General features: G+C 36.3%; 2 protein-coding genes and 2 non-coding genes across 10 annotated transcripts; all 4 read left to right on the top strand.

The window, feature by feature from the left end:
- Nucleotides 1-78: 78 nt before the first annotated feature.
- On the top strand, nt 79-3,123 carry ABA2 (NAD(P)-binding Rossmann-fold superfamily protein). The gene is made up of 2 exons (XM_089167458.1): nt 79-313; nt 2,009-3,123. Exons 1-2 carry the CDS (start codon nt 270-272, stop codon nt 2,805-2,807), a joined length of 843 nt encoding a protein of 280 aa, XP_089023584.1. The 5' UTR covers nt 79-269; the 3' UTR covers nt 2,808-3,123.
- Nucleotides 3,124-5,669: 2,546 nt separating this feature from the next.
- TRNAM-CAU (transfer RNA methionine (anticodon CAU)) lies at nt 5,670-5,755 on the top strand. Its single transcript is given in 2 exon segments — nt 5,670-5,707; nt 5,720-5,755. It is a non-coding gene; the product is annotated as a tRNA-Met (tRNA).
- Nucleotides 5,756-24,671: 18,916 nt separating this feature from the next.
- Nucleotides 24,672-42,637, top strand: LOC149007671 (uncharacterized). 7 transcript variants are annotated; one of them, XM_089164636.1, is made up of 7 exons: nt 24,672-24,764; nt 24,909-25,120; nt 27,888-28,025; nt 29,497-29,557; nt 29,677-29,842; nt 34,127-34,658; nt 40,329-42,636. In XM_089164636.1, exons 2-6 carry the CDS (start codon nt 25,061-25,063, stop codon nt 34,329-34,331), a joined length of 630 nt encoding a protein of 209 aa, XP_089020762.1. In that variant the 5' UTR covers nt 24,672-24,764; nt 24,909-25,060; the 3' UTR covers nt 34,332-34,658; nt 40,329-42,636. The 7 variants fall into 7 exon arrangements, with proteins under 7 accessions (XP_089020762.1, XP_089020764.1, XP_089020766.1 ...); XM_089164638.1 differs by having other exon boundaries at nt 24,672-24,834; XM_089164640.1 differs by having other exon boundaries at nt 24,672-25,120; nt 34,127-34,157; nt 34,247-34,658.
- Nucleotides 42,638-65,426: 22,789 nt separating this feature from the next.
- TRNAM-CAU (transfer RNA methionine (anticodon CAU)) lies at nt 65,427-65,512 on the top strand. Its single transcript is given in 2 exon segments — nt 65,427-65,464; nt 65,477-65,512. It is a non-coding gene; the product is annotated as a tRNA-Met (tRNA).
- Nucleotides 65,513-72,089: the final 6,577 nt, after the last annotated feature.

The following is a 72,089-nucleotide window of genomic DNA, read 5'->3' as shown; positions in this document are numbered from 1 at the left end:
TGGTCCTCACTGAGCAATGACCTTCTGTCACCAAACAGAAACGCTAATCCCCAAATTCTTTATAATCAGAATCCTAATAACCGACCATAAAGCCTAAACACGTTCTGGCCCCTTTTTTAACTTCTCATTTTCTTTCTCTCTACCTTACCTCTACCCCTCCCTCAAATCTTTATAAGAAGGAGAATCTTTCTCCCAAGTTCAGAGAGAGAGAGAGAGAGAGAGTTTAGAGCAGAGACAGAGAGTGAAGAGTGTGAAAGAGAGCTCCAGAAATGTCCACCAGCAACTCAAGCAATTCATCTCTTCCCCACCAGAGGTTAGTGGCAAAGAAAGCCTTTTAATTTTTATTTTTATTCTCTAGTTTTCTTTTTAATCTATTTCCATGAGATTTCAGATTGCTTTTCCTCAGTAAGAAGTATTTAATGTTGCCTTATTAATCCATGAAACTAATCCATCTGAACCAAATTGGTCTCTCTGCCGAAGTAATCGAATTAGGATTTCTGGTTTGCAATTGTTACAAACCAATTTTGAGAATTGAAAAGGGTTGGCTACGATTAATCCGCCCAAACATGAATCTGCAGAAGAATTTAGTTAAACCCAGAAGAGATCACTTGGTTTCATCTTGATTCCTTTTAGGAACATTGGTAGTTTCATTGATTCTGACGGACACAGTCGCTTCCTCCCAAAGGCTTATCTCTTTCTTTCCTTCCCTTTTTTCCTGGTGGGTTGTTTCGGTGACTGAGGTAATTAGAGTTACCCTTGCAGCCAAATACACCCCCTGTGTGTGAACGGAAATTTTTCCCCCTCTCTCTCTCTCTACCCTGAGAAATTTTTTCTTCACCATTAAGTTTCTTACTGGAAACGATGGATATCAAGGCCTTCAGCCTGACTAGTCCCGTGGATCTACAACCCCATAATTGCGCGGCCCAAGTTAGGCTGATGACTACCATTCAACTTTCACCAAAAGCATGCAGTGCCCTTGAAGTTGCTCATTATTGTTGGGGATATTAAGGAAGTTCTTTGTCTGTACCATTCTTTGTTGCATCTTGATTGGATTGCCTTGCATTTTTAGGGAATCTAATGATGTTGTGGACTCGTTAGCTATTATGCAAGCTCTGTTCTTGGCAAGTATGACAGTTTGGCCTATTGCCACTCTATGGTTTCTTGATTGTTGTAACCAGGATGCCATGCACTCCTTTTGCCCTGGGTCTAGGGTATAAGGAGTCAAATTCGAGTCCAAATGTTTTATCTAATTTGCTTACTTCAATTCATTGGTTTTGCCTTTCATGTGATATTTCATTTGCTCTCATATACTTGAATTTTATCCACATACATGCATATTTTTTTAACATTATTTCTTATATTTTATATTTTAGCGAGAGAGAAAGTTATGCACCTCATATGTCCATCTCTCTTTTTTTCCTTCTTTTAAAAGGTAAACGAATCATTTTAAAAGAAAAGATAGGAATGAACAAGTAAGATGCCATGCCACTGAGTGTTTTCCCGTATTCCAAATGATAAACCGAAGTATATCTTCTTTTAACCATAAAGAACTAAATATTTCTCAATATATTAGATCACATATTGACCAAATCTCAACTTCTGAAATGAATAAATTTTTAATGTCCAACTTGAAGTGTCAAATGATATAAAATAATGAAGATATCACTCACTTTTAAGGTATTAACGATCTATTCTAAAGAAGTTATCATATCACTCGGGGATATATTCTTCTTCTTGATATGGATTGAATGCGATTTATCAATAGTATTTCTTAAAAAATAATCTAAGGTTACTATCTTCATATGAAGATGTATAAATTAGTTTTTCTTGTTTTGGTGGGTCAATTTAAGGGGAAAAAAATGATACCAAACAAAGAAAGCATGCTATGATATGGCTTTATGCTTTAAGCCCATGTGGTAATATTCTCTCCTCCACCACCCAAACCTGGCTCTTGTGGACCTGTCGAACAATTTATTTCTCATAAATAGTTTGTTTATCACATAAACAGGCTTGCAGGGAAGGTGGCATTAGTAACTGGAGGTGCAACTGGAATTGGAGAGGGCATTGTACGTATTTTTCATAAGCATGGTGCCAAAATATGCATTGTGGATTTAAAAGACAGCCATGGTCAGCATCTATGTGAAGCCCTTGGAGGGGATCAAAATGTGTGTTACATCCATGGTAATGTCACTGTTGAAGAAGACATCTGCCGCGCCATTGATGCCACCGTTGACAAGTTTGGCACCCTCGACATAATGGTTAACAATGCCGGCTTATCCGGCCAACCGATACCGGACATCCGCAATGTAGACATAGCTGAATTTGAGAAGGTATTTGATGTGAATGTGAAGGGTGTCTTTATAGGGATGAAGCATGCTGCTCGTGTCATGATCCCTAATAGGAAGGGCTCTATTGTTTCTATCTCTAGTGTTTCAAGCGTTATTGGTGGATTGGGGCCTCATGCATACACAGGATCCAAACATGCTGTTGTAGGGTTGACTAAGAATGTAGCTGCTGAGTTAGGAGCTTATGGGATAAGAGTGAATTCTGTAGCACCCTATGCTGTATGTACAGATCTGGCATTGGCTCACTTGCCTGAAGATGAGAGAACTGAAGACGCTAAGGCTGGATTCCATGGTTTTGTTGGGAAGAATGCTAACCTACAAGGCATTGATTTAAGGGTGGATGATGTTGCTGATGCAGTGCTTTACATGGCTAGTGATGAAGCAAGGTATGTTAGTGGGGTCAACCTCATGATAGATGGGGGTTTCACTTCTGTTAATCACTCACTTAGGGTGTTCAGGTGAATAAACTATTGAGAGAATCAGATACTGGTGATATTGCTGATGAAGTTTGGAAGAGATTTATTATTGATTAAGCATATGATTCCATAGTGGTGGGCATAAACCAAAATTGATTAATTAATGGAATTGCTTTTAGTTTATTAAGTTTTGATGCTTCTGGTTGCCACCTCTGAGGGAACAATTTCATTAAAAAATGGCCTTGTTCTTCCCGCTTTCATATGCTTCTGCTGTTGGAGTCATCAACTCTGCAACCCCTCACCACCGACCATGCCTAAACAAAGTTGCAGCTGTGTGGTCTTTCTCTTCCCTTACTATTTTTTCTCTTCTTCTATAGGTGCAAGTTTGTCGCAAGTGAGGAGAGGATGACACTATCTTCATGTTAAAACGAATCTAAGAATGAATTCAGATTCTCTAATAATTGTATCTCTCACACTTCTCTACTAAATATTTTGTAAGAAAAGTACACCAAAGGAGGAGGGGGTCAACTTCATTGTTGTGCAATTAATGTGCAGCACTGAGCTGCTTATTGTCGGGATTCAATCTTGACCACCACTTTTGATCCTCACCATTCGCAGCTCAGTTTTGTGCATTAATTGCACAACACTGAAGCATGATTACCAAGGAGGGATGGGAGGGGAGCGCAGTCTTTGATCCCATCTATTTAAAAATGGGGTCTACATCTGAAAATTGACTATATAGATCTCCTTCTGAACATGTGGTAGAAAAAATATAAAAATAATGTTACCCTTTACTTTTTTTGGTAGGAATGTTAACCCTTTTTTTTTTTTTTTTGGAATGTTACCCTTTACCCTTGAAGGTAGAGGAAGCAAGCTTGTTTGTCTCTATGGGCCTAAGCCCACTCCAAGTTAAAATAAGGCTATGGATGGATGCGAACCCAGGACCTCACCGTGGGAAGTTGGGCTTTAAACCTCACTTTGATCCCCCTCCTCTTGCGAAGTCTGGATCAGCTCGTTGTTATGAGAGAATTATCACTACAGGGGCCAATGATGGGTTAGTCAAGCGGTTAAAGACCCGGAGGTCCTGGGTTCACACCCACTCGGCGACGTAGATTAGTAATTTAGTTCCCACCCCATAGTAACAAGCTACCTTTTCAAAAAAAAAAACACTCTAGGGCCCTGCGGGGCTCATGGCATATAAATTTTATCTTTCTTTATCAAATTTTATGTTTTTGAAAGTCTTCCTCCAGAATCAAACGAGGCTTTCCTTCTCTCTCTCTCGTTTTCTCCTTCCATCTCTTCTCTCTTTTCTTTTCTCTCTTCTCTTTGAAAACGGCCCTTTAGCCAAACAACCCCCACCCTCTTTTATAGTTGAAAATATAAAATTATTCTTTATTATCAATGCACTTTATTTTATCTAACCAAACAATGCCATCTCACTCTTTCTTTCTTTTCTTTTCTTTTCTTTTTTTTTTCCTCTTCCTTCCCCATGTTACCTGTATAGGTGTCACCTCCTTCCCTTTTTGTCTTTCTTACTCACCACATTTAACATTATAAATTATATAATAGATACATGTGTATAATATATCTCTATATATTATGTTGTAAACCTTATTAATATCATATATAGTATATATACATATATAGTATTTTAAATTAAATAATCAATGGGCCTGCCTTATGGGCTTGTACGCGCACTCTAATTTTCTACACAGGTCCGCTCAGAGATCTAATTATTGATTCTTCCAAGTTCAGTAAATTAAGTTGATTTTTTTCTTGTCATTGGTTTAGCCTAATTACGCCATATAAGAGACCGACGGATGGATATACGTATCAACCTGGTTACTGATCAAGGGTTCAAACATTACTAATTGTTTAAATAGTCTAGGGATCGGAAGCATACTAACACCACATTAAAATAATAGTAATGGAACGTGGGACATCACAAGAACAATGTGCTCGCTTGAAGATTTTGAACTGCACAATAGGGGTCCACTGAGATTTTTATTTATAATTATTTTTAATATTTGTAAGTGAATCACATTCTCTATTGTGTTGTTCAAAATTCTTGGGAGAGTACAATGTTCTCCCTAACATTTTGGCAGTAGCAACATAGAATGAGAAAGTGAAGGTCAGATTCCATTAAAAAGAAAAGTGTTTATGGCCTTCCTTGCCACTTACAAAGCAGCACTGGAGATTGTATACACCAAATCCAATTGAGACGTATCCTCCACTTCCCAAGACAAAGAGTAGATGTTTGTATATGTACGAACATGAGTTTTACCTCTTTCCTAAGTGGAGAAGGGAGGTCACTTTTCACAGAGAAATATCAACCAATACTTTTATGTGATTTTTCTCTTCTGTTAGTATGGATATGAGGATGGTGTTCAAATCTCCTCAAGATTACTGAAGATTACCGTGGGAAGATCGATGTCTCATAATTATGAGGTCAAAGGTTCGTGAAACTCTGCCTTATGTTTAAATTATATGTAAAACTACTCCTAAAAAAACGGTCCGGTAAACCTAAGTTCCAAAAAGGGGCCTAAAAACCCTTCTTTAGGATTTAGAAAAGAGAAAAACAAACTAATAATTCCTCTAGATCACCTCTAATAGGTACTACCCACTTTCTCTCTTCGGCCAAAAATAGATATGACCATTGATATGAATACCAATAATCTTAACATGTCAATCCATGTTAAGCAACCACTGAAGTATTCTCCTTTTCTTTTTCGTTTTTTCCTAGGGGTGAAAAAATGAAATTAATAGGATTATTATAATCTCTTTTTAATACGTCACTTTAAGCTTTAGAGTCTGAGCTTTGCAACACTATTGTTGCCATAACCAGTTTCGGGGTAGAAAGCAAAGTGAAAATAAATTACAATATTTTGTGGTAGACAAATCACATATTGGGGTGGTGGCGCAGTTGGCTAGCGCGTAGGTCTCATAGCTGTCAGAGTAATCCTGAGGTCGAGAGTTCGAGCCTCTCTCACCCCATTGTTTTTATCGTCATTTTTGAGTCCACTGTCTTCTGAAGTGCATTCTTGTCTTGTTAACATCAACTTACATAAAAAGAGAAAATAGAACAAAAATGCCATATAATCCCTAACTAGGAAGCAAAATAAACATGTCATTGATAATAAAAATGGGTCCTGAATCAGATTTGTTAAATAGAAAGGCCTAAAATGGGTCCTTAGATGTATATATTCATCAAACTCAATCCGTCTTTTCCTCGAATCTTATTCACCGTGCCGTCGGTCAAGGAGAACAATGTGCTCTCTTGACACTTTTAAACCACAAATAGTAGTATGGCCTACCTATAAATCTGTAACGCATGATCGATTCTATAACACACACATTTATCAATCTCATAAGCTAACGCATACTTGTGGATAGCAACAGATATATTAGTGTCATTTGGACGTGAGATAGGGTGAGCTTGAACATTATGAGAACCCAATAATGAAAACCAAACAAAAGCTAAGGTCATAGCTGTTGTAGACTTAATTGACAAGAGGAAAGAGTTGCCAAGTCAAGCAATTGGAGATAATGGTGAGGATTCTAAGAAAAACACTTTGATTCAATTTCTTTTTCTACCCCTTCTTCTATTTAGTTTATGGAAAATGTATAGATTGATTTTTAACTTTAACTAGTAAATACGCACGTGCAGTTGCACGTGGGCTTTTTAGTTAGATTTTGATTATGTTGAAGATTATCAAATACTGTTTTTTAATGGTAATGCACGGTTCGGCTCAAATAATCTTTAATTCTACTCTGTTTTCATTTTCTGAAAGAAATTCTTGTTTACAGGAGAATATGAGATAATTAATTTACATTAAGATAATTCTAACTTAATTAATGAGTTTCTTTATTTATTCAGTTTTTTTTTTGGAGGAGAGGGGGATTTGCATCTATCAAAAGGTTCAATGAAGGTTCTAGTTAGTTTAGAAATGTGAGCTTCATGGCAAAAGACATCATTTCAATTTGACCAAGAAAAATATGTTAATTCACTTGCGTTGGTGTATAATACCAAATATGTAACAAAAAAGGAAATATTTGGCAATTCTTTTTTATAGGATACTAACAGTATGATTTTGAAAATGGCATACTTTGAAGATATAGCATATGGGAGGAACTCACCAAATTACACATCAATTATCAACCAATGAAAGCCCTTCAAACTAATTGAAATAGCTATAATTGTATAAATTGAGATAGTGGCTTTCTTTTCAGTTGGTTTTCCTCTTTCTCTTTTTGGAACTCCCTCTTTATCAATCGATGATGCATTATCTTGTCAACCCTTTTATTTTCCAACAAAACAACTTGACCACATCGACCCCAATGCTAAATTAAGAACGAGATTTAAGAATATGAAATAATGGAAACCCAATAGATGGGACTACCCGCGGTTTAAAGTTGTTGTAAATTAGCAATAGATACAAGTTTTACGATAAGTTGTCGCACCTTTTGATATTTATTATATTTTTGTTTTTTATATTAAAATTCACAACAGTTTCATAAAAAATAATATTTGCATGGTTCCATGGCGAGGGGTATGTCGCCTGGAGAAATGCTTTGTTCTGATCAGGGGAGGGGTACATTGTTTGTGAACAGGTACATGTCTATTTAGGGAGGGGGTATGTTGCTTGGGGGAGTGCTTTATTTTGATTAGGTGAGGGATATGTTGTTTGTGAATGGATACATGTCTATTCAATGGGGCATTTCTGATCATGGGAGGGGTATGTTGTTTATGCACGGGCATTTCCGTTTTAACAATATCCAACAACAACAAAATTTGTTATATTTTGCCACCTCCTTTGTAAGTTCTAACATCTTGGATGGATCCTTGCTTCTCCCAGTGTCAAATCTGAAACCAATGGCTTCTTTCAAACTCCAAGACATTAGATCAATCTGAAAGAGTGAAGATTGATATAGCAATTTCATTAATTAATCCGGATGCAATAAATTTAATGTGATGGTATAGTTTCCAGTGCTGGGGTGCATCGTTTTTTTTCCTTTACCAGGCAGGAGTGTGGATGGTTGCGTATGCTGGGGCAGCTGCCCATTGATCAGGTGTGTTGGTTTGTAGTGTTGGGGTGTGTAGCTTGTCACTTTTGTCCACTTTTTAAGGGGTGCGGTGGGTAGTTTTAGGTTTTTGTGAAGGTACATGTCTATTAAGGAGGGGTATTTTGGTCAACTAATATATGTGCCACAAGTGTTGGAGGTTTTCCTTTAAGGGGTGTGGTGGGTAGTTTTAGGTTTTTTGTGAAGGTACATGTCTATTAAGGAGGGGTATTAAGGAGGAGTATTTTGGTCAACTAATATACGTGCCACAAGTGTTGGAGGTTTTCCTTTAAGGTACATGTCTATTAAGGAGGGGTATTTTGATCAACTAATATACGTGCCACAAGTGTTGGAGGTTTTCCTTTAAGGTACATGTCTATTAAGGAGGGGTACTTTGGTCAACTAATATACATGCCACAAGTGTTGGAGGTTTTCCTTTTATATAGTAGTATGGTATGATTAGACACAATGGAAAAGATTTAAGGTCATTAATTTTGCCCAACCAAGAACTCTCATTAATATGCCAACTTAGATTACATTGATATTTTATCATAATAGGTTCATATCACAAATTTAATTTCTTGTTCACATATCTAAGTTTTAACAAGGGATAACTCCTTTTTTTTTTTTTTTTTTGAAGTTGAGGGGGGGGGGGGTTAAAAAGAGCATCAACATGAACAAGAATAGAGAAATGATTTGGTTGTAACATTGTTCATCTTTTTCTTCAATAGAAAAACAACACATTTACTTAGCTGAGGATGTAACCTTCAAAGGAATCACATAAAATATTGTTCTGTATGTGTGTTGATGCTCTATTTTTTTCTCTACACAAACCAATAAAGAAAATTAGTTGTGACTTAGTAGGATTTAGTTTTGACATTGATTCTGCCTTTCTGCAGAACAAATTCATTAGATTTTGGTCTATATCCAAGTTTACAGCTAGAATCCAAATCATTGATTAACAAAGATAAACTAACTAGCAGATATATTCGCGAAACTTTTGAGTCGTTAAGGCTTATATAGTTTTTTTCTATTAGTTGTAACTTAGTAGGATTTAGTTTTGACATAATTAATGGCATTCTGTTGAACAAATTCATTAAGTTTTGGTCTATATTCAAGTTTATATCTACCATCTAAATTGATTAAGAAAGATAAACTAACTAGCAAATGTATTCACGAAACCTTTGCCACATCAAAGGTTCACTTCTCTGTTAACCAACTTCAACATGTTACCTTTTATAGCAACATGATTAAGATATAGACAACTATACTCGTTCAATTCACTAGAAATAAAAATATCATCATCATGTTATATTTGTTGATGATTATAATAGATTGTAAATGCAATTACAACTGAAACACATAAAACTTGTGTGCTTCCTTTGCACTGCAACGATAATTTACCAAATAAAATTACAGTGGATAAAAATCTGGAAAGATTATCTTAGGATGGCATTAATTAGAGATTAATGGCAAGAAAAAGAAAAGATTACAGTAACATAAAAAATCCTGAAAGTTTATGCTCGGTTGGCAGTAGGCGTTAGAAGGTGTGGATCTCATTTTTCGTCCTTATCTTTTCTTTTTTAATATTTAAATAAAACAAAAATAAGATGATGTGTTTATGAACAGAGTCAGCTATGGGCTTGACCTTTCAATAGAACTTCGCCCAAGTATAGAAAATACCAGATGAGTCCAAAGGCCCAAAACGTCTCATGCGGCAAATCTAGGGCATCGCCACTGTAATCACAAGAAAGATCGATCCACACCTGATGGTCACTGAAATGAAATAACTGGCAGAAAAGAGAGATTTCGTATGAGACAGAGAGGGAAAGACACTGCTCTTAGCAAACAGCTCTTGCTTATCCTCCGGTTTCTACTCTTTTTGTTCTGTGCAAACCATTGTCTTTGCAATTCGAAGGAAGGAGAAGACAACAGGGGAAGAGAGAATAGACAATGGGAGAATTTGCGTGTAATAGCTACCAAAGAGCTCCGGGAGAGAGAATGACAATCAACAATTCACCAAAGTGGTATATCTTCATGCGATGCAAAGAAAATAGGGGAGATGGAATCACGGAAGAGGAAAGGAATAGGTTGCAGAGTAGCAGGGGAGAGGATTAGGCTCATCCAACGTCAAGTCACCTCAAAATCTTTTGTATGAATACTCATCTGGTTTTGAGAAACCGCTCTTAGCAAATAGCTCTTGCTTATCCTCCGGTTTCTACTCTTTTTGTTATGTGCAAACCACCGTTTTTGCAATTCCAAGGAAGGAGAATACAACAGGGGAAGAGAGAATAGAAAATGGGCGAGTTTGCGTGTAATAGCTACCAAAGAGCTCCGGGAGAGAGAATGACAAAGAAAATTCACCAAAGTGGTATATCTTAAGGCGATGCAGAGAAAATAGGGGAGATGGAATCACAGAAGATGAAAGGGATAGGTTGCAGAGGAGCAAGGGAGAGGATTAGGATCATCCAACATCAAGTAACCTCAGAAACTTTTGTATGCATACTCATCTGGTTTTGACCGCTGGCTAAAAGCGGCATCCGGTAGGCAATGGAAAGATCCTAGCTAAAAACTTCTGCTTAAAAGTCACTATAAAGGGAGTTTGAAGTGCTTGCATTCTATTTAAATCTTTCGCAACTCCTGAACGTGTTCCTCGCTGTGTTCTGGGTTGATGAGTTGACCAAGACATAAGAGCTCTTCTCAAGAGATCATATAGGTTAAACTAGTTACTTTTTATGTTCAGTTTTTTCAGATCGATCCACATATGATGGTCACTGAAATGAAATAACTGGCAGGAAAGAAAGATTTCGTACGAGACAGAGAGGGAAAGACACAACTCTTAGCTAGCAGCTCTTGCTTATCCTCCGGTTTCTACTCTTTTTGTTCTGTGCAAACCATTGTCTTTTCAATTCGAAGGAAGGAGAAGAGAATAGGGGAAGAGAGATTAGAAATTGGGCGAGATATCGTGTAACATCTACCAAAGAGATCCGGGAGAGAGAATGACAATCGACAATACACCAAAGTGTTATATCCTCTGGCGATGCAGAGAAAATAGGGGAGATGGAATCACAGAAGAGGAAAGGGATAGGCTGTAGAGGAGCAAGGGGATAGGTTGCAGAAGATCATGGGAATAGGTTGCAGAGGACCAGGGAAGAGGATTAGGCTCATCCAACGTCAAGTCACCACATAATCTTTTGCATGCATACTCATCTGGTTTTGAGACATCGCTCTCAACAGACAACTCTTGCATATCCTCCGATTTCTACTCCTTTTGTTCTATGCAAACCATCATCTTTGATATTCCAAAGAAGGAGAAGACAACAAGGGAAGAGAGAATAGAAAATGGGCGAGTTTGCGTGTAATTGCAATCAAAGAACTCCGGGAGAGAGAATGACAATCGACAATTCACCAAAGTGGAATATCCTCAAACGATGTAGAGAAAATAGGGGAAATGGAATCATGGAAGAGGAAAGGGATAGGTTGCAGAGGAGCAGGGGGATAGGTTGCAGAGGAGCAGGGGAGAGGGTTAGGCTCATCCAACGTCAAGTCACCTCAAAATCTTTTGTATGCGTACTCATCTGATTTTTAGACACCGCTGGCCAAAAGTGGCATCCTGTAGGCAATGGAAAGATCCCAGCTACAAACTTCTCTTAAAAGTCATTATATTGGGAGTTTGAAGTGCTTGCATTCGATTTAAATCTTTCGCAACTCCTGAACTTGTTCCTCGCTGTGTTCTGGGTTGATGAGTTGACCAAGACATAAGAGCTCTTCCCAAGAGATCATATAGGTTAAACTAGTTACTTTTAATGTTCAATTTTTTCAGATCGATCCACATCTGATGGTCACTGAAATGAAATAACTAGCAGAAAAGAGAGATTTCGTACGAGACAAAGAGGGAAAGACACGCTCTCAGCAAACAACTCTTGCTTATCCTCCAGTTTCTACTCTTTTTGTTATGTTCAAACCATCGTCTTTGCAATTCCAAGGAAGTAGAAGACAACTGAGAAGAGAGAATAGAAAATGGGCGAGTTTGCGTGTAATAGCTACCAAAGAGCTCCGAGAGAGAGAATGACAATCGACAATTCACCAAAGTGGTATATCCTCAGGCGATGTAGAGAAAATAGGGGAGATAGAATAACGGAAGAGGAAATGGATAGGTTGCAGAGGAGTAGGGGGATAGGTTGCGAGGAGCCAGGGGAGAGGATTAGGCTCATCCAACATCAAGTCCCCTCATAATCTTTTGTATGCATACTCATCTGGTTTTGAGACATTGCTGGCCAAAAGCGGCATCCAATAGGCAATGGAAAGATCCCAGCTACAAACTTCTGCTGAAAAGTCATTATAAAGGGAGTTTGAAGTGTCTGCATTCGATTTAAATCTTTCGGAACTCCTGAACGTGTTCATCGTTGTGTTCTGTTCTCTTTCAACGCTAGTGTTCTGTTCTCTTTCAACTCCTGAACGTGTTCCTCGCTGTGTTCTGTTCTCTTTCAACGCTAGTGTTTTGTTGCTTCCACTTTCAGCTTGAGCTTGATTCTCTTCTTGAGTTTCTCATTTGCAGATAAAGGCATTAAGGGGAAAAAAATGCGAAAATGATGTCTATAGTCATTTCATATGCCACATTTGCAAACTCGCTTTGCTGGACGGTATACTCATTTTCCCTTTCAATCCAATTCTGCTGGTAAGTATATGATGTTTTGTTTCTCCCACTATATATATATATATATATATATATATATATATATATATATATATATATATATATATATATATATATATATATATATATATATATATTATTTTATTGTAGTGCAAATGCCCCTGGAGTGGTCACTGGATGTGTACAAATGTGCGTGTGGTATAAGTACAAGGATGCAGTTCCAGATCCAGCGAAGGAAGTTTAGATGTTGAGGAATTTGTGTAATAATAATTGAAGCTTTTAAGACTTTGTTGTTATGTTTTATTAAAGTTATTTTAAGACTGTGTATCTTGTTTATTGACTCTATTTTAAGACTTTAACTTTGTTTTTGTTTATTTAATCTATTTTCATTTATTTGATGATGTGCTTGAAACTTTGAGCTCCTCTAGTGTTATCTAGAGATAGGATGTTGATTGTATACCCATTGTTATTATCATTTAGTGATAGTGGAAGTTTTGGGTGAACTCTGATAATGGTCCCGTGGTTTTTTTCCCTTGCGTGTTTTTCCACGTTAAAAATTCTTGTGTCTATTGTGGCTTGTGTGTTGAATGTTTGATCTATTACGTCTATGTTTATTTCTTTAATTTACACCAATATATTGTTTAGCCCTATCAAGTGGTATTAGAGCTTGGTCGATAGTTGTGTAAATTAAAATGGAAAGTATCTCAAGTACTATGAAAATTGTTTATACTGTGTTTGCGGTTGAATGTTTGATCGTTATAATGATAGTACCGATCGCCATCTTAGTCATGAGCACTAATAATCAGACAAACATGTTCATTATTAGTGCAAGAAACAGAGGATTAAAGAAAATGTGAAAAAGTCCAGGTCCTCTCCTCTGCTGGGTTTTGTTTCACGTTTCAGTGTTGCGCACCGAGTAATTGAATGAATTTGTTAGGATTTACTGGGACCCACCATCTGGAGATTGTGGTAGTGAGAGTTTTTATTCCACGAATAGACCACCATGGCACCATCGGGAGATTTTGAGAATTAAAAAAATTATATATATAGTGGGTAATATAATGTCTCTCTTCTATAATTAGAATGATTGTATCACTAATAATTATTTTTCGTATCAAACGGAATAAACTATTGTCGTATATGCTCAAAGTAGTTAAGCTCCAAGTTCCTTAGTGTAACCTGGCTGGAGTCAAGTTGAGTTTTTATCATTTAACATCTTCTTACCATTTTGCATTGGGATGCTTCGTTTATTTATGAGAAATTAATAATGTTATATTGCATTGTGTGCTATGATTGCAGGATACAACAGGTCAAGAACAGTTTCGTGCTCTGGCCCATGATGTAACAAAGAATTCCGACGCCGTGGGTTCATACATTGGCCCATGGTGTTCATCATATATTAGTTTCATCACTATTAAATAAGTTTTGTACATATATATTCCAAAAGAATTGCTTAGAGAAAAATGGGTTACCTCAAACTAAAGAAAACACTTCAATCCTAGTGTTTGGAGCCTCAATCCACTACTTCCACGTGTTTGTTGGTGTTGATTTGAAGAAGATTTTGCTCAAAATGGAAAAAAAATTCCCTCTCTCATGGGGTTATCTGGTTGGACCGCCTCTCGGTTGAAATCTCGGTCAAAACCATCGAGATGTCGACGAAAGCTGGTATTTATATGTCTTTTTACTAGGAAACCCTCAAGATATTGAAATCTCAAGAAATGGACCGAAATTTCAAAATTTCACAGAATTTGAATCAAAATTTTGCTCAAATTGATTTCAACCCCCAATATCGTCTCGGGGCAAGGGGGTCGAGATATCCAAAAATTTCATATCACCAAGATTTTGCAAGATTCATTCCAGGGTTGTATGGTAGACATCTGTATACTTTATGAATATATGAGATCAGATTATTAGTAATTTTGGATGTGCAACTTGGTTGCTGCCTCTTTCCCTTGTGTGGAAACCTTCTGGTTGTATAAAAAATCAGGTTTCTCTGGTTGTTCAAAACTTCAATGTCCAGGAGGATCATGGTTGCTAGGTCTTTGAAGTCCTAAATCCTTTTGTAGATTTATACTGCCATATCGAGAATTGGTTATGGCAAACTTTTCACTTGGGAGATGGGTTACGTGGTGATGCTAATTGATGATTGTGGAAGAGTGTTATGTTGATCGATTGTTAAGGAATAGTGTGAGATTGATATAAAGTGGAATACTATACTTGACACCAGTTTTTGCTTTAATTGACACCATTGTGTTCGATAATTGTTATAGGTAATGAAATGTAGGAGGCAGAAGGGCAGATGATATGAAACTAATTGCAATGGTTGAAATTCTATGATACAGAGATATCTACTTTTTTTTTTTAATAAATAAATATCATTACATAATTATTCATCGTAACTTTAGTCATGATCGAAGACAGAATATCTAGTTTGTAACTTTAGTCATGATCGGGCAGATGATGAAGTGGTGATACTTGACGATAAAGAGATTCGTCAGAGTGATTGTTTTAGGTACCTAGGTTCAATCATAAGTAAAAGAGGTGATTTAGAAGATGAGGTTTCCCAAAGAATTAAAATAGGGTGGATGAAGTGGAGAGGTGCATCCGGGGTCTTATGTGATCGGCGTATTCCATTAAAGCTTAAAGGAAATTTTATAGGACCGTTGTCCGACCGCTATGATGTCGGTGCGAGTGTTGGGCTGTTAAAGAATCATTCGATAACTGGGCTAAGATGGATGAGTGGCAAAACTAGGATGGATAAGATAAGACGATCATATTGAGTTGGTCTGGGAGTTGCTCCCATAAGTGATAAGCTTAGAGAAAGTCGTTTGAGGTGGCCGTTCACGGAGACCTATAAATGCTCCTGTTCGGAGAAGTGATATAATCCATATTGAAGGAACTAGAAGAGCTAGGGGTAGACCTAAGATAACCTTAGGAGAAGTGGTGAGAAAGGATATGTATAGCTTAGGCCTTGTATCTAGCATGGCCTTGAACAGAACTGATTGGAGGGCAAGAATCCATGTAGCCGACCCCATTTAGTTGGGAAAAGGCTTATTGTTGTTGTTGTTGTTGTTGTTGTATAATTATTCATCGTGTGAAGATGATTGCTCAAATTTTGTAAAATGAGTACAGTAGAATGATGGTTTATTTCCAATTTTATGTTGAATTAACTTGTTATTGAATACAACTATGCAGCATCAATAGGAGCTAAACTATTTGTTTTGTCTGCCAAACTGGGCTCTGGCATTGATGAGTTTTCCTTGATATTGCAACCCGTATGTTATGACTACTTTGTTTTATCTTCAAGATCTTCAAGTTATATTCATTCAGATCGGCTATACTTGGTTTATTTGAAGGCTGCCTTCAGTGGTTTGTTACAAAAATACATAGACTAAAGTCTGACTTCTTTTGCCTCCTATTATCCAAGGAAATGACTACTGTAGAAAACATTTCCTTGCACTAGTTATTTTTAGGTCTGTGACGTGCATAATCTGTCTTTGTAACCTGTAGGGCCTCAGCAGTCTCCATGGTTGTAGTCCTTACAGATTATATGGTGGAGTACTCAGAAACTTTATTCAGAGTACTCATCTCAAGGGATGGATCCACCCCGACACTCAACTTGGAACTGAAGCCTGGGAGTCCCTTTTTGGTTATCATATTTGTAATTTTGTATCAAACATTTAATGTATGCAATACAATTTGTTCAATTTTACAAAATTTGTATTTCTCATAACCTCTCATGTATACTAACACTTGAATTATAACTCTTCATTGGTGTTTTTAGCAAAATACCTATGTTGTTGTGTTCTTCATGCTTTAAATAGGTAGTATTCAAGAAATCAAACCAAAAGACACTGTAAAAACCATGCGTTATGCCTTAAAAGAAAAGAAAAGTCACATGCGTTATGCCTATACCATCACCAGATAGAAATCTGCCACAGGTATATATTACGCACATCTGGATGTTTATATATATATATATATATATCATGACTATACAGTTCCATCAAAGCCATGTGCAAATCGTGTTAAACAAGAAGAAGAAAGACGAGCGAAAGTATAAGAAAGATAAACGGTTACAGTTGAGATTCATACGGCTTTGTAGAATCTCGTTGTCTCTGTCTCTAAATCACAGCCGTAGTTCTCTCAATTGAGATTCATTCTCCTCTTTGCTGTAAGTTGTTGCTTGCCTGCTCCTTCGTAAATTTTAGAAGATTTAAAATGCAACTTTATTGAGTCATTGTCTTCATCACACATTGCGTCTTCATGATTTCCTTTGCTCTTATTAGAAGCAAACAACAGGTTTGTTAATCGTCTTATGTGGTTTTCTTATTTCCTTATCCAAGCTTGGAAGTAATAGATCATCTATTTGGAGGATTATATTAAGTGGAATTTGTGAAGTTAGATATTGAGTTTCCATTGTTTTTGTTGATGACCCTTCTTAGCTTGATTTTTGAGGATCTGCTCCGTTGCTTTTGATTTGGTTTGAAGGTCTCTGGACCAAAATCTTTAGGTGTTCCCTATACTGTGGGATTAATTGATTTTTTCTTTTTGTTTATTAATAGGGCATACTCTCCATTTTCAGTTACTAAACACACAAATGAGCGTTGAAGAACTATATTCTCAGTGTTCTTTGCGTAGAACAAGATTGTATGTCCATTTTGTTTTGCTGGAAATCTAGGTCTATGTTTTTTGGGATTGGGTCTCCGTTCTTTCCATTATCCCCAGGTTTCTTTCTTTCTCTGGCTAATCATTTACCGTATTGAGCCAATTCATTTCTTTATCCCAAGATAATGGATATTAGTAATGAAGCTAGAGTCGATCAGTTCGCCATTGGTCCTTATACAATCATTGATAGGACCATTGCTTTTGGTTGTTATTTTCCAAGTCTTTGTCACAAGTAGGAAGCTGATATTCCAATTTCTGCAGAGTATTCTCTACCAATTGAAGGGCTATGTGATGCCTGTCATCTCTTGGTTCCATCCCGAAAACCCACAAGGAACTTTAGTGATGAAAAATAAGCCTTATAAAACATATACACATTAAGAAAAAACATAAATAAATTCAATCAACAAAGAAAAAGTTAAAGTCTTAAAACAGACTCAATAAACAAGATACACGGTCTTAAAACAACTTTAATAAAACATAACAAAGTCTTAAAAGCTTCAATGATCATTACACAAATTCCTCAATATCTAAACTTCCTCCGCTGGATCTGAACTGCATCCTTGTACTTATACTACACGCACATCTGTACACATCCAGTGACCACTCCAGGCACATTTGTAGACTACAATAAAATATATATATATATATCTCAGAATCTCCCGATGGTGCCATAGTGGTCCATTCGTGGAATAAAAACTCTCACTACCAGAATCTCCAGATGGTGGGTCCCAGTAAATCCTAACAAATTCATTCAGTTACTCAGTGCGCAGCACTGAAACGTGAAACATGACTCAGCAGAGGAGAGGACCTGGACTTTTTCACATTTTCTTTAATTCTTTGTTTCTTGCACTGATAAAAATAACCATTTCTTGGAATTGGTTGATAAATGAATAGATCAGGCGTTAGATTGAAGATGTATGAAGATTTGTAATAATTAATTACCCAACTATTAGTGATTTACTCAATAATGAAGAATTTGTCTTCCTGTGTGGCAGGGCCACGAGAGTCCTTCTTTCTTTGAAATTTAAGGGTCCATCAACAAGGGCTAGGGCTAAGGCTAGGTTTATGAGTGTTATGTACACTAATAAAAATTAGACCAAATAAAAGAGCGACTACCAAGAAGCTCGCAAGAGCAAACAAAATGATACTTGAAAGTGGAAAATCTCCAATGGAAAAACCCACTTCCAGGATGTTATTAGCAACAACTTCTTGGATTTCGTCGGAGGGTTGCTAGTTTGTTATGGTTAGAGAAGAGCATGTGGGGAGCTCCCCAAAGAATGAAGGAAAACTCATGCTGAACACTGTTGTTAATAGCATTGGCTTAGGGTTGGAGTGTGCATGCTTATTCTTCTTCATATTGCATCTTACTGACGTTCGTAAGACAATAACGAGAATGAATGTAGATTCAAATCTTTTTCAATATAACAAATTTTTTTTTTAACTGTAAAAGCTAACTTCTTTTCATTGCAGAAAATTATTTATGTTGTGCTTGCGGTTGAAGGTGCAATCATTATAGCGATAGTACTAGTAGCCATCTTGGTCATGGGTACTAATGATCAGACAAATATGTTCATTGGAGTTGTCAGTAGCATTGCAACTGAACATCATGTATATTTCGCAAGTGAATGCTCTGGTATAATTATCACCTAAATGGTTTTGTTGCTTCCACTTTCAGCTTGAGCTTGTTTTCTTTTTGGTATCAGAGCTATCTTTATATTCTAATTTGAATATTTTACATTGGTATTAGAATATTATTCAATATGATGTTATTGTGGAAGTATTTATAACCATTATTTATTTTTATTATAAAATTAAGCAAAGATTATTAAAATGGTTAATAAAATATTCACCAAAGTGATATCCTCTGGGGGATTCAGAGAAAATAAAACTATATGAATTTTTAAATCTTAATATTATAAGGTAAACATCCTACACGTCGTGAATGTTTTTTAAAAATATCTCTGATACCAATAAGAGAATTAAGCTCAAGCTGAAAGTGGAAACAACAAAACCATTTAGGTGAGAATTATACCAAAGCCTTCACTGGCGAAACATACATGATGTTCGCTGCAATGCTATTGACAACTCCAATGACCATGTTTGTTTGATCATTAGTGCCCATGACCAAGATGGCAACTAGCACTATCGCTATAATGATTACACCTTCAATCGCAAGTACAGTATAAATAATTTTCTGCAATGAAAAGAAGTTAGCTTCTACAATTAAAAGAAATTCTGTTATATAGAAAAAAGATTTGAATCTACCTTCATTCTTGTTCCTGTGTTACGGACGTCAGTAAGATGCAAAATGAAGAAGAATAAACATGCACACTCCAACCCTAAGCCAATGCTATTAACAACAGTGTTCAGCTGGTTTTTACGACCTATCATTTCATATAAAAGCCAACAAAGGCTGGAGAAAATCGTTGCGAATAATATGAATGGATCATATCCCTCAATAGTTTGTTTGCTTGAAAATCTTGGCCACCATTTTCAGAGGGGGCAAAGTACAGCATTAAACTAAGGATGTTGCCCATGATTTCGCTTACCGTCCTAAAACTAGCCCCCATTTTTTTAATGAACACCAGCGAGGAACACAAGCATAGCTAATATCACTGTTGTTTAGGAGTTGTAGTGGGAAAACAAAAGGTTGAAAGAGAACACCAGCTTAGCTAAGATCATTGCCATTCAGGAGTTGCAGTGGGAAAGGAAAGAGTTGAAAGAGAACAACAGTGAGTTGAAAGATTTAAATGAATTGCTAACAAGTGATTTTCTCTTCTAGTAAAACAACTCTCTCTCTTAACACTCTTCCCTCAAGTCATTTCATCATGTCAAGTGATTTTCTTCACCTTGTTCAACGTATCTCCTCCAGCTCATCCATTCGTGATCTCTTGGTCTAAAGAAACTCCATTTACAGTGACTTTGAAGCAGTAGTTTGTAGCTTCCTGGGATCTTTCCATTGCCTACGAGATGCCGCTTTTGGCCAGCGGGTGTCTCAAAACCAGATGACTTGTGAATATGCATACAAAAGGTTCTGATTTTCGAGGCATTGAACTCACAGAAGAGGTGACATGGCACTCCTAATGAGATCAGATCACAGAAGAGGTGACTTGACACTCCTAATGTTTTTTCTTAGAATTTTGGCTTTCCTCTCTAGAAAGTCAATTAGTCTCGATTGGATGAGCCTAATCCTCTCCCTTGCTCTACAACCTATCCCTTTCCTCTTCCATGATTTCATCTCCCCTGTTTTCTCTGAATCCCCCCCATCACCTGAGGACATACCACTTTGGTGAATTGTCGATTTTCCTTCTCCCTCCCTTGATATCCCCCTGCTCAGCTGGAGCTCTTTGGTAGCTATTACACGCAATCTTTTCTAATACCTCGCCCATTTTCTATTCTCTCTTCCTCTGTCGTCTTCTCCTTCCTTGGAATTACAGACTGATACAACTTTCTAGCTTCGAGGGTGGTGACCTCCAGATTAGTTAAGGAGAAAGAGATGAGAGGCAGAGATAATTCTTTTCTGTTCATTGCCAATTACTGCTTACATTATATATAGCGCATCAATGTGCGTAATATTCCCTTGATTCTCCAAAACCCCTTACACTCTTTCTGTCCCTATCTCAAACAGTTATATGTAGTCTGCTAAAGCTGTTGGCCTTCTGTGGTTACGACGCGGCATGGTGGTGATCGTGCTGGCCCCCCTGTATGTCCCCTACGTGATCTTCTTTGTTGTTTGGAGCTGTTGATTTCGCAGTGGCATTTTGTGCGTGATTCTCCTTGCTTTGCTGATCTGGTTCATAAACCATATCATAGACACGATGGTTTGCACAGAACAAAAAGAGTAGAATCCGGAGGATAAGCATGAGCTAAATGCTGAGAGCACTGTCTTTCACTCTTTGTCTCGTACAAAATCTCTCTCTTTTTTGCCAGTTACTTCATTTCAATGACCGTCAAATGTGGATCTTTCTTGTGATTACAATGGCGATGCCATAGATTTGGCAGAGTCTACGACTTAAAAACAGTTGAGGCCTCAAACGATGGGCCGCATGAGACTTTTTGGGCCTTGGACTCATCTGATATTTTCTCTTATACTTGGGCGAAGTTCTATTGAAAGGTCAAGCCCATAGCTGACTCTTTTCATAAACACATCATCTTATTTTGTTTTATTTAAATTAAAAAAAGAAAAAAAGAAAGATAAAGACGAAAAATGAGATTCACACCTTCTAACGCCTAATGCCAACCCAACATAGACTTTAAGGATTTTTTATGTTACTGTAATCTTTTCTGTAATCTCTAATTAATGCCATCCTAAGATAATCTTTCCGGATTTTTATCCACTGTAATTTTATTTGGTAAAATTATCGTCGCAGTGCAAAGGAAGCACACAAGTTTTACGTGGTTTAGTTGTAATTGCATTTACAATCTATTATAATCATCAACAAATATTACATGATGATGATATTTTTATTTCTGGTGAATCGAACGATTATAGTTATCTATATCTTAATCATGTTGCTATAAAAGGTAACATGTTGAGGTTGGTTAACGGAGAAGTGAACCTTTGATGTGGCAAAGGTTTTGTGAATACATTTGCTAGTTAGTTTATCTTTCTTAATCAATTTAGATTGTAGATATAAACTTGAATATAGACCAAAACTTAATGAATTTGTTCAACTAAAAGCTAGTAAATATGTCAGAACTAAATCCTACTAAGTCACAACTAATAGAAAAAACTATATAAGCCTTAACCACCCAAAAGTTTCGCGAATATATCTGCTAGTTAGTTTATCTTTCCTAATCAATGATTTGGATTCTAGATGTAAACTTGGATATAGACCAAAACCTAATGAATTTGTTCCGCAGAAAGCCAGTATCGATGTCAAAACTAAATCCTACTAAGTCACAACTAATTTTCTTTATTGGTTTGTGTTGAGAAAAAACAGAGCATCGACACACATATAAAACAATATTTTATGTGATTCCTTTGAAGGTTACATCCTTAGCTAAGTAAATGTGTTGTTTTTCTATTGAAGAAAAAGATGAACAATGTTACAACATAGTCATTTCTCTATTGTTGTTCATGTTGATGCTCTTTTTAACCCCCCCCCTCAACTTCAAAAAAAAAAAAAAAAAAAAAGAGTTATCCCTTGTTAAAACTTAGATATGTGAACAAGAAATTAAATTTGTGATATGAACCTGTTGTGATAAAATATCAATGTAATCTAAGTTGGCATATTAATGAGAGTTGTTGGTTGGGCAAAATTAATGACCTTAAATCTCTTCCATTGTGTCTAATTAAAGTTAAAAATCAATCATAAATTTTCCATAAACTAAATAGAAGAAGGGGTAGAAAAAGAAGTTGAATCAAAGTGTTTTTCTTAGAATCCTTACCATTATCTCCAATTGCTTGACTTGGCAACTCTTTCCTCTTGTCAATTAAGTCAATAACAACTATGACCTGAGCTTTTGTTTGGTTTTCATTCTTGGGTTCTCATAATATTCAAGCTCACCCTATCTCACATCCAAAAGACACTAATATGTTTGTTGCTATCCACAAGTATGCGTCAGCTTATGAGATTGATAAATGTGTGTGTTACAGAATCGATCAGGCGTTACAGATTTATAAGTAGGTCATACTACTATTTGTGGTTTAAAAGTGTTAAGAGAGCACATTGTTCTCCCTGACTGATGGAACGGTGAATGAGATTTGAGGAAAAGACAGATTGAATTTGATGAATGTATACATTAAGGACCCATTTTAAGCCTTTCTATTTAACAAATCCGAATGATCAGGACCCATTTTTATTAAATGTTAAGCCTGAATTAATTGAAGCCAAAACGGGTGCATTAGTTTATCTGAATTTTGCTACCCTTACTTTCAATGAAGACTTAATCAATTCGGAATCTCAGCTTTTAATGTGGAAGTCACAAATTCAGTGAGGTTAATTGGAAAGTATTGTGCCAATAAAAATGTATAGTTTCAAATGATTGCTTTAAAAGATTACATTAACATTGAGCATCTGTTTGGATGGTAGGATCACCAAACCCATTACAACCGATCGATGCCCAACAGACTAAAAGAGTGAAAGGTGATATCCTCAGCAATTTGGGTTCTGAATTGTCTAATCAAGTTGATATTCAAAGGTCAAACTGGACTCAATAGATTAGATTGTTTGTTACATATATGAAGATCACTCCTTGTTGGGTTTTTTTCGTCAAATATATGAATATGCTACGAATTGGTATATTTTGCTATCAAGAAAACGATTGAGTTAGTTAAGAAAGGGACAATGAAGAGTGCTACATTAGCTTTTAGCTCGTTTGGGTAGTAGAGATTGGAGGGTTTGGCTTCCTCTTGAATTGATTTCATGGGAAAGAAACATGATGGTTGCCTTCTTCTGATGACTTCCAAAACCTTTTCCGGGTTGGATCAATAGAGAATGAGAATCAAAAGTTTTCGACGATACGGGAAAATGGGCTTTATATAATATTGTTGCAAAGTTCTGTTTGACCGAACGAACAAGCGAACCTGTAAAAAACGTGCTTGACTAGATGGATAATTGGTATGATTCTCCAAAATGTACATGTCCATTGGTGTGAGTATGTGTATTTATAGTTTTTAAAAGATGTTACCTTGATTGAGTTCAATCCGAACTCTATAATTGCTCTTTTACTTTTTGGAGGAAAGATTAAACCTTATCTGCTTAAGGTAGAACTTAACTTGTTCTGTGGCTATCGAGTCCGACCAGGACTCTAAGTGCAAGTTAACTATGTGGGCCTCAACTCACTTCTTCTTCTCTCTTCTTTATCGGTGAAGCCTTGGTTTATCACAAGGTGATCAAAGCATTAACTTCCAAGTAGGACCAGAATTTAAACTACATTCACAGTTAATAAGGATCGGTAGTAATGAGTGTGGATTATCTCCCCTGATGGAGAGTACTTTGTGCTCCTTTAACGGCGTTACAACCACAAATTATGTGGAGTCCACACAAAAAAATAATATAACTTATCATTGTGATTTTTATTTAATATAATAAGAAGAGAAATATAATCTTAACTCTAGAGTGAGCCTACCCATAACTTGAGGAGTTTATGACAATTCAGTTTTGAATCTGATGCGTCCAGAAAATGTTAAGCCTCTGGATCTGTGAAGATAATCTTTAAAACAAGGTTAGACGTGGCCTGACCGCTGGGGTCAGGAGGCAACCTTCGAAGCTTAAGTCAGTCTCTGAACTGATCACAATGCTCTAGCTGAATGCAGAGTCTAAAATGAATACGAATAGTTGGGAGGGTTGGGATGGGTTGTTCGGGGGTTTTATGAGTAGGCACCTCTCTATTCAGGGGGTAGTTTGGTTAAGTAAAATACATACCACAAGATTTACAAGTTTTCCTTTTACATAGTAGTATATGAAATATGATAGTATGATTTTGTAAATTCTCAATTCATCTAGTGGGTTCTCAATTCATCTAGTTTTATGTGGCATAACTCAATGGTGCTGGCGTAACTGCCAGATTAAAGTGGGTGTTACTTTAGCTCAAAGCTAGAGCTAAGCCCAAGCTTCTTCTTCCCAAGTGGTCTGCGCTTGGACTCGGATTGAAGATTGCAAAACCAAGAATGTACACCAAACCGTCTTCTTGATGTTCTCTGAACATGTTCTAATTTATTTTTTTGGGGAATTACACAAGGGTTTGTTAGATTCGTATATTCTACATTTTAGCAATTTCTCTTCGCAGTTTAATTTTCAATATTTCTGCATTCAGAACTCTACTGTGTCTCTCGGCGTTTACCGTTTTGGCGTGAAAAGAACGATATTCATTTCTCCATTCTGGAGATCAGTGATGCTCATTAGATTTCTTTCCGCGGTTGTTCGTTGTTGAAATCGGATCAATTCTGGCAGCTGAGAAGTCCGAGGATGAATTCCAAACCATCTGGTCTGTCGTTCAAGCTCGTTCTTCTTGGTGACGCCGTGACGGTAATTCAAAATCACAACTCGATTTGTTGGAACTCTTCTAGTCGTTACTTTTGTATTGAAATGCATGTTCTGTCTTGAGGTTGACTTGCGCTTAATGCTCCTGCTTTGGGAGTATCTAGGGTCGCGATTTTTATGGGCTAGGGTTTGCTTTTCTCTCATCTGTCGATCTTTGTTTCGGCTACTCGTTCACTGATATATTTGTTTCAATTCATAGATGATTGAGTCCCAAGTTGTTGTAAAGTTAACTTCTTTCATATGTTTGATTAGAATAAACTTCAAGAGTGTTGAACGACCGACATTACATAACTCCAGATCGTTGTCTATTCGAAAAAATTCCAGTGGCATTGTTGAAAATTAAATATATTATATATGACCTTCACAAATGGGTTTCCATTGTAATCGACCTTTTCTTTTTTATTTATCCCCTGCAATTCAATCTGATAGAAATTCGTGGGTATTCATACTTAAGAGTTTCATAGAAAGATCTTCATTGACTTTTATAATTCTACTGCTAGACGGTTCAGTGTCTTCTTCCTTTTCCCTTTGCCTGGAATTCCAGTTATAAATTAGAGTGAGAGAAAGATATGGCATCGGTATTAAAGCCAAAGCTGTATACCGAAGTTACTATTGTAAGCAGAGTGGAAGCTTGGGTGTCATCTGATTACCTTTGGGCTCCCCCTTTTCCAGTATTCATCAATTTGGTTATTAACCCATCAAGACTCTCAAAGCATTAGATGCTCTTAAACCCGTAAACCAATTGCTCCAAGAAGTGTTATTTTTTTTTTGGCTCACCTTGGTGGGACATTTTTGTAGGCGTTTCAACTTCAAATGAAGAAAATTAAGTCTCAATGATTTAGAAAACCTAAGCTATCTCTAACATGTTTCAAAAGTTATTTGTGGCTTTTTGTGAAACTGAATTAACAAGCAACATTGTATTGGGCAATAATGCTTTAAAAATGTAATAACATTAGGCTTTATTTAATGTTTACTTGAAGACCAAGATCTGAAAATTATGAAAATGATATACTAGTAGGGTTGCTGGCGTTTGAAAGGTTGTCAAGTTGCCTTTCTTTAAAAAGCTAGTGTCTTATTTTGCAAGAGATAAAAAGAAGGGTAGTGTCTTCATCCACTACTATGGTTAATTACATCCAAAAGGTTGTTCTGTTGCCTTTCTGAGTTTATTGCATTGGAAGTGTCTTACAGTTCATCAATTGTGAGCTGGAGGTTTTCTCACTATTCCCTCTAGTTTGGAGGGATAGTTTCTCATTGTTGCGCTGACAATGGAAACCTCCTCTTACCTTGGAAGAGGCTGCAATTTAGATTAAATAGTGTTCTGGAGAGAATAAAAAATCAGCTGGGTTGGAAAATTGGCAATACGTACCATGGTGTATCATCTATGGACAGAAAGGAACACTATAGTCTTGGAGACAAGATTCCTCATTTTAGCAGATATCAAAGAACAAGTTATTTCTAAATGTGCCACTTTCTCGTTATCTGGTTGTCAGAATTTCAAACAACATTTGTGCTGGAGAAATGAGGCATCCAGATTGTGTGGATGGCTTCCCTAAAGCTTGCTACCAGTTCACCCCCTCAAGAGAACAGGATGACACTACACTGTGATGGATCTGTATCCAACAACAGGGCCTCGTTTGGTGGATTGGTCCGAAATTGAGAAGGGAGCCCAGTCCTAGCGTTCACGGGTGCAAGTTATGATTTATCTGTGCTAAACATGGAACTGATGGCTATTCTAATGGGATCCAACATCTGCATTCATAACAGATTTATTGAAGTACCATTTGGATTTGATTCTCAGCTAGTAGTTGACATGCTCAATGGTGAAATTGCTGGGCCTTGGAGTGCTCAAACCCATAAGTGCATAATAATCTCTACCTCAGGTAATGGCTTACTGAACACGGAGTATCCGATGTTAGGAAATCCAATCTGCAGACTATATTGGAGGATAATCTTTTATACCACTAGATGTAATACCACATCCTAGAGGTTTCAATGAAAGGCTTCTCAACTTGAAACAGTAGAACATGGGAAGGAAGATGTATCACCGGTGTTAATTATGGTTTCCGCTAGATGATTATATTGGTTGCAGGTCTGTACTGCTTGTGTGTGGATCTCTTCCCCTTTTTCTTGGAATTTCCAGAAAGAGTTCTCTGAGACTGTGTTTCTCTGTACATTTTCTTCTTTAAAGCATGAAGCTTAGCCATTGATAAAAAAACTTGAGATGGATGTTGAGGTCTCATTTGATTGGACATGTGAGTAGTGAGTCTCCTTCTAGTCGATTTTCTATTTTCTGTATCTGTTCAGTTCTTGTGTTTCTTTTCGGTGTTGGGATTCAGAATGTTGTTTGGGTGAGTTTCTAGGTTTGGAACCATTTAACATCTTGTGTATAGGAGCTATTTTATGAAGTTGAGCCCATTAGGGTTTTAAAGTAGTAAATGTGGTAAAAAATATTGACCATAATGTTTGTTGTAGATACTACTCCTTAAAAAGTAATTATTTACTTAATCAAATATGAACCATAAATTGTAAGTTACAGTGCTATGCAATATGAGCACCAAAATGCTGAATCTCATAGATTCCTTTTTTTGTTGTGGCTAAATCTGTTAAGCTTTTCCGTGTAGTAGCTTTACTTTTTAGGTTGGTTTTCGTCTTATCCTTTTCAAAGTTCTAAAGCATTCCAGTACATCTGATGTCTTGGCTACTCCATAACTTGTGGCTTTGTTGGTTTTGAGATTTCCTGGGTTTTATGCAGGTAGGGGTTGGAAAAACTTCACTTGTTTTGCAGTATGTGAATAATTCATTCTCTGAGAAACAAGAAGCAACTGCACAAACTTCCTATCTGACCAAAGGCCTTGTTATAGAAGGTGTGCCTATTACTCTAGCCATTTGGGTGCGTTTTCTTATACTTTCCCTTCTCTCGATCAAGTTTCTCAACCAAGTCTTGAAGACCTAGTTTTGGGACTGTCTTCGTCTGCATATTATGATTAGATTGTAAAGAACAACATCAGTTAAGTTATAAAATAAAAAAAATACCCGTTACTAAATGTGCCAACTGAGGAATGGTCACGAATAAATAAATAATCCCTTTTTTGGATATAATGAAATAATTTAAGAAATCAATTTCTAAAAGGACAAAAATTGGACTTCAGCAGTAGATGAATTAATCAACTTTCTAATGTTGGGGATTTTCCCCAAAAGTCAAAAAGTAAAAATTCCAAAATCTTAATATGGTAAAAATTTTTAAAAACTAAAAGTGTGGTAAAATATTCATTTTTTTGTTTTCATTCAGAATGATTTTGACAGTATTTGTGTACACCAAATAAGTTTGGTCGGAACATAACTCCTTCAGTATATATTAGATTTGAGAGATCTTGGATTTGTCCGAAAGCTGGTTTGTGTTTACCTAGTACCAAAAGGCTAATGTAAAAATTAAATCATTTGGCCAGTCAAACTTCTTAGAGAGAAAAACAAAAACATTTATCTTTATCGACAGCACATTAATTACTTATAGATAAGATCATATTCTTAAGAATAATATCAACAAAATGTGAAACTAAGTATATCATGATAATGACAAACACCAGGAACAGTATAAGCAATCTGTTTTAATTGTTTCAAACTTCCAATTGCTTGCCTGTTCAGTTCAGCTGTCTTTTTTAGGTGTACATTATTGTGATGGCTTAATGGGGCTAAGAGTTGATTTTACACTTAAGGTTAGTAAAGAGGGGGCATTGAAAACTTGGCTGCCTTGTTGCCTAAGTGGTGAGGCACTGCCCCACTGCCTTGTTGCCTAAGCTATGAATTCACATGGGAATCAGGCAAACCGTATAATGTTTCCTGTTTGGCAAAATTTATTGATTGTAATATACATGCATAACATGTGATAGTCCATATTCTAATTTCCTCAACTGTTGATTACTGATATCATGTAATTGAAGAAAAGAAATGTTTTACTTTAATTTTAAAATGATGGTGAATGTTGTCAACTTAAATACTCTGTACATCCAGGTCTCATGAAGTAACCTCCCATATAGTGGGTAATATAATGTCTCTCTTCTATAATTAGAATGATTGTATCACTAAGAATTATTTTTCATATCAAACGGAATAAATTATTGTCGTATATGCTCAAAGTAGTTAAGCTCCAAGTTCCTTCGTGTAACCTGACTTTTTTAAGTTCTTCCACCTGTTTGTGATCAACTAATCATATCTTGTGATGATTCGATCTCATACCCAGCCACTTGGCTGGAGTCAAGTTGAGTTTTTATCATTTAACATCTTCTTACCATTTTGCATTGGGATGCTTTGTTTATTTATGAGAAATTAATAATGTAATATTGCAGCATGTGCTCTGATTGCAGGATACAGCAGGTCAAGAACGGTTTTGTGCTCTGGGTCCAATATACTATCGTGATGTAGATGGTCTGTATATCAGAATTTTCTGTCAAGCTCTTTGTTTGGTCCATTGATGTTGATGAAATCACAACATCTCAACATTTAAGTCTGCACTGACAGATTTTTATGTTAATGGTTGGCTGCAGCCTCACTTTTGGTGTATGACGTTACAGATGATGATACCTTCATTTGGGTGAAGAATTGGGTGACAGAACTTCAACAAATGGCTCCCAAAAACATTGTTATGGCAATTTCTGCCAACAAAAGTGATTTGGTTAGATCAAAGAAATTTGATCTTCAAGAGGCAGAAAGGTATGGAGCTGTTCCTTTGCCTCCTAGGAAGCAATTTGTACCATCTATGTGTTGGACTATTCTAGTTCGGAAAGTTGGATCATCAATTTGTTTGGTATGCCTTTCTAAATGTTAAGATAAGAACATGTAAATGTCTCAATTTTGGTGGACGTAAAATATATTCTTGGGAGAAGGAATGTGATCCAGTCATGCCAGACACACAGCCCTTGCACCCTGACACAGGGTCGCACAAAATGACCACTGAGCCTTGATCATTTCCAGAGCTCCAGATTGATGCAGCTATGATTTCTCACAACCCTGTGGTTTGAGTCAAGGTCCAGAGCAGGTTACACCTGCACAACTGGACCTGTATTTTTCAAAAGATGGTGCTTATACATAAGCATCTACTACCTAGCAATCGTGATTACTCTAGTTTTCGATATTTCTCTGTGATTTTGGATTTCTATCGGTATTCACTTGTAGATTGTTTTAATGGCTGGATAACCGATTTAGATGACATGATTGTCCTTGAATGAAAACCGGTAGCACAGGTGCTCTTGCACAAGTTTCAAGAAGTAAGTCTTGACCTTCAATTAAACATAAATAATTCATAAAAACATTTCAGTTGAAACTTTTCACATTTTCAATGGTCAAATGGCATACAGATCCTAATTTAGCATCCTGAAACAATGGAACCTTTAGATTGTTAAAGAGAATCAAATTGTTTGTTCAGTTCCATACCCTAGGTTTGCAGTGTATAGTGTACTTGGCTGTATGATTTCCGAAGAAACCCTATGCTACACATAATTTAATACCTTGACATGCAAAATTAATGAAAACAACTAAAATATGCAAATTGCAATTTGCAAAAATAAATGTTAATACTACTAATTATCAATTGTTACAAGTACAGCATACACATATCTATTAAGTATTTAAGATTGATTTTTAAAGTTTAAATCATATTTACTTAATGCAGGTCAGGCGCCAAATTTGGCATCTTTTCATAGGAATTCGCCTATGGGTTGGTTTCATGGGCTATGAGCCTTTGGTCTTGTGTCTACATTGTAATTGGCTAACTAGTTGGACCTAAAGCATGGGAACATGAGTTGAGTTCGAAAATGGATAGTTAATTAATTTACTTTTATTTTGAATTAGTTTATAGAGTTATAGTTGAGTTGGGTTATCTCTTCAATTAGAAGTTAGTTAGGAATCCTAGTTTGTTTTAAACTTAGTTAGGCAATTCCTTAGGGCCTATTTGGTTACATGAATCCAGAGATTTGAAATCTCTGGATTCATGAATCTGAGAATTATACCCGTTTGGTTGTGAAAATCTCTAGATTCATGAAATCTAGAGATTCATCTTTTTACACTAAAGTCGTGAATCTGTAGATTTATGGGTAAGGGGTGAAATCCAGAGATTTCATTGTTACTATAAAAAAGCTAAACATTTGCGCATTCACAAAAATCACGTCGACCAAATAGTTTTTTACCATAAATCCATAGATTTCATTCTACAACCAAACAGTTAATTTTATGAATTATGACTCAATTAATTTGAAATTTATAGATTTGAAATTTCTAGATATTTAAAATCTCCAGACTCGTAACCAAACAGGCCCTTAAAGCTGTTGTAAGCAGGATCTGAAATCTTGTTTTGTCTCGACCCCACCGAGATGTTGAGACTTTGGTTGAAATCTTGCTGAAACCTGGTACAAAATTTGCCAGGTTTTGGTGGCTCTTATTCATTTTTGGGTTCTGGTTCTTGGATATCCTATTTCAAGTCCCATCTATACATATCTATGGTTAGCTTGACTAAAAAAGCAACCATAGTGGTCTTTTGAAATCACACTCATGCTTGTTTGTGTTTGGTCAAAACTAAATATATATATAGATATCTAAACATGCTTGAAGTATAAATTGACATAAATGATTGAGCAATTTCAATTGATAATGAAGTGAAATATTAAAGCTATATTAAAATATTAACTCAACTACCAACATACGCACATACATCATCAGTATCAAATATCAAAAACAATTGTGCAAACTGTGTGAGAATAAGAGTTTACATGACGACTTCAATTTATAGGAAATACAAAACCAAAGAAATTCCCCTTGAGTGTTGACTAATGTAAGCTACTATATTGGCCTTGCTCAATCCCACTAAGTCAGTCAGACTCGATTTGGACTGCAATCTGATAGTGACAAATTGGAATCCCACATCATAGTCTCATAGACTCCAAGAAGAATATTATATAATTTGACACCACAAACAGGGATGTCACATTATCGACATACTGAAGGTAACCCATCCTAGGATATGGGTCACCAAATTGTGATGTACTGGCACCAAAAATCATTGATCCACCATCATACAAAACATATGGTGCTGCTGGGAACATGTATGGGTACGGTAGCTGGTGTGCAAGGTAGGAGAATATCTCATCAACAAAACAAGGATCCAATATCGCCATACTATTAATGGATCCATAGTCAAACACTGGAATACAATGGAGCAGGCAAATGCTGCCCATCTCAATCAACTGACCATGTGGGTTGAAATATGATCCACTGTGCTCTGAGGGTGATATTGATGAACTATCATCATTGATAAAAGATGGAAAATGCCAATACCCACTCGATTTGGAGTCCCTCTCGCCAATACTCAGTCCACTAATAGAGCTACGTAATGTATCAATTCCCATCATATTAGTCTGTCTACCAGGCTGGTACCCACGGGACCCTCTCAAGTAGATCAACCAATGGTGTTCAACATATATTTATTTCATCGCTATACAATACATCTATCATATATTTCTTTTACATTTTTCATGTAAGAAAATAGTAAAAAAAAAATACATATTGTAACAAAGAATTCCGACATCGTGGTCCATACATTGGCCCATGGTGTTCATCATATATTAATTTCATCACTATTAAATAATTTTTGGACATATATATATTCCAAAATAATTGCTTAGAGAAAAATGGGTTACCTCAAACTAAAGAAAACACTTCAATCCTAGTGTTTGGAGCTTTAATCCACTGCTTCCACGTGTTTGCTGGTGTTGATTTGAAGAAGATTTTGTTCAAAATGGAAAAAAATTCCCTCTCTCATGGTGTTATCTGTCGGAACTACCTCTCGGTCAAAACCATCGAGATGTTGATGAAAGTTGGTATTTATATATCTTTTTACTAGGAAACCCTCAAGATACCGAAAACTTAATAAAAGTTCTGAAATTTCAAAATTTCACAGAATTTGAATCGAAATTTTGGTCAAATTGGTTTCAACCCCCAATATCGTCTCAGGGCAAGGTGGTTGAGATATCCAAAAATTTCATATTACCAAGATTTTGCAAGATTCATTCCAAGGTTGTATGGTAGACATCTGTTTTAATTTCTTTTTCCAAGTCTGATTCAAGTCCTAACCCTAATAGGACTTCTATTGTTTCTATTATACTTTCCTGTCAACTCCTGGTTGTATTAGGACGTATTTTGTTAGTCTGCTTGCTGTCCCCCTTTTTTCTATTTTTTTTTTGGTACAAAGGCGCTTTTTATATATAGGGATAGGGATAGGGATATTACATATGCTGCCGGTAGGAGTTGAACCCATGACCTCTCCACTGAGAAGCAGGTTCCTAACCATCCTACTACTACCCCTTTTTTCTCATCTTGTTCTCTTTTTATGAATGCTTACTTGATGAATATACGAGATCAGATTATTAGTAATTTTGCATGTGCAACTTGGTTGCTGCCTCTTTCCCTTATGTGGAAACCTGCAAGTTGTATAAAAAATCAGGTTTCTCTGGTTGTTCAAAACTTCAATGTCCAGGAGGATCATGGTTGCTAGGTCTTTGAAGTCCTAAATCTTTTTGTAGATGTATACTGCCATATTGAGAATTGGTTATGGCAAACTTTTCACTTGGGAAATGGGTTACATGGTGATTCTAATTGATATTGTGGAAGAGTGTTATGTTGATCGATTGTTAAGGAATATTGTGAGATTGATATAAAGTGGAGTACTATACTTGACACCTGTGTTGCTTTAATTGACACCATTGTGTTCGATAATTGTTATAGGTAATGAAATGTAGGAGGCGAAGGGCCAGATGATATGAAACTAATTGCAATGGTTGAAATTCTATGATATGGAGATATCTCCAAAATTTTGTTTTAATAAATAAATATCATTACATAATTTTTCATCGTGTGTAGATGATTGCTCAAATTTTGTAAAATGAGTACAGTAGAATGATGGTTTATTTCTAGTTTTATGTTGAATTAACTTGTTATTGAATACAGCTATGCAGCATCAATAGGAGCTAAACTGTTTGTACGTCTCCCAAACTGGGCTCTGGCATTGATGAAGTTTTCCTTGATATTGCAACCCATATGTTATGACTACTTGTGTTTTATCTTCAGGATCTTCAAGTTATACTCATTCAGATCGGCTATACTTGTTTTATTTGAAGGCTGCCTTCAGTGGTTTGATTACAAAAATCCATAGACTAAAGTCTGACTTCTTTTGCCTCCTATTATCCAAGGAAATGACTACTGCAGAAAACATTTCCTTGCACTAGTTCTTTTTAGGTCTGTGACGTGCATAATCTGTCTTGTAACCTGTAGGGCCTCACCAGTCTCCATGCATATCCATGTAGATGTGCTGATTTTAATGAATTTCTTGTAGGTGTGCTCTAGAAAAAGAAAAGCAGTGTTGAAGGCCTCTCATCAACTCTGCAGAGGAAAGGGATGGTAATTGTAGATGACGAGCCCGAGAAAGAACAACAGAAATGCTGTTGGTAGTTCTGTCTATAGAGGCTACTACTGATTCAAGGTATCACAAGCTGCCCCCATCTTTTTTTTTTTTGGTCAACAACGTGAAAATTTCATTAATTAAAAGCATCCAGCTGCCCCAGTCTTAGTATATCATCAAAGTAACTTTTGGTTGTTGACATGTTGAAGATTTAATTTGGCAAAAAACTCCTTTAATTTATAACATAAGCACCACGGTTGAAGCCATCATTTTGCTTGCTATAGTACATTATGAAGTTCTGAACTTGGTCCAAAACCATGGTCGGGCTTATCTGACTGGGTCAACACAAAGGTGGGAGATGGTGCATTGGTGCACCATGGAGGTGAAAAGAGGAAAACTTATCATAAGTTCGTGCATGTTTTGAGAAAGAGAACAGAATCCAGACAATTAAAGTTTTGTCCAATGACTCCAATTAAAATTTGATTGAGGTCCAAATATGGTACTTAACCAAGGCTTTGGAATTCAGGCAAGGAAGGAAATTATTGAGCACAAAAATCCATAAAAAATGTTTACTATGGGGATAATATTAACCCCAGATTCTGTCATTAGGAAGGTGGTACTTCCATATGAGAGCAACGGGAGGAGACTATTCAACTGCAGACTTAACTAAGGCTTTGGAATTCAGGCAAAGAAGGAAATTATTGACCACTAAAATCAATAAAAATGTTTACTACTATGGGGATAATGTTAACCCCAGATTCTGTCATTAGGAAGGTGGTACTTTCACGTGAGAGCAATTAGAGGAAACTATTCAACTGCAGATAGTCCATTGTCTGATTCCATCTGATGCAGGTGCATTGCCTTGGACCAATTCAAAACCATTTCGGTTTCTAGATGGAGATGAACAGGGCCCAGTTTAGTGTTTGGATCTAGTAGGATTTTAGGAAGTTTACCTGTTAATTGGAAAAGTATTGTATAATCTTTTATCTTGGTCAGGATACAAATGGCTGTAATATACTAGTTTCTTAGTTAGTGAATTTGTTGTTCTATGAGTCTTTTATTTCTCCTGGGGATGTGGTTCCCAGTAGTTGAATAGAATAAAATAGAGAGGTGTTTCGTAGAGTGTCTGCATGGCCAGAAGTGGTTGTGCAATCGTCGTTTGCAGTCCCCTTCTTCTTATGCATTCTTTTCTCTTCTGCAATGCCAGTTTCTTCCAGGCTTCCCTCTTCTCCCAACCAGCCATCTGCTGCTGTCTGCCTGCAATCAATCCCTGGTTTGTTAGGAGTTCTAGTATTTGAGTAATTCATTTGCAATCCACCATTTCTATCTTCTATGGTTGGACAGTGCGTGAAATCACTTTCCGTTCCTGACTTTAGAGTATCATAATAGGTACTCCCTAGTTTGAACCGATGGTGTATGCTTAGGAACAAAATGCATTATTTATATATGCCATAATGTAGGACTAGGAGCAAATAAGCTGCAACCATATAAGCTATTCAGCTCCATTTGAGGTCATGCCAGATACAAGGCCAAAGCCATGCATATCTTTTTTCACTACTTTTAAGGCATTCTTGGCTTTGCCACTGGCTGTTTTAGTTCCTTCAATGTGGACTAAATCATTCCTTTGTACTAGAACATTCAAAGACCTCTTTTGAGTATGAACATGTCACCTCAACGACTTTCTCATAGTTTATCATTTACAAGAGCTACTATTGAACTAATTTTAGTAATGGTCATGCTTTACTTTATCCTTTTTTAGTTTCATGATTCATCCATCTCAACATCCTCATTATTTTCGTACTGAGTTTATCTATAAGATGCTTTTTAACTGCCCAACATTTTGCTCAATACATCCTAGTTTTTGTACAAATTTTAATAAGATACCTCCATCAAACAAGACTCAGTATACCCCTCTCCATTTCATCCATTCTATTTTAATTCAATATGAAATTTCATCCTTTGTATCACCTTCTAATTTATGATTGAGTCAAAAAAACCTAAAATAGTTGCTTTGTGGAATCCCCCTCTCACCAAGTTTGACCACCTTATAGCTTATCCTATTGTTACCAAAGTTGCACACCAAATACTTCTTTGTTTATCTAACCTAAAACCGTTTGTGATTAGGGAAGATGAGGTTTTAAGGATCACATGTATGTCAACTTATATACCTTGTCACTTAACAGCAAATTCATGGCAGACCATTATTTCTTTGCATTTTTAGAAACTGTTAGGTTATCCAAGGTTATTTCAACGGATCTCATCGTTATTAATGTCTTAGCCAAAGTATAGTGGGTTTATACGTAATTTTCATGTAGGTGGACTCAGTACGTTAGTGAAAGAGGATTTTAAGAGGGATAAGTGGCAAAACTAGGAAGCATTAATTAAGGAATGATCATAATAGATGTTATTTGGGAGCAGCTCCAATGCATGATAAGCTATGAGAAAGCCATGTGAGGTAGCATGACATTTGAATTTTTGAAAGCGAGTATTTCAATGTGGCCGAAATGAAATGCCACTTTGAAATAAATAAAAAAAATACAGTATTCCAGTTGAAGATTTTGGTATTTCGGTTAAAATCTTTGAGATTTTAGCCACTGGTTCAAAAGGATGGACATGATCATGTTTATTAGAGAAAGTAAATACAACCTTATAACAACTTTTCACTGAGAACTTGTAGAGCTCCTCTGCTTAAGACATATCATGATGAAATAAGAAAGGGTTTCTCGTAAACTATCTGTATTCATGGCTCCTCCCATCACTGTGATCCAAAGAATGTCAACCATGCTTCATGTATTAAAGTGTCAGTCTCGAGTTTACTTCTTTGATCTTTTGCTTCCAGAGGCTGGATTCATATTTCAGTATAACCTGGGAGCTATTAATATGACACTTGTCCTTAAATCAAGCATGAGTACCACTCAAATGGATGTATTGGATTTTCTCTTGCAAAGTACATCTTCTCATTTCCAACCCGCCAGCTGACATGCTACAACCTGCATCATATGACTCGTATCACGGTGGACCAATAGATTTCTTCCCAGTTTGATGATCCATATCCTAGGATAGGTTACCTTCAGTATGTAGATGATGCAATGTACATGTCAGTTGTGGAGGACTATAGTTTTTTCTTCTCACAGACTGATGTACAATGTTGTTTGGCTCCATCAGACTTTTGGTAGGATTCCTGGACAGCATGGTAGGTATTATTAGTATATATTATTAACTACTAAATGATTATATTAGGACTGCAGCAGGGTTATTTATTTGATGATGTTCTTGAAAATTAATCTTTGACAATTTGATGATTTACTTCATTACTCTTTCGAATTGCTAAATGTTTTTCTCCTCTCATACTTAAATAATTTGTGATTGTGTAATTATGCAGATTCGACTATGTACTGCCAATTAGGGTGTGAATCCTAAACACCAATCGAATTGCTAAATGTTTTTTGCAATATGATCACTTAAACGTGTGTGTATAATACTATAATGTATATAGCATAAGAAAGGGTTTCCATGAAGTTTAAGGCCTTGGTATGGTCTACAACCCACTGTAACTTGGCCGAGAACTTCCATATTTTGCTGAACTTTTAAAATTTTGGTTGGCCAAAACATTTAAAGAAAAAATGAGATATTAAATCTTTGTGGCATGGCCATGTTCAATCCAGGCTCCTTGAGTGACCCAGGATGAAAGAGTGATTTTCAGACTGAAAGATCTAAAAGTTCTAGGGATAGACATAAGATGACATTAGATGTGAGAAGACATGAATAGCTTATGCCTTATATCAAGTATAACCTTGAATAGATCTGATTGGAGGGCAAGGATCCATGTGGCCAAGCCCTTTAGTTGGGATGAGGCCATGTTGTTGTAGTGTTAAAAAGAACTCTATCCGGGAGTGTGGCCTAAACCAACACTCCCATGTATCTACCTCTCATGGTAGTGCTGGTGCAGGCTGGACTGGGCGTAAATTTGTGTTTAACTTGCTAATGGGATTCCCCTATATTAAGAGACTTTCCTTTTGAGTCCACTTCTTAAAAACCCCAGTTTCTATTTTGGCTTTGAACTTCTGCTATAATGCATTAGATTGGTCAGTCAGTTGAGTCTCTTTTGAGTCTATAATTTTCTGCATATTTATGGTTCCCTGGTTTGACTTGGATTCTGGTAAAACTGACTCTGATTGAATATATGACTATTTTAACGGTATTAACATAAGTGCCTTCTAAAGCATTTTTTTTAAACCTCTCTTCAAAATTGTATTCTGATCTGAAACCTTGCACTCAGTTCTGTAGTTTTTTCTAGCTTTCCTACATCTGGTTGGATTACTCCATAGGTCTGATTTTTACACCTTAAAGGTAATGATAGACAAAATCTACATTTGGTTGAGATGATTGAAATATCAGTTTTCTCCAAAACTAAGACAAAATCCTATGGGCGAAATCTTTTTTCCCTGGTTTCAACCGAAATCTGCATAATCCTATTCAAAAGTCCCAAATCTCAGTCAAAATCTGCAAAATTTCGCGGAACTCGCAGTTTCCGCCAGCTGTTTCAGAGATTTTCCCCATCTTTTGCCATTTTTGCCTCTTTCAAGTTCTTTTTCACTTAAAAACATCACTCCTAGTCCTTTGTCTTCCTTCATCTTCTTTCTACTTGCTCCATGGTTGTAGTCCTTACGGATTATATGGTGGAGTTGCTGGATATGGAGTACTCTGAAACTTTATTCGGAGTACTCATCTCAAGGGATGGATCCACCCAGACACTCAACTTGGAACTGAAGCCTGGGAGTCCCTTTTTGGTTAATCATATTTGTAATTTTATATCAGACATTTAATGTATGCAATACAATTTGTTCAATTTTACAAAATTTATATTTCTCAGAACCTCTCATGTATACTAACACTTGAATTATAACTCTTCATTGGTTTCTTTAGCAAAATACCTATGCTGTTGTGTTCTTCATGCTTTAAATAGGTAGTATTCAAGAAATCAAACCAAAAGACACTGTAAAAACCATGCGTTATGCCTTAAAAGAAAAGAAAAGTCACATGCGTTATCCCTATACCATCACCAGATAGAAATCTGCCACAGGTATATATTACGCACATTTGGATGTTTATATTTATATATATTTTAAACATGACTATACAGTTCCATCAAAGTCATGTGCAAATCATGTTAAACAAGAAGAAGAAAGACGAGCGAAAGTATAAGAAAGATAAACGGTTACAGTTGAGATTCATACGGCTTTGTAGAATCTCGCTGTCTCTGTCTCTAAATCACAGCCGCAGTTCTCTCGATTGAGATTCATTCTCCTCTTTGCTGTTGCTTGCCTGCTTTTCTGTAAATTTTAGAAGATTTAAAATGCAACTTCATTGAGTCATTGTCTTCATCACACATTGCGTCTTCATGATTTCGTTTGCTCCTATTAGAAGCAAACAACAGGTTTGTTAATCGTCTTATGTGGTTTTCTTATTTCCTTATCCAAGCTTGGAAGTAATAGTTCTTGTTAATTATCTATTATCATCTTTTGTATTGCTGTTTTTGAACGACATTCATCTATTTGGAGGATTATATTAAGTGGAATTTGTGAAGTTAAATATTGGGTTTCCATTGTTTTTGTTGATGACCCTTCTCAGCTTGAGTTTTGAGGATCTGCTCCGTTGCTTTTGATTTGGTTTGAAGGTCTCTGGACCAAAATCTTTAGGTGTTCCCTATACTGTGGGATTAATTGATTTTTTTTTTTTTTTTCTTAACAGGGCATACTCTCCATTTTCAGTTACTAAACACACAAATGAGGGTTGAAGAACTATATTCTCAGTGTTCTTTGCGTAGAACAAGACTGTATGTCCATTTTGTTTTGCTGGAAATCTAGGTCTGTGTTTTTTGGGATTGGGTCTCTGTTCTTTCCATTATCCCCAGGTTTCTTTCTTTCTCTGGCTAATCATTTACCATATTGAGCCAGTTCATTTATTTTCCCCAAGATAATGGATATTAGTAATGAAGCTAGAGTCGATCAGTTCGCCATTGGTCCTTATACAATCATTGGTAGGACCATTGCTTTTGGTTGTTATTTTCCAAGTCTTTGTCACAAGTAGGAAGCTGATCTTCCAATTTCTGCAGTGTATTCTCTACCAATTGAAGGGCTATGTGATGCCTGTCATCTCTTGGTTCCATCCCGAAAGCCCACAAGGAACTTTAGTGATGAAAAATAAGCTTCTTTTGATTATATTTCTCTTTCTCTTTCGGTCATACATGGAGCTTCAGAAGGCTATGAACCAGGGCAGGAGGTGCACTTGGGAGAAGCTTGCTGCCATAAAGGCCAACTGTGGCATTGAACTTGCATTGGATGAGAGTGTGGCAATTCTCAACCACAGATGTAAACTTGAAAGGAGTGCTGAGAGGGCTGCTGCTGCTTCCCATGGAATAAGCTGTACGGTTAAGTTTAATGCTCCTAAAAGGATTCCCTCATGGAACTGCCTTGCAAGAGAGAACTCAACAGGGTGCCTTGAAGAAGATACTCTTTCAGATGTGTCGTGTTCATCTAACCAAGGTGTTGGTGGCAATACAGGAGGGGAGTTCAGCTAGGAGCTTCCGTGTCAAACACAACATGAATGATGAAAGTGAGTGAATCAGAGCGTGTGGAACTCAATCCCTGGACAAGATCTGGTGGTCCTTTGATGAGGACTACTTCAGAAAACAAGTACACTGACTTCATCCAAAATTTGGATGTTGATGCCGAGTTTAGCAACTCTGTTGTTTTCCAGACAGCAGGGAAGGAGGATCAATACTATCAGAGTCCAAGGGGAACAACACCAGATGGGAACTCCGGGAACAACATGTTTAACCAATGGGATGTCAGCAATCATAGATGTCCACCATCCACTACTAGCATCATATATGCAAGGTGAAGGAGATATATTGCAAACAGAAAGTATACAAAAGGGGATTGCATTTAACGTCCTTAAGAAGGAAGAACCAACTACTCTTGTGCTTGAGGCTGATAGTTCCAAGTATTTCCAGCATCTATCTAACAGTCCAGGCGATTGTGAGCAAGTTGAATGCCTAGATGAAGGCCCAGCATTTGAATCTGATAACAATGATGAAACATATTCTACAACTTCAACAGAGATATGGCTTCACCTGTTTCTGAGGACCATTCAGCCATAGATGAGGATAACTCTGAGGCTTCGGGCAGCTGAGGATCATTCCATCTGTATAATTCAATTTTCTGTTTTGGGGAATGGCATGTTCTATGGACTGGTATTAAAATTTGGGGACATGCATCCCTTGGACCGGAGATTAGGTAACCATGTAAATGTCCACATTTTAAGTTCAAATTCAAGCTGACAATGGAAAGGTAGAGTGCTATTGAATTAGGAACTGCATATTTACTTGGGAACTGCTAGGAGTGCATTTGGTAATGCTCTTAAAGAACGTTTCTGGCATTTTTCTAGCTTTTGTCCTTCAGGTCTTTCTCTGTTTCCCTTCCCACATTTCCTTAACCCCAAAGGATTTCAACTTCAGTTGGAAAGCAATGCTTCAGAAGGTCTCTTCTTCACCACTTAGCAACTAGTCACTTATGAACTATTAGGCATGCACAATGAAATAATGTTAGCTCATTCTCAAGTTCATGCTCTAGCTAAACTCAATTCCTATTCAATTCTTGTCTAAATTCCTAAAAGTTGAAAGTTGATTTCCTCTTCATTTAGTTGATTCAGGTTGTTTCTATACTTCCACTTAATTTGCAAAGCAACAGAATGTAAGTGGCAAGAAGCAAATGGAGGGAAGTTAATGTGTTGGAAGGAATGCCAGTTCCAGTGACAATTAGCCACCAAATCCTCTTGCTGGAGCTTATCGTCAATGTTTCAGTAGCGCTAATACCGCATCGCTATGCAGGAAAATGATTGTTCATCAACCATCTCTGGTGAGACAAATTGCTGGATTTTTTTTCTTTTATTTTCTTCTTTTCCATTTGTGGTTCGGGTTGTCGTATCTTCCCAATTTCTTTAGTCTGACAAGGGATTTTATGCTCAGTATGTATTATTTTTGTCGATCAACTAGTCCTGGAAGTGAATGTTTTCCGTTCTATGAATAAGGAGAAGACAGAGAGAATTTTGAGTTTTGCTGTTTGTATTCAGCTCTTTTGACTCTGTTGGCTTCTCTGAAGATTAAAACATTGTGATGTGAATTTGTAGTTCACATTGGATTAAAAAGGGCTAATGAATTATGAAAATATATTTTAGTAATTTGCTCAGCCAGTAAGCTTCAAGGTTTGTTGTTCCCCCCCCCCCCCCCCCCTAAAACTCCCATCCATGTTCTGATGAAGGCATTCATTCAAGTTTCAACCGAAATTTAAGCTGTTTCTGGATTCTGTTGGAGAGTGATTTATTGGAGTTATAACTTTGTCAAGTTTGTTGTGCCTTAGTGGTTTGGACTTATCAGTAGGACTATGAAGATCAATTATTTCGACTAGGTAAAGTATAACAGATAGGTAGCAGTAGATGAACATACTTTCAGGCTTGGGGTCACAAATGGACTCAGATGAGTTTGCTGGCTTTAGTTTTATGAATGCAGTTGTGCTTATACTTGAATTTACGGTTGTGATTCTTCTGCATTTTCTATTCTGTTCCATTGATCCAGGATTATTTTCATTTTATGTTAGTTACTTGTGATGTTTTTCGGTTAATCTTTCTTGTCCTTTTGTCTCCATCAACATTGTTGATTGTTGAAGTACATATGTTATTCCAGACAGTTTTCATTATGTGTGAGTAGTCGGATGCTTTTATTTTTGGTTTTTTCTTACCCTTATCTTGTGATTCCTTTCCATAATTCATCGCCATCAAGGATGAGTCAGTATTATCCAAGATGTATCACACTTTTACCCCAAAAAAAAAATAAAAGGAAGAGCATTTGGATTTGTTTCCAGAAAAGTCTTTGGTCAATTGGCATGAAGATTCAGAAGAGACAATTACTAATGATTAGAAAGAAATATGAAGGAATTGGGAAATCAAGATAGGGAATCAGTGAGAAGTAATGAAAATAATCTAGGTACTAGTGATGGGAATTCAAGTTTCTTAGGTGAGTCTTTAACTCAAAATGGGAAGAGCATTTGGATTTGTTTCCAGAAGATGATGGTTCGACTCCATCAAGACTCATATCTTGTCTCTTGGAATTCTAAGAGCTTAATAGTTTCTTGCTGCAGATATATCAAAATTTGTTTGTTAGGGTTAGTGCAGCCTCAGATATTCGATTTTACTGATGCAAAGGAATATGGTTGAAATTAACCAGAATAGATATACTGAGATAGCTCTTTTAACTTTTTCAATATTTCTATTCAATTCGATTCCAAATCACTGAAATTCGGAGCAAAAAGAATACCCAACAGCCTGAGAAACTGAATTTTCAGTAAAGCAATATATATGATGCTATGTCTTTCCTTTTGTAGACACATGTATTTTACAAACCCCATGTAATCAGGTGATTTGAATAAAGATTGTGTCCAGTAAATATTTCAAACAAAGGACATCAAGTGAATTCCACTTTCCCCATTTCTCATAGGAACTCTGATGTGCTCCTTCAACATTTCCATATGACGATGGAAGTTTGGTTGCTTTATCAGATATTTTTAAATAAAAAATCCTTCGACAGTCTGGGTTTTGCCTCACTTAACCTTCTCTGTTTGATGCATTTTCATATATGGCTATGCCATATGCACGATATAGTTTAGTTGAATTAGAAGGTATGCATCTTGTGTGGTTTAATGGAATGATTATATCAAATTAAGGATACCAAATTGTTGCATTTATGAATTGTTTACATATGAAAGACCAACCTTATAAGCACGTAACTTTACTCATTGTCACATTGTAATGTACACCATAAATCTAGATTTTGGTCCTTTGTGAACCTAGCAGGTAGTCATCTCTAGGCAGGCGATGTGGGTAAAGTTAGAGGGCTAGATTTCACTGCTTTTATAGGTCCACAATTATTCAAAAATTACATCAACTTGTTGTATATATATATATATATATATATATATATATATATATATATATATATATATATATATATATATATATATATATATATATATATATAAAACAAAAATCCAACATATACACATTAAAAAAAACAGAAATATATTCAATAAACAAAGACAAAGTCATAGTCTTAAAATAACTTTAATAAAACATAACAATAAAGTCTTAAAAGCTTCAATGATCATAATACATATTCCTCAACATCTAGACTTCCTCCACTAGAGCTGGAACTGCATCCCTGTAAATATAACACACGAACATCTGTACACCTCAGTGACCACTCCAGGCACATTAGCAGACTACAATAAAATAAAATAAAATAATATATATATATATATATATATATATATATATATATATATAGTAGGAGAAACAAAACATCATATACTTACCAGCAGAATTGGATCGAAAGGGAAAAATGAGTATTACCGTCAAGCAAAGGGAGTTTGCAAATGTGGCACATGAAATTACTATAGACATCATTTTCGCATTTTTTTTCCCTTAATGTTTTTATCTGCAAATGAGAAACTCAAGAAGAGAATCAAGCTCAAGCTGAAACCTCTTCCCTTGCTCCTTTGCAACCTATTCCCCTACTCCTCTGCAACCTATTCCCCTGCTCTTGTACAACCTATCCCTTTCCTCTTCCGTGATTCCATCTCCCCTATTTTCTCTGCATCGCATAAGGATATTCCATTTTGGTGAATTGTTGATTGTCATTCTCTCTCCCGGAGCTCTTTGGTTGCAATTACACGGAAACTCGTCCATTTTCTATTCTCTCTTCCCTTGTTCTTTTCTCCTTCTTTGGAACTGCAAAGACGATGGTTTGCACATAACAAAAGGATTAGAAACCGGAGGATAAGCAAGAGCTGTTTGCTAAGATCTATGTCTCAAAACCAAATGAGTATGCATACAAAAGATTCTGTGGTGACTTGACGTTAGATGAACCTAATCCTCTTCCCTGCTCCTTTGCAACCTATCCCTTTCCTCTTCCGTGATTCCATCTCCCCTATTTTCTCTGCATCGCTGGAGGAAATACCACTTTGGAGAATTGTCGATTGTCATTCTCTCTCCCGGAGCTCTTTGGTAGCTATTAAACGCAAGCTCGCCAAATTTCTATTCTCTCTTCCCCTGTTGTCTTCTCCTTCTTTCGAATTGCAAAGACGATAGTTTGTACAGAACAAAAAGAGTAGAAACCGGAGGATAAGCAAGAGCTGTTTGCTCTCCCATGCTCCTCTGCAACTTATCCCTCTGCTTCTCTGCAACCTATCTCTTTCCTCTTTTGTTTTTCCATCTCCCCTATTTTCTCTGCATTGCCTGAGGATATACCACTTTGGTGAATTGTCAATTGTCATTCTCTCTCCCGGAGCTCTTTGGTAGCTATTACACGCAAGCTCACCAATTTCTATTCTCTCTTCCCCTATTGTCTTCTCCTTCTTTCGAATTGAAAACAAATATAGATTCAATAAACAAAGACAAAGTCAAAGTCTTAAAATAGACTCAATAAACAAGATACAAAAAGTCTTAAAACAACTTTAATAAAACACAACAATAAAGTCTTAAAAGCTTCAATGATCATAACACATATTCCTCAACATCTAGACTTCCTCCACTAGAGCTGGAACTGCATCCCTGTAAATATAACACACGAACATCTGTACACCTCTAGTGACCACTCCAGGCACATTGGCAGACTACAATAAAATAATGATATATATATATATATAGTGGGAGAAACAAAACATCATATACTTACTAGCAGAATTGGATTGAAAGGGAAAATGAGTATACCGTCCAGCAAAGTGAGTTTCCAAATGTGGCACATGAAATGGCTCTAGACATCATTTTCCCATTTTTTTTCCCCCTTAATGCCTTTATCTGCAAATGAGAAACTCAAGAAGAGAATCAAGCTTAAGCTGAAAGTGGGAGCAACAAAACACCAGCGTTGTAAGAGAACAGAACACAGCGAGGAACACGTTCAGGAGTTGAAAGATAACAGAACACCAGCGGTGAAAGAGAACATAACAAAACGATGAACACGTTCAGGAGTTCCGAAAGATTTAATTCGAATGCAGACATTTCAAACTCCCTTTATAATGACTTTTCAGCAGAAGTTTGTAGCTGGGATCTTTCCATTGCCTACCGGATGCCGCTTTTGCCAGCGGTGTCTCAAAACCAGATGAGTATGCATACAAAAGATTCTGAGGTGACTTGACGTTGGATGAGCTTAATCCTCTCCCCTGCTCCTCTGCAACCTATCTCTTTCCTCTTCTGTGATTCCATCTCCCCTATTTTCTCTACATTGCTTGAGGATATTCCTCTTTGGTGAATTGTCGATTGTCATTCTTTCTCCCGGAGCTCTTTGGTTGCTATTACACGCAAACTCGCCCATTTTCAACTCTCTTCCCCTGTTGTCTTCTCCTTCCATGGAATTGCAAAGACAATGGTTTGCACAAAAAAAAAGGAGTAGAAACCAGATGATATGCAAGAGCTGTTTGCAGAGAGCGATGTCTCAAAACCAGATGAGTATGCATACAAAAGATTCTGAGGTGAGTTGATGTTGGAAGAGCCTAATCCTCTTCCCTGCTCCTCTGCAACCTATCCCCCTGCTCCTCTGCAACCTATCCCTTTCCTCTTCCGTGATTCCATCTCCCTTATTTTCTTTGCATCGCCTGACGGTATACCACTTTGGTGAAATGTCGATTGTCATTCTTTCTCCCGGAGCTCTTTGGTAGCTGTTAAACGCATGTTCGCCCAATTTCTATTCTCTCTTCCCCTGTTGTCTTCTCTTTCTTTCGAATTGCCAAAACGATGGTTTGCACAGAAAAAAAAGAGTAGAAACCAAAGGATAAGCAAGAGCTGTTAACTCTCCTCTGCTCCTCTACAACCTATTGCCCTGCTCCTCTACAACTTATCCCTCTGCTCCTCTGCAACCTATCCCTTTCCTATTTTGTTTTTCCATCTCCCCTATTTTCTCTGCATTCCCTGAGGATATACCACTTTGGTGAATTTTCAATTGTCAATTGTCATTCTCTCTCCCGGAGCTCTTTGGTAGCTATTACAAGCAAGCTCGTCAATTTCTATTCTCTCTTCCCCTATTGTCTTCTCCTTCTTTCGAATTGCAAACAGATATAGATTCAATAAACAAAGACAAAGTCAAAGTCTTAAAACAGACTCAATAAACAAGATACAAAAAGTCTTAAAACAACTTTAATAAAACACAACAATAAAGTCTTAAAAGTTTCAATGATCATAACACATATTCCTCAACATCTAGACTTCTCTACTGGAGCTGGAACTCCATCTCTGTAAATATAACACACGAACATCTGTACACCTCCAGTGACCACTCCAGGCACATTGGTAGACTACAATAAAATAATGATATATATATATATATATATATATATATATATATATATTTATATAGGATCGAACCGAAAAAATGAGTATAGCGTCCAGCAAGCCGAGTTTGCAAATGTGACACATGTAATGTCTATATGTAATGTCTATAGACATTCTCTTCGCATTTTTTTTTCCCTTAATGCCCTTATCTGCAAATTAGAACCTCAAGAAGAGAATGAATCTCAAGCTAAAAGTGGAATCAATAAAACCATTTAGGTGAGAATTATACAAGAGCCTTCACTGACAAAACATAAATGATGTTCACTGCAATGCTACTCACAATTCCAATGAACATTTTGTCTGATCATTAGTGCCCATGACCAAGATGGCGATCGGTACTATCATTATAACGATCAAACCTTCAACCGCAAGCACAATATAAACAATTTTCATAGTACTTGAGATACTTTCCATTTTAATTTACACAGTTATCGACCAAACTATAATACCACTTTGACAGGGCTAAACAATATGCTTGTGTAAATTAAAAAAAAATAAACACAGATGTAATGGATCAAACAGTCAACACACAAGCCACAATAGACACACAAGATTTTTTAACGTGGAAAACCTGCAAGCGAAAACCACGGGACCATTATCGAATTTCACCCAAAACTTCCACTATCACTAAATGATAATAACAATGGGTATACAATCAACATCCTATCTCGAGATAACACTAGAAGAGCTCAAAATTTCAAGCACATCATCAAATAAATGAAAATAGATTAAATTAACAAAGACAAATTTAAAGTCTTAAAATAGAGTCAATAAACAAGTTACACAGTCTTAAAACAACTTTAATAAAAGATAACAACAAAGTCTTAAAAACTTCAATTATCATTACACAAATTCCTCAACATCTAAACTTCCTCCGCTGGATCTGAAACTACATCCTTGTACTTATATCACACGCACATTTGTACACATCCAATGACCACTCCAGGCACATTTGCACTACAAAAAAATAATGATATATATATATATATATATAGTGGGTGAAACAAAACATCATATACATACCACCAGAATTCGATCGAAACGAAAAAATGAGTATATCGTCAAACAAACTGAGTTTGCAAGTGTGGCACATGAAATGGCTATAGACATCCTTTTCACATTTTTTTCCCTTAATGCCTTTATCTGCAAATGAGAACCTCAAGAAGAAAATGAAGCTCAAATTAAAAGTGGAATCAACAAAACCATTTAGGTGAGAATTAGATCAGAGCCTTCAATGGCGAAACATATATAATGTTCGCTGCAATGCAAATCACAAATCCAATGGAAATGTTTGTCTGATCATTAGTGCCCATGATCAAGATGGCGATCGGTACTATCATTATAACGATCAAACCTTCAACCACAAACACAGTATAAACAATTTTCATAGTACTTTAGATATTTTACATTTTAATTTACACAACTATCAACCAAACTCTGATACCACTTTGATAGGGCTAAACAATATGTTTGTGTAAATTAAAAAAATAAACACAGATTTAATGAATCAAACATTTAACACACAAGCCACAATAGACACACAAGAATTTTTAACGTGGAAAAACACGCAAGGGAAAAACCACGGCACCATTATCGGAGTTCACCCAAAACTTCCACTATCACTAATTGATAATAACAATGGATATACAATCAACATCCTAACTCTAGATAACACTAGAGGAGCTCAAAATTTCAAACACATCATCAAATAAATGGAAATAGATTAAATAAAATAAGACAAAATTAATGTCTTAAAATAGACTCAATAAACGAGATACACAGTCTTAAAACAATTTTAATAAAACATAACAACAAAGTCTAAAAAGCTTCAATGATCATTACACAAATTCCTCAACATTTAAACTTCCTCCGCTGGATCTGGAACTGCATCCTTGTACTTATACCACACGCACATTTGTACACATCCAGTGACCACTCATGGCACATTTGCATTACAATAAAATAATGATATATATATATATATATATATATAGTGGGAGAAACAAAACATCATATACTTACCAGAAGAATTGGATCGAAAGGGAAAAATGAGTATACCATCCAGCAAAGCGAGTTTGCAAATGTGGCACATGAAATGGCTATAGACATCATTTTCCCATTTTTTTTTTTCCCTTAATGCCTTTATCTGCAAATGAGAAACTCTAGAAAAGAATCAAGCTTAAGCTGAAAGTGGGAGCAACAAATCACCAGCGTTGTAAGAGAACAGAACACAGCGAGGAACACGTTCAGGAGTTGAAAGAGAATAGAACACCAGCGTTGAAAGAGAACAGAACACAGCGATGAACAAGTTCAGGAGTTCTGAAAGATTTAAATCGAATGTAGACATTTCAAACACCCTTTATAATGACTTTTCAGCAGAAGTTTGTAGTTGGGATCTTTCCATTGCCTAGCGGATGCCACTTTTGTCCAGTGGTGTCTCAAAACCAGATGAGTATGCATACAAAAGATTCTGAGGTGACTTGACGTTGGATGAGCCTAATCCTCTCCCCTGCTCCTCTGCAACCTATTCCCCTGCTCCTCTGCAACCTATCCCCCTACTCCTCTGCAACCTTTCTCTTTCCTCTTCTGTGATTCCATCTCCCCTATTTTCTCTGCATCGCCTGAGGATATTCCACTTTGGTGAATCGTCGATTGTCATTCTCTCTCCCGGAGCTCTTTGGTTGCTATTACACCCAAACTTGCCCATTTTCAATTCTCTCTTCCCTTGTTGTCTTCTCCTTCCATGGAATTGCAAAGACAATGGTTTGCATAGAAAAAAGGAGTAGAAATTGGAGGATATGCAAGAGCTGTTTGCAGAGAGCGATGTCTCAAAACCAGATGAGTATGCATACAAAAGATTCTGAGGTGACTTGGCATTGGATGAGCCTAATCCTCTTCCCTGCTCCTCTGCAACCTATCCCTTTCCTCTTCCATGATTCCATCTCCCTTATTTTCTCTGCATCGCCTGAGGATATACCACTTTGGTGAATTGTCGATTGTCATTCTTTCTCCCGGAGTTCTTTGGTAGCTATTCCCCCGCAACCCATCCCTCCTCCCAATTTCTATCCTCTCTCCTTCCCTCCTTTGTCTTCTCCTTCTTTCGAGGATTGCCACTGGGAACAATGGTTTCCCCCGGAGTGGTAACAAAAGAGTAGAAACCAAAGGATAAGCAAGAGCTGTTAACTCTCCCCTGCTCCTTTGCAATCTATTCCCCTGCTCCTCTGCAACTTATCCCTCTGCTCCTCTGCAACCTATCCCTTTTCTCTTTTGTTTTTCCATCTCCCCTATTTTCTCTGCATCGCCTGAGATATCTGAGAATATACCACTTTGGTGAATTGTCAATTGTCAATTATCATTCTCTCTCCCGGAGCTCTTATGTAGCTATTACACGCAAGCTCACCAATTTCTATTCTCTCTTCCTCTATTGTCTTCTCCTTTTTTCGAATTGTAAACAGATATAGATTCAATAAACAAAGACAAAGTCAAAGTCTTAAAACAGACTCAATAAACAAGATACAAAAAGTCTTAAAACAACTTTAATAAAACACAACAATAAAGTCTTAAAAGTTTTAATGATCATAACACATATTCCTTAACATCTAGACTTCCTCTACTGGAGCTGGAACTGCATCCCTGTAAATATAACACACGAACATCTGTACACCTCCAGTGACCACTCCAGGCACATTGGCAGACTACAATAAAAAAATGATTTATATATATATATATTACTATTTTATTGTAGTGCAAATGTGCCTGGAGTGGTCACTAGATGTATACAAATGTGCATGTGGTATAAGTACAAGGATGCAGTTCCAGATCCAGCGGGAGAAGTTAGATGTTGAGGAAATTGTGTAATGATCATTGAAGCTTTTTAGACTTTGTTGTTATGTTTTATTAAAGTTGTTTTAAGACTGTGTATCTTGTTTATTGAGTCTATTTTAAGACTTTAACTTTGTCTTTATTTATTGAATCTATTTCATTTATTTGATGATGTGCTTGAAACTTTGAGCTCCTCTATTGTTATCTAGAGATAGGATGTTGATTGTATACCCATTGTTATTATCATTCAGTGATAGTGGAAGTTTTGGGTGGACTCCGATAATGGTCCCGTGGTTTTCCCCTTACGGGTTTTTCCACGTTAAAAATTTGTGTCTGCTGTGGGTTGTGGGTTGAATGTTTGATTCATTACATCTGTGTTTATTTCTTTAATTTATACAAGCATATTGTTTAGCTCTATCAAAGTGGTATCAGAGCTTGGTCGATAGTTTTGTAAATTAAAATGGAAAGTATCTTAAGTACTACGAAAATTGTTTATACTGTGTTTGCGGTTGAAGGTTTGATCGTTAAAATGATAGTACCGATCGCCATCTTGGTCATGGGCACTAATGATCAGACAAACATGTTCATTGGAATTGTGAGTAGCATTGCAATGAACATCATGTATGTTTCACCAGTAAAGGCTCTGGTTTTTATTTTTCACCTAAATGGTTTTGTTGTTTCCAATTTTAGTTTGAGCTTCATTCTCTTCTTGAGGTTCCCATTTGCGATAATAAAGGCATTAAAGGAAAGAAATGCGAAAATGATGTCTATAGACATTTCATTTGCTACACTTGCAAACTCGGCTTGCTGGACGCTATACTCATTTTTTCGTTTCGATCCAATTTTGCTGGTAAGTATATGATGTTTTGTTTCTCCCACTATATATATATATATATATATCATTATTTTATTGTAGTCTGCCAATGTGTCCTGGAGTGGTCACTGGAGGTGTACAGATGTTCGTGTGTTATATTTACAAGGATGCAGTTCCAGCTCCATTGGAGGAAGTCTAGATGTTGAGGAATATGTGTGATGATCATTGACGTTTTTAAGACTTTATTGTTGAGTTTTATTAAAGTTGTTTTAAGACTTTTTGTATCTTGTTTATTGAGTCTGTTTTAAGACTTTGACTTTGTCTTTGTTTATTGAATCTTTATCTGTTTGCAATTCGAAAGAATGAGAAGACAATTGGGGAAGAGAGAATAGAAATTGGCGAGCTTGCGTGTAATAGCTTCCAAAGAGCCCCGGGAGAGAGAATGACCATTGATAATTCAGCAAAGTGGTATATTTTCAGGCGATGCAGAGAAAATAGGGGGAGAAGGAAAAACAGAAGAGGAAAGGAATAGGTTGCAGAGGAGCAAAGGGATAAGTTGCAGAGGAGCAGGGGAATAGGTTGGAGAGGAGCAGGGAAGAGGATTAGGCTCATCCAACGTCAAGTCACCTCAGAATCTTTTGTATGCATACTCATCTGGTTTTGAGACATCACTCTCTGCAAACAGCTCTTGCATATCCTCCGGTTTCTACTATTTTTTTCTGTGCAAACCATCGTCTTTACAATTCCATGGAAGGAGAAGACAACAGGGGAAGAGAGAATAGAAATTGGGCGGGTTTGCGTGTAATAGCAACCAAAGAGCTCCGGAAGAGAAAATGACAATCGACAATTCACCAAAGTGGAATATCCTTAGGCGATGTAGAAAAAATAGGGGAGATGGAATCCCGGAAGAGGAAAGGGATAGGTTGTAGAGGAGCAGGGGAATAGGTTGAAGAGGAACAGGGGAGAGGATTAGGCTAATCCAACTTCAAGTCACCTCAGAATCTTTTTTATGCATAGTCATCTGGTTTTGAGACACCGTTGGCCAAAAGCGGCATCCTGTAGGCAATGGAAAGTTCCCAGCTATAAACTTCTACTGAAAAGTCATTATAAAGGGAGTTTGAAGTGTCTGCATTTGATTTAAATCTTTTGAAACTCCTGAACGTGTTCATCGTTGTGTTCTATTTTCTTTCAACGCTAGTGTTCTGTCCTCTTTCAACTCCTGAATGTGTTCCTCACTGTGTTCTGTTCTCTTTCAACACTGGTGTTTTGTTGCTTCCACTTTCAGCTTGAGCTTGATTCTCTTATTGAGTTTCTCATTTGCAGATAAAGGCATTAAATGGAAAAAATGCGAAAATGATGTCTATAACCATTTCATGTGCCACATTTGCAAACTCGCTTTGCTGGACGGTATACTCATTTTTCCCTTTCGATCCAATTCTTCTGGTAAGTATATGATGTTTTGTTTCTCCCACTATATATATATATATATATATATATATATATATATATATATATATATATATATATATATATATATATATATATATATATATATTATATATATAATATGTAGTGCAAATGTATATATATATATAAATAAATTATTATTTTATTGTAGTGCAAATGTGCCTGGAGTGGTCACTGGATGTGTACAAATGTGCGTGTGGTATATGTACAAGGATGCAGTTCCAGATCCAGCGGAGGAAGTTTAGATGTTGAGGAATTTGTGTAATGATAATTGAAGCTTTTAAAACTTTGTTGTTATGTTTTATTAAAGTTGTTTTAAGACTGTGTATCTTATTTATTGACTCTATTTTAAGACTTTACCTTTGTCTTTTTTTATTTAATCTATTTCCATTTATTTGATGATGTGCTTGAAACTTTAAGCTCCTCTAGTGTTATCTAGAGATAGGATGTTGATTGTATACCCATTGTTATTATCATTCATTGATAGTGGAAGTTTTGGGTGAACTCCGATAATGGTCCCGTGGTTTTTCCCCTTACGGGTTATTCACGTTAAAAATTCTTGTGTGTCTGTTGTGGGTTGTGGGTTGAATGTTTGATTCATTACATCTGTGCTTATTTTTTTAATTTACAAAATAATATTGTTTAGCCCTATCAAAGTGGTATCAGAGCTTGGTCGATAGCTATGTAAATTAAAATGGAAAGTATTTCAAATACTATGAAAATTGTTTATACTGTGTTTGCGGTTGAAGGTTTAATCGTTATAATGATAGTACCGATCGCCATATTAGTCATGGGCACTAATGATCAGACAAACATGTTCATTATAATTGTGAGTAGCATTACAGTGAACATCATTATGTTTCGTCAGTGAAAGCTCTGGTATAATTCTCACCTAAATGGTTTTGTTGCTTCCATTTTTAATTTGAACTTCATTTTCTTCTTGAGGTTCTCATTTGCAGATAAAGGCATTAAGGGAAAAAAATGTGAAAAGGATGTCTATAGCCATTTCATGTGCCATACTTGCAAACTCGGCTTGCTGGACGATATACTCATTTTTTCGTTTTGATCCAATTCTGCTGGTAGGTATATGATGTTTTGTTTCTCCCACTATATATATAATATATATATATATATATATATATATATATATATATATATATTTTTTTATATTTTTATTTTTTTTTATATTTATATATATTTTTTTATATATATATATTTTTTTTTATTGTAGTGCAAATGTGCCTGGAGTGGTCACTGGATGTGTACAAATGTGCGTGTGGTATAAGTACAAGGATGCAGTTCCAGATCCAACGAAGGAAGTTTAAATGTTGAGGAATTTTTGTAATGATCATTGAAGATTTTAAGACTTTGTTGTTATGTTTTATTAAAATTGTTTTAAGACTGTGTATCTTGTTTATTGAGTCTATTTTAAGACTTTAACTTTGTCTTTGTTTATTGTGTTTGAAACTTTGGGCTCTTCTAGTGTTATCTAGAGATATGATATTGATTATATACCCATTGTTATTATCATTCAGTGATAGTGGAAGTTTTGGGTGGACTCCGATAATGGTCCGTGGTTTTTCCTTTGCGTGTTTTTCCACGTTAAAAATTCTTGTGTGTCTGTTGTGGTTTGAATGTTTAATTCATTAAATCTGTGTTTATTTCTTTAATTTACATAAACATACTGTTAGCCCTATCAAAGTGGTATCAGAGCTTGGTCGATTGTTGTGTAAATTAAAATGGAAAGTATCTCAAGTACTATGAAAATTGTTTATATTGTGTTTGCGGTTGAAGGTTTGATCGTTATAATAGTTGTACCGATCGTCATCTTGGTCATGTGCACTAATGATCAGACAAACATGTTCATTGGAATTGTGAGTAGCATTACAGTGAACATCATGTATGTTTCAACAGTGAAGGCTCTGATCTAATTCTCACCTAAATGGTTTTGTTGATTCCACTTTTAATTTGAGCTTCATTTTCTTCTTGAGGTTCTCATTTGCAGATAAAGGCATTAAGGGAAAAAAATGTGAAAAGGATGTCTATAGCCATTTCATGTGCCACACTTGCAAACTCAGTTTGTTTGACGATATACTTGTTTTTTTCGTTTCAATCCAATTCTGCTGGTAAGTATATGATGTTTTGTTTCTCCCACCATATATATGTATATATTATTATTTTATTATAGTGCAAATGTGCCATGAGTGGTCATTGGATGTGTACAAATGTGCGTGTAGTATAAGTACAGGGATGCAGTTCCAGATCCAGCGGAGGAAGTTTTGATGTTGGGGATTTTGTGTAATGATCATTGAAACTTTTAAGACTTTGTTGTTATGTTTTATTAAAGTTGTTTTAAGACTGTATCTTGTTTATTGAGTCTATTTTAAGACTTTAACTTTGTCTTTGTTTATTGAATCTATTTCCATTTATTTGATAATGTGTTTGAAACTTTGAGCTCCTCTAGTGTTATCTAGTGATAGGATGTTGATTGTATACCCATTGTTATTATTATTTAGTGATAATTGAAGTTTTGGGTGGACTCCGATAATGGTCCCGTGGTTTTTCCCTTGCGTGTTTTTCCACGTTAAAAATTCTTGTGTGTCTATTGTGGCTGATGTGTTGAATGCTTGATCCATTACATATGTGTTTATTTCTTTAATTTACACAAACATATTGTTTAACCCTATCAAAGTGGTATCAGAGTTTGGTCGATAGCTATGTAAATTAAAATGGAAAGTATCTCAAGTACTATGAAAATTGTTTATACTGTGTTTACGGTTGAAGGTTTGATCGTTATAATGATAGTATCGATTGCCATCTTAGTCATGGGCACTAATGATCAGACAAACATGTTCATTGGAATTGTGAGTAGCATTACAGTGAACATCATATATGTTTCGTCAGTGAAGGCTCTGGTATAATTCTCACCTAAATGATTTTGTTGCTTCCACTTTTAGTTTGAGCTTCATTTTCTTTTTAAGGTTTTCATTTGCAGATAAAGGCATTAAGGGAAAAAACTGTGAAAATGATTTCTATAGCCATTTCATGTGCCACACTTGCAAACTCGGCTTGCTGGACGCTATACTCATTTTTTCATTTCGATCCAATTCCGCTGGTAAGTATATGATGTTTTGTTTCTCCCACTATATATATATATATATATCATTATTTTATTGTAGTGCATATGTGCTTGGAGTGGTTCTGGATGTGTACAAATGTACGTGTTGTATAAGTACAGGGATGCAGTTCCAGATCCAGCAGAGGAAGTTAGATGTTGAGGAATTTTTGTAATGATAATTGAAGTTTTTAAGACTTTGTTGTTACGTTTTATTAAAGTTGTTTTAAGACTGTGTATCTTGTTTATTGAGTCTATTTTAAGACTTTAACTTTGTCTTTGTTTATTGAATCTATTTCCATTTATTTGATGATGTTTTTGAAATTTTGGGCTCCTCTAGTGCTATCTAGAGATAGGATGTTGATTGTATACCCATTGTTATTATCATTTAGTGATAATTGAAGTTTTGGGTGGACTCCGATAATGGTCTCGTGGTTTTTCCCTTGCGTGTTTTTCCACGTTAAAAATTCTTGTGTGTCTGTTGTGGCTGATGTGTTGAATGCTTGATCCATTACATATGTGTTTATTTCTTTAATTTACACAAACATATTGTTTAGCCCTATCAAAGTGGTATCAAAGTTTGGTCGATAGCTGTGTAAATTAAAATGGAAAGTATCTCAAATACTATGATTAAGCATAATGGATCAAATTGGTTGATTTGGAAGCCTATGATGGAAGATCTATTATTTTGTAGAGATTTGTATGAACCTGTTGAAGATGATATTAATCGACCATTAGAGATGTCTGAAGCCGAGTGGACCAAATTAAATAGGAAAACTATTGGCATGATCCGACAGTGGTTGGACATTAGTGTTTTCCATCATGTTGCGAATGAGACATTGGCGAAAGAACTTTGGAAAAAGTTAGCGAATCTCTATGAAAGGAAAACAGCTGGGAATAAAGCTTTTCTGATGAGAAAGCTTGTTAATATGAAGTTGAAGGAAAATACTTCAATTACTGAACACTTGAATGAATATCAAAGCATAGTGAATTAGTTGAGCACAATGAGTTGAAGTTTGAAGATGAATTACAAGCTTTATTATTATTGAGTTCCTTACCAGATTTTTGGGAGACTTTGGTTGTATCAGTTAGCAACTTGCTCCAGAGGGTAAATTATCATTGAGCATGGTTACCAGTGCATTATTGAATGAAGAGACAAGAAGGAAGTCCATGGGTTCAAATGATGCACAAGCACTTGTCACAAAGAAAAGGGGGAGGAGCAAAGAGAAGTTCAACAAAGGTTGTGATAAAGCCAAGAGTCGTGGTAAATCAAAAGATAGATCAAAATCTAGAGAAAATTTCAAGTGTTACCATTGTGGCAAAGACGGGCATATGAAAAGAAATTGCAGAATTTGGAAAAGAGAACAAAGTGAAGAGAGCAGTCAGAAGAAAGATGATGATAATAACACCGCCTATATAGCGGCTGATGATGCTCTAGTTCTTCTTCTTTTTGGAGAGGATCAGTGTTTGCATATGTCAGATCACCAGGTTGAGTGGATTATTGATACAAGAGCTTCTTATCATGCTACTCCTTTTAGGAAGTCTTTCAATAAATTCAAAGCAGGAGACTTTGGAACTATGAAGATGGGGAACAGTAGTGCTTGCAATATTGTGGGTATTGGTGATATTTGTATAGTGACAAACATGGATACACACTCACTTTGGAAGATGTACGGCATGTTCCTGATTTGCGTCTCAATTTGATCTCGAGGATTGCCTTGGATAGAAAAGGATTTGAGAGTACCTTCAGTAATGAAAAATGGAAGCTCACCAAGGGGTCATTGGTGGTTGCTAGAGGAGATGTATGTTGCTCTTTGTACAAGACAAGAGTGAGAATATGTGAAGGTGGATTGAATGCAGCAGAGGATGATTCCTTACCTGATCTATGGCATAGGAGACTAGGTCACGTGAGTGACAAGGGGCTGCAGGTTCTAGCAAAGAAGTCATTGATTCCTCTTGCCAAATGTATGTTTTTAAATTATTGTGATAATTGTTTATTTGGTAAACAACATAGAGTTTCATTTCAAAAGCATCATGGTAGGAAGTCAAATTAATTAGAATTGGTACATTCTGATATTTGTAGTCCTTTTGAGGTTCCATCATTAGGAGGTAATAGATATTTTATTACTTTCATTGATGATGCATCACGAAAGGTGTGGTTGTTTTTGTTGAAATCCAAAGACCAAGCACTCCATTATTTTCAGCAGTTCCATGTCATGGCCGAAAGAGAATTAGGAAAAATCTTTGAAGTGTCTCTGCAGAAAAATCTTTGAAGTGTCTCTGCACTGACAATGGAGGAGAGTACACATCAAAAGAGTTCAGGAGCTATTGTTTTAAGTATGGCATTAGACATGAGAAAACATTTCCTAGAACCCCTCAACACAATGGGGGTAGCAGAGAGATACAACCAAACTATTGTTGAGAAAGTGAGATGCATGTTGAAGATGGCTATGTTGCCAAAACCATTTTGGGGAGAAGCAACCAACACTACTTGTTATCTGATGAACAGGTCTCCATCAGCTCCTTTAGAGTTTGATATTCCATAAAGGGTATGGAGAGGGAGGGATGCCTCCTACTCTCATCTGAAGGTGTTTGGTTGCAAGGCATTTGCACATACCAAAGGAGCAAGATCAAAGCTTGATGACAAGCCGGTTTCTTGCATATTCTTGGGAAATGGAAATGAAAATTTTGGGTATAGATTATAGGATCCAGAAAAGAAAAAGACTTTCAGAAGTAGAGATGTAATATTTCGTGAAGCTGAAAATATTACACACTTTGAGAAGTCTGAGAAGCCTACTCATGTTGAGAATGTTATGTTTGATCCCACATCCATTCCAGGAGGAGAACCTACTCATAAAGAACAGGTTGACCTTAATGATCCAGAGATTGTGATAGATGATTCTATGGATCATGAGGATATTGAGCAAGGGGAGCAATCCTCACAAGAAGAGGTTGTAGAATCTCAAGTGAAGCGGTCCACAAGAGAGCGTAGACCAACACAAAAGTATCCCAGTTCTAAGTATCTTCTTCTTACTGATGAGGGGGAGCCCAAAAGCTTTCAGGAAGCAGTAATCCACAGTGATAAAATTAGTTGGATGAAAACTATGCAAGAAGAGATGAGTTCCTTGCATAAGAACCATACTTATGAGTTGGTAACACTTCCTAAAGGCAGAAAAGCATTAAGGAACAAATGGGTATACAAAAGAGAGATGCATCTGAGAAGCTAGTGAAGCACAAGGCTCGTTTGGTGATGAAAGGGTTCGAACAGAAGAAGGGCATTGACTTTGATGAGATCTTCTCTCCAGTTGTAAAATTGACATCCATTCGAGTCATTTTGGGTTTAGTAGCTAGCATGGATCTTGAGCTTGAGCAGTTAGATGTGAAAACTGCATTTCTTCATGGTGACTTAAATGAAGAAATTTATATGATGCAACTAGAAGGGTTTGAAGTCAAAGGGAAGGAGCACTTGGTATGCAAGTTAAAGAAGAGTCTTTATGGACTAAATCAGGCACCAAGGCAGTGGTACAAGAAGTTTGACTCACTTATGGTGGCTATTGGGTATAAGAGGACTCAAGCAGATCATTGTGTATACTTCAGAAAATTTCCAGATGGTAAATTCATTGTTCTTCTCCTTTATGTTGATGACATGTTGATCATTGGACAAGATGCAAATATGATTAAGAAGTTGAAAGAACAGTTGTTCAAGTCCTTTGATATGAAGGACTTAGGGCCAGCTAGACAAATATTGGGCATGTAGATTGTTCGTGACAGGAAGGCTAGGAAGCTATGATTGTCACAAGAAAAATATGTTGAACGGGTGCTTAAAAGGTCAACATGCAGGGTGTTAAACCTGTAAGCACGCCTGTTGCCAATCACTTTAAACTGAGTAAGCAGTCATGTTCATTTACCAATCAAGAAAGAGAAGCAATGCCAAGTATTCCATACTCTTATGCAGTTGGTAGTCTTATGTATGCCATGGTCTGCACTAGACCAGATATTGCACAAGCAATTAGTGTTGTGAGCAGGTTTCTTGATAACCCAGGGAGAGATCATTCAAAAGCTGTGAAATGGATCTTCGGATATCTGAGAGGAAGTTCCAAATTGTGTTTATGTTTTGGAGGTTCAAATCCAGTCTTTGGAAGGGTATACCGATTCGACATGGCGGGTGACCTTGATTGTAGAAAGTCAACTTCAGGGTATTTGTTTACTTTTGCAGGGGTAGCTGTCTCTTGGCAGTCCAAACTATAGAAATGTGTGGCTTTGTCTACAACCGAGGCTGAATGCATCGCTGCTACAGAAGCAGGGAAAGAAATGTTGTGGTTGAAAAGATTTCTCCAAGAATTGGGTTTGAAGCAAGACAAGTATGTCGTATAATGTGACAGTCAGAGTGCTATTGACTTGAGCAAGAACTCTACATATCACTCTCGCACAAAGCACATTGATGTGAGATATCATTGGTTGCGTGATGTGGTGGAAGATGAGTTGTTGAAGATTGTGAAAATTCACACAGATAAGAATGCCTCTGATATGTTAACAAAGATTGTTACTCGAAAGAAGTTTGAGGTGTGCAAGGAACTTGCACACATGGATTCCAAGTAAGGAGTCAAGTTGTGGCTTCCTCCCTCATGCGCATAGAGGGGGAGATTTGTTGGGTCCGGCCCATAGCCCACTGAAATATGTGGGGCCCAGTTTTAAATGAATTAAAAGCAATAGGGTTTCTTTTGAAAATTTATTGCTGCCTCATAATAATAGCCGCACAACAGAACAGAAAAAAAAAGAAAAAAAGAAAAACGCAGAGAACAGAGTGAAAGAGAGCCGAAGCGGGAGAAGAAAACGAAGAAGGGATTTTTCTGGTTTCTTCGGCGAATTCGACGGTGATACGTTGCCGGAATGAAGTGAGATTTGAAGGGAATGGTCGTGGCACCTAGCTCTTCATATCCAACTGTCAGAATATCATTCTACCACTATTCTTGGGAAGCCTCTCCTGTGACTTCTCTCCATTCTTTTTGATTTCCATTTATTTGATGATGTGCTTGTGACTTTGAGTTCATCTAGTGTTATCTAGAGATGGGATGTGGATTGTAATACCCATTGTTATTATCATTTAGTGATAGTGGAAGTTTTGGGTGGACTCCGATAACAGTCCCGTGGTTTTTTCCCTTGCAGGTTTTTCCACGTTAAAAATTCTTGTATGTTAGCCCCATCACAAACAATCTAATCTATTGAGTCCAGTTTGACCTTTGAATCTCAACTTGATTAGACAATTCAGAACCCAAATTGCTGAGGATGATTACCTTTCACCCTTTTAGCTGTTGGGCATCGATTAGTTGTAGTGGGTTTGGTGATCCTACAATCCAAACAGATGCTCAATGATTTCATTGAATCTTTAACCTAGTTTCTTTTAAAGCAATCATTTGAAACTACAGATTTTTATTGGCATTTAACAGTCATTATTAGATTCTTTGAGCAAAAGGGACTCTCTCAATCTCTCTCTGTCGAGAATTTGATCAATGGTTTGACAAGCTTTTACAGGAAATGACATGCGTCGATCGGTTACAACTCACAAGCACAGTGAGCTACACCAAAGAATATTTATAATCATGCACTAGATTGGACAATGATGTGCAATAAAATGATATAATACTCCATGTAATTTTTAATTCTATAATTGATAGGGAAAGATCTTTACCTGGATTCGCTTTCCCAAATATGAAGTATATGCAGCGGAGTAAATCTGGATCCACGTTCTCGTTCCACCACCAAAGATCTACCGGGGTGATTCCACAATCACTAGGAAAGGGAATAATTTCCACAACCCAAATGCCGTGTGGAAATGATGGAAGAGTGATCTAAAGCAAGGAACTCTTTCCTGCGTTTATTGGAGAAAGGGAGAGAGGGATGGGAGCCGCCTCTTCTTAGGAAAAACTTATGTAATGTAATCACACTCACTTATGCGGTGGTTACCAAAATATATAACCCTATTTTGTAACCTCCCTAACAATGAGTTTCAAAATTTGCCCTTGGGCATTTAATTTATTAATTATATTAATAAATTCCAACATCTCCCACTTACACAAGGGCAAGTGTTAATCTCTTAATGTGTCCTAGACACACATGTATATCCCAGATATACACATTCAATCTCTCTGCTATGTATCCCAGATACATAGACCTCTTGTGTCCCAGACACACATGTATATCCCAAATATACATATATATTGATCTATTTGCCATGTAGCCCAGACACTAACATCCACAAGTCATACTGGCAAAATGGGTTGTGCAACCGGTGATATACCTGCACGCGTGAACCCCAAACTAGAAACCTTCCCAAGAAGGCCGAATGACACATCACTCGAAGAAACATATCAAATAAGTATTAGTATACCACAATGTCCTAGGTTTATTCAAACTCACTAGACTAAAGCTATTTCGATCCCTTTGAGAGATCACCTTCTTGTCCTTAAAATGTTTACTACTGTAACACATACAGTTGGCGCCAGCAAACACTTTTAGGGTGCAGTTGAATCAAACTTCCCTTTTGCCCTAGACCATCACTACACTTAGGATTGACTCCTTTCCCGGTAGTGCCCCTTTAGGTAAAATCACCATAGGTAACACCCCAAAGTAGCCACATCAATCCTTCGTTTCATGATGTCGTCGAAAGTCACTAAGAACACTAACGGACCATAAAGTCCAGGACTCACTCAATGAGAGGAGCAGGGATCCATCCTCTCATTTCCAATGATCGCTAAACACACATAGTATGATATACGTGCTATGGTGGAGCATTCTATATACAATAGAACGTATGTCCATCTCAACACCGTACATGTCTTAGTCTAGTCGCAACCTCTTGCGCCTAGCTCGAGTTTCTTTATTGTCGCCACCCTAGCGCCACATAATGTACTCACACCTGGCTCCTATAGGCAACATGAATAGTGGGAACATTCATGTCGATTCTCTTCACAATACAGAAACGCATCTTGATTCCAAATCAAGGCGACATCATGATTATGAACTGACCTACACAAAGTCATTCACAATCCGTCTCATCTCTGCTCGCCTCCAAGGCGCCAGAGGCGAATGCTCGTGTGAGTGAGCCATTCTCTTGCCTATTGACATATCTTGTTTTATGCTAGAAGAAACACAATCACACAGAAAGTGGATAAAATAAATGTTGGAATGAACTCATATTACTCAATAATAAAAAAGTTTTAGTACAAAAGAAAGTCATAATCTACGCAAGCCCAAGGATTTTACATGAGAAATAAAAACATCATTAGCTATAGGTTTGGTAAGAGGGTCAGCTACCATTTGACTAGTAGATATGTGCTTAAGTACAATTTTTTTTCCTTGATATAATGTCTCTAACAAAGTGATATCTCAATTGTATACTAGGTTGAGGTATTGGCGATGTCATCTAACATTTTGGCAATAGCAACATAGAATGAGAAAGTGAAGATCATATTCCATTAAAAAGAAAAGTGTTTCTGGCCTTCCTTGCCACTTACAAAGAAGCATTGGAGATTGTATACACCAAATCCAATTGAGATGTATCCTCCACTTCCCAAGACAAAGAGTAGATGTTTGTATACACATGAACATGAGTTTTACCTCTTTCCTAGGTGGAGAAGGGATGTCACTTTTCACAGAGAAATATCAATCAATACTCTTATGTGATTTTTCTCTTCTGTTAGTATGGATATGAGGATAGTGTTCAAATCTCCTCAAGATTACAAAAGATTACCGTGGTCTCATAATTATGAGGTCAAAGGTTCTTGAAACTCTGCCTTATGTTTAAATTATATGTAAAACTACTCCTAAGAAAACGGCCCGATAAACCTAAGTTCCAAAAAGAAAGAAATGGCAAAAAGATTACTAACATTGGAGGCCTAACCTTCTTTAGGATTTAGAAAAGAGAAAAACAAACTAATAATTGTCAATGCAAGGTTGATAGAGTGGTAAGATCCATATTTCTCACTGGAGAGGTCATGGGTTCGACCCTTACGGACGACAAGCATCCCCCCTGAGGATGTAATCAAGGTGCGCGCAAGTTGGCCCGGATGAACCTCAGATACCAAAAAAAAAAAAACTAATAATTCCTCTAGATCACCTCTAATAGGTCACTGAGCTGGTAGAAAGCAAAATGAAAATAAATCAGATTAGTTTCTGTGGTAGATAAATCACATATGGGGTGGTGGCGCAGTTGGCTAGCGCGTAGGTCTCATAGCTGTCTGAGTAATCCTGAGGTCGAGAGTTCGAGCCTCTCTCACCCCATTGTTTTTATCTTGGGTAATTTTCATCTGGACCTCCTGAGGTTTGCTCTATGTCATTTTTAGTCTAAAATAACTGAGACTTTGCATCTGCCTCCCCTGTACTATAGAAAAAGTCAATTTAAGGACAGATTATCATTTTATGACCAATTTGCCCTTTTTATAATTGAAATTTTTTACATATATAATCTCCATGTTTATTTTCTTCTTTTTTTCTAGTTCTACCATCGCTAATGTTTATTAGGGGGGAAAGTACACACTGTAAACCCTAAAAAATCTTGATCTTTCCCTCTGTGTAGCGGCCGACGTTTGCAAGGGAAAGTACACAAATTGTAAACCCTAAAAATTCTTGATCTTTCCCTCTGTGTAGCGGCCGACATTTGCAATCGTGATTGGTTAGAAAAATTCATGGTTTCCCTTTATTCTACATCTCTGATTCTCTTCCTCTCCATCGATGGTGAAAAAGCAAAAGGTTCCATAGCAAATTGCCCAAGAAGCTTTTGGAGTCGTTCAACAAAGAACAACTAATCGACAAGGGCATAAAGTATTAGCCAACACAACACATAAATAAACCCCAGAAGCCATTAACCTGCTCAAATAATTATCCATTGATTACAAAAGAGGTTAGAAAATCTTCAAACGGTAAGAAATAGGAAGTTCTTTTTGGTTTCTCTTTCCTTTTTCTAATTAGTTTGCTTCCAGATTTGCTCAGTTAGAACTCAAATGGGGAATATGCTGTTTTTTCAGGTCCATACAGGAAGATGCATTTGAAGCTTGGAATTTCCACTGAAAATGCGTTTGAATCCTGAAGCACGACTACTATTGAAGGAAATTTAAAAAAAGGGAATTTCTTCGATCTGGATCCTCAAGTTTTTAAATTATTCTTCGATCTGAATCCTCAAGTTTTTAAATTATGTAAAAATTCAAATTAAAAAAAATAAAGGGCAAATTGGTCATAAAAGTGATACTTTGTCCTTAAATTGATTTTTTCATAGTACAGGGGAGGTAGATGCAAAGTCTTACTTTTTTTGGACTAAAAATGACATAGACCAAACCTCAGGGGGTCCAGATGAAAATTACCATTTTATCTTTATTAGCAATTGAAGGTACTAGATGATGTAATCCTTACGCAAAACACAATTAACATGTTTTTTCAGGTGTTTTGGTAGAATTTTGAGTCCATTGTCTTCTGAAGTTCATTCTTTGTCTTGTTAACATCAACTTACCTAAAAACAGAAAATAGAACAAAAATGCCATATAATCCCTAACTAAGAAGCAAAACAAACATGTCATTGATAATAAAAATGGGTCCTGATTCAGATTTGTTAAATAGAAAGTCCTAAAATGGGTCTTTAGATGGTATACATTCATCAAACTCAACGTGGGCTTTTTACATAGATTTTGATTATGTTGAAGATCGAATATTTTTTTTAATGGTAATGCATGGTTCGGCTCAAATAATCTTTAATTCTACTCTATTTTCATTTTCTGATAGAAATTCTTGTTTACAGGAGAATATGAGAGAATTAATTTACATTAAGATAATTCTAACTCAATTAATGAGTTTCTTTATTTATTCATTTTATTTTTTTTTGGGAGGGGGGCTTTTCATCCGTCAAAAGGTTCAATGAAGGTTCTAGTTAGTTTAGAAATGTGAGCTTCTTGGCAAAAGACTTCATTTCAATTCGACCAAAAAAATATGTTAATTCAATTACGTTGGTGTATGATACCAAATATGTAACAAAACAGGAAATATTTGGCAAATTTTTTTTTATAGGATACTAACAGTTTGATTTTGAAAATGGCATACTTTGAAGATATAGCATATGGGAGGAACTCACCAAATTACACATTAATTATCAACCAATGAAAACCCTTCAAACTAATTGAAATAGCTGTATTTGTATAAATTGAGATAGTGGCTTTCTTTTCAGTTGGTTTTCCTCTTTCTCTTTTTGGAACTCCCTCTTTATCAATCGATGATGCATTATCTTGTCAACCCTTTTATTTTCCAAGAAAACAACTTGACCACATCGACCCCAACGCTAAGTTAAGAACAAGATTTAAGAATATGAAATAATGGAAACCTAATAGATGGGACTACCCGCGGTTTAAAGTTGCTGTAAATTACCAATAGATACAAGTTTTACTACAAGTAGTCGCACTTTTTGATATTTATTATCTTTTTGTTTTTATATTAAAATTCAAAACAGTTTCATAAAAAAGAATATTTGCATGGTTCTATGGCGAGGGGGTATGTCGCTTGGAGAAATGCTTTGTTCTGATCAGGGGAGGGATACGTTGTTTGTGAACGGGTACATGTCTATTCAGGGAGGGGGTATGTTGCTTGGGGGAGTGGTTTATTTTGATTAGGTGAGGGATATGTTGTTTGTGAACGGATACATGTCTATTCAAGGGGGCATTTCTGATCAGGGGAGGGGTATGTTGTTTGTGCATGGGCATTTCCGTTTTAACAATATCCAACAACAAAAAAAATTGTTATATTTTGCCACCTCCTTTGTAAGCTCTAACATCTTGGACAGCTCCCCGCTTCTCCCAGTGTCAAATCTGAAACCAATGGCTTCTTCCAAACTCTAAGACATTGGATCAATCTGAAAGAGTGAAGATTGATATAGCAATTTCATTAATTAATCCAGACGCAATAAATATTTTTGTCAATAATTGAAATTTCAAATTTCAATATTTGTCTCATAAAACTATAAATCTATATTCCACCTTTAAACACACAGTTGATCCATATTCTGGATCAGCAATGCAAAGTCTAACGAACCAATATTTAGCAATTATCACACTCCTCCAAGTGGGAATAAAATCTACTTGATCATCAAAGTTTTAATTTTTTTCAATTCAAATAACAAAGAAATATAATTTACTAAATCAGAGAAATAAAATGCATACATATGAAAATGCAATCTATAGTTGAAGGCCTTGGTGATCTAGGTGCATCCAAGTAAGTTGGAAAGATTTAAAGTTCAAGAGAAACAACTGAATTAGAGAGAACCTATAAATGGGTCTTAATGAAAGGGGAGAGAATTAAGCAAGTTAAAAAGTTCTAGCAGGTAGGAAAAACATTATATTAGAGTGAACATGTAAATAGGTACAATCACACAGAAAATGTATCCGGAAAAACGACCTCGAATATCAAATTCAGAATTCAAAAGCAGTAAAAATGATCAATAGTTTATAGCCATCATAAACAGGATGAATCTGAAATCATAGCTCTAAATCCCACCAAGGATAATATCATCAGAATGCTAAAATTCTGACATGTAACATTTGCCAAAAGAAGAATTTATATTGAATAATTAATTGCAGGCTCTCATCTCCATTTCGTTGAATTTCAGGTTAGGGCAAAATATTTTAGGATAAAAAATACGTCGGAAACGATATGGAATAGCTACCTGAATCCAGAGAGATGGTAAATCGTTCACAAAGACAACGTAGGAGAAGTGAGAATTAGGGTTTATATCTTCATTCTATTTACTCCTTTCCGCATGCTTTTCGATCTTTAAGCGAAATAAGAGAAGAAAACCAGAGTGAAAAATCACTTCCCATTGTAGAAAGAAACCAGAGAAATAATGTTCCCCAACCTTCGCAACAGCCACAAGCACTCGTAATTACAATCTGACATAGTTGGAGGTAAACAGAGCAGCAATAGCAGTTCGTTGATCAGTTGAGAGAAGTCATTACTGGCATAGAGAAATGGCCTAGAAGCCCTTCAGCATTTGGGTGAAGCTGGTATCCCAACTGCTACTTTTTGAGGTTTTGCCTGAGAATTCAATTCGAGGAATGAAATGCATAATTTGAACTTGGTTGGAGAATTGGAACCCATTCAATGGAATAATTTCAAGAGATGTGTCACTTATGGAATGCAGCCCTTGACGACTCTCCCATGTTAAGAAATGTGTTTTCCCACCAGAAGAAAAAATTAAGAGATGTGTCTCTTTGTATTGGAACTAAACATTAAGGGATGTGTCTGTGGAGCTTTAATGTTGAATGGGGGTATTTGAATGGCTAAAGACGCTCCCATTTCTGTTCAAAGCCCTTTTTTTTAATTATATATCAGTCAAGAGGCGGAGGTCAATATTTCTCATGGTTCATTTCTGAGGTATCGTTTGGGTGTTGGGTTGGTTGGGCAAGGACGCCCCCGTTGGTTGGCAATTGATGTGTTTCCAATTCTTTTCTTTTAATAATGGTAATGGTAATAGTGTAGTAATCGTTAGGGGTATTTTGGTTAACAAAAATATATACCATAATTTCTATGAGCAAATACATGTCTTTTTATGCTTAAGTATAAACAACGACAAGTTAACAATTAATGATAATTGAATCTTTAAGTTTGTGTAATGTAATTGCAATTGATAATATGTCGGTCTGCGATTGGAAGGTTCATTCTAATATGTTTGTGTTGGAAGGTACATTTTCCTGCTGTTGTTTAATGTGATGGTATAGTTTCCAGTGCTAGGGGGTGCATCGTTTTTTTCCCTTTACCAGACGAGAGTGTGGATGGTTGCGTATGCTGGGGCAACTGCCCATTGATCAGGTGTGTTGGTTTGTAGTGTTGGGGTGTGTAGCTTGTCACTTTTGTCCACTTCTTAAGGGGTGCAGTGGGTAGTTTTAGGTTTTTTGTCAAGGTACATGTCTATTAAGGAGGGGTATTTTGGTCAACTAATATACGTGCCACAAGTGTTTGAGGTTTTCCTTTAAGGGGTGTGGTGGGTAGTTTTAGGTTTTTTGTGAAGGTACATGTCTATTAAGGAGGGGTATTAAGGAGTATTTTGATCAACTAATATACGTGCCACAAGTGTTGGAGGTTTTCCTTTAAGGTACATGTCTATTAAGGAGGGGTATTTTGATCAACTAATATGCATGCCACAAGTGTTAGAGGGGTATTAAGGAGGGGCATTTTGGTCAACTAATATACGTGCCACAAGTGTTAGAGGTTTTCCTTTAAGGTACATGTCTATTAAGGAGGGGTATTTTGATCAACTAATATACGTGCCACAAGTGTTAGAGGGGTATTAAGGAGGGGTATTTTGGTCAACTAATATACGTGCCACAAGTGTTAGAGGTTTTCCTTTTATATAGTAGTATGATAGTATGATATGATATGATTAGACACAATGGAAGAGATTTAAGGTCATTAATTTTGCCCAACCAACAACTCTCATTAATATGCCAACTTAGATTACATTGATATTTTATCACAACAAATTCATATCATAAATTTAATTTCTTGCTCACATATCTAAGTTTTAACAAGGGATAAAGGCATTAAGGGAAAAAAATGCAAAAAAGATTTCTATAGCCATTTCATGAGCCACATTTGCGAACTCGCTTTGCTGGACGGTATACTCATTTTTCTCATTTCGATCCAATTCTGATTGTAAGTACACACATATATAAATCATTATTTTATTGTAGTCTGCCAATGTGTCTGGAGTGGTCATTGGTGGTGTACAAATGTTCGTGTGTTATATTTACAGGGATGTAGTTCCAACTCCAGCGGAGGAAATCTAGATGTTGAGGTATATGTGTTATGATCATTGAAGCTTTTAAGACTTTGTTGTTGTGTTTTATTAAAGTTGTTTTAAGACATTATATCATGTTTATTGAGTATGTTTTAAGACTTTGACTTTGTCTTTGTTTATTAAATTTTTTTTTTTTTTTAAATGTGTAAATGTTGGATTTTTGTTTTATATATATATATATATATATATATATATATATATATATATATATATATATATATATATATATATATATATATATATTTTTTTTTATATATATATATATATATATATATATATATATATATATATATATATATATATATATATATTATAACAAGTTGATGTAATACTTGATAAATGTGGACATATAAAAGGAGTGAAATCTAGCCCTCTAACTTTAACCACATCGCCTACTAGAGATAACTACATGCTAGGTTCACAAAGGACCAAAATCTAGATTTATGGTGTACATTTCAATGTGACAATGAGTAAAGTTACGTGCTTATAAGATTAGTCTTTCATATGTAAGCAATTCATAAATGCAACAATTTGGTATGTTAATTTGATATAATCATTCCATTGAACCACACAAGATGCATACTTTCTAATTGAACTAAACTATATCGTGCATATGGCATAGCCATAATGAAAATGCATCAAACAGAGAAGGTTAAGTGAGGCAAAACCCAGACTGTGGAAGGATTTTTTATTCAGAAATATCTGATAATAACAACCAAACTTCCATCATCATATGGATATGTTGAAGGAGCACATTAGAGTTCCCATGAGAAATGGGGAAAGTGGAATTCACTTGATGTCCCCCCATTGGTTGGCAATTGGTGTGTTTCTATTTCTTTTCTTTTAATAATGGTAATGGTAATAATGTGGTAATTGTTAGGGGTATTTTGGTTAACAAAACTATATACCATAACTTCTATGAGCAGATACATGTCTTTTTATGCGTAAGTATAAACAACGACAAGTTAACAATTAATGATAATTGAATCTTTAAGTTTGTGTAATGTAATTGCAGTTGATAATGTGTGG

Source organism: Hakea prostrata, chromosome 8 (assembly GCF_041222555.1).
Source record: "Hakea prostrata isolate BN-2017 chromosome 8, UWA_Hpros_2, whole genome shotgun sequence".
Lineage (NCBI taxonomy): Eukaryota > Viridiplantae > Streptophyta > Magnoliopsida > Proteales > Proteaceae > Hakea > Hakea prostrata.
Note: the sequence above shows the minus strand (reverse complement) of the source record. Positions and strands in the feature narration are given on the sequence as shown.

Coding starts and splice junctions, on each gene's coding strand:
- ABA2 (XM_089167458.1), top strand. CDS start 270: ATGTCCACCAGCAACTCAAGCAATTCATCTCTTCCCCACCAGAG. Junction 314..2,008: donor TCATCTCTTCCCCACCAGAG/GTTAGTGGCAAA, acceptor TCACATAAACAG/GCTTGCAGGGAAGGTGGCAT.
- LOC149007671 (XM_089164636.1), top strand. CDS start 25,061: ATGAATTCCAAACCATCTGGTCTGTCGTTCAAGCTCGTTCTTCTTGGT. Junction 28,026..29,496: donor CTATTACTCTAGCCATTTGG/GTGCGTTTTCTT, acceptor CTCTGATTGCAG/GATACAGCAGGTCAAGAACG. Junction 29,558..29,676: donor ATACTATCGTGATGTAGATG/GTCTGTATATCA, acceptor GGTTGGCTGCAG/CCTCACTTTTGGTGTATGAC.